The sequence below is a fragment of the Melitaea cinxia genome, chromosome 3, assembly GCF_905220565.1.
Source record: "Melitaea cinxia chromosome 3, ilMelCinx1.1, whole genome shotgun sequence".
NCBI lineage: Eukaryota > Metazoa > Arthropoda > Insecta > Lepidoptera > Nymphalidae > Melitaea > Melitaea cinxia.
In genome coordinates this window covers 18,960,138-19,021,085 of record NC_059396.1, presented here as the reverse complement: position 1 = coordinate 19,021,085, position 60,948 = coordinate 18,960,138, and the positions used below count along the sequence as shown (strand labels likewise).

General features: G+C 36.0%; 1 protein-coding gene across 1 annotated transcript; it reads right to left on the bottom strand.

Moving 5' to 3' along the window:
- Positions 1-588: 588 nt before the first annotated feature.
- Positions 589-36,921, bottom strand: LOC123668390 (voltage-dependent L-type calcium channel subunit beta-3). Its single transcript, XM_045602123.1, has 11 exons — positions 36,871-36,921; positions 10,896-11,012; positions 10,061-10,180; positions 8,722-8,911; positions 7,369-7,389; positions 6,325-6,550; positions 5,970-6,104; positions 4,997-5,138; positions 4,359-4,526; positions 3,449-3,557; positions 589-881 (listed from the first exon to the last, which is right to left on the bottom strand). The coding sequence occupies exons 1-11, from the start codon at positions 36,919-36,921 to the stop codon at positions 589-591; spliced, it is 1,572 nt and encodes a 523-aa protein (XP_045458079.1).
- Positions 36,922-60,948: the final 24,027 nt, after the last annotated feature.

The window sequence follows — 60,948 nt, the reverse complement described above, 5'->3', positions numbered from 1 at the left end:
GCTCAAGCGTTACTAATTTGTTTCGTTGCTTCTTTTTAATGATATATCTATTGGTAACGTCGACGGCGGACAAGTCGATGCATCGACGGGAGGGGAAAACGAGGGAACACAAGCTGATCGCTCACACACTGCACTCGCCGCAAAAGCGTGCCGCTAAAGCTCAGCAAATCGAAAGAGAGTCCGCGCGGCCGCGGGCGGCACTCCGCACTCCGCACTCCGCCCGCCGCGCCCCGCCGCCGGCCGGACACGGCTCCGGACGGGCGACCCGATCCGCCGGACGTCCGTCAAGCGCTAGTACAAATCTCAAAAGGGGTGCGCAAACGAACGAGTGGCGACGCGTAAATATACTCAAAAAAGCGACAAACGCTCGACGTTAAAGAGTCTAGATCGGACGACGCCAGTTACTAAAACGTCACTAATGTGGCCGCGCGCCCCTAAAAAATACGCGGGCGCGGCGTCGACCTCTCACTAGGTTCGCTGGCGTCGCGGGCGGCGGGAACGGAATCGGAGCGAGGACTGGGCCGGAGCGCGGCGGGACGCGAGACACTCGGGACACTCGGGCACGCGGGACCCGCGGGACGCGCGGCCCTACACCGCGTTGAGCGCGCGCCGGGACGCGCCGTACTCGTCGGGCGCGTCCCGCTCGCGCGCGCGCGCGCCCCGCTCGTCCCGCGGCGGGTACGCCTCGCGCGCGTACTCGCGGCCGTACTCCCGCGTGTAGTCGTGGCCGTACGCCTCGCGCTCGTAGGGGTCGTGCGCGTACTCCGACGAGTAGCCCTCGTGGTACTCGCGCGGGTAGTCGCGCGGGTACCGCTGGTAGTGCTCGCGCGGGTAGTACTCCTCCTCCTCCAGGCGCTCCGGTCGCTGGACGCGCGCTCTACCTGTGGCGAGAGGCGGGGTGACTGATTAGTTGGCGGACTCATTAAAACTATGCTACTTTTTCGACAGCCTCTTTCGATTTTTTATTATTATAATGCAAGATTAAATTATATATAGAACGATGCTGTCACTCGAAAGGGGCGTCAAAATGGAGAGGATAAATTCACACGGCACACGGGGTGGGTTCTGTTAGAGTGGACTCTCACTCGGGCACGCACTTACGAAGCCCGCGCTACGAGACAAGAGGGACCTTTCCACAATTGCGCACTTTGCCCGGACACGGCACCACGGCGGAGTCGGGCGTCGGCGGCGTCGCTGCGGAGAAGCAAACCTAATGAAGCCGCTCCCGGAGCTCAAGTCACGGCCGCGGGCTGCCGGCGCTGAGATCTTTGAACTCGCCGTTAACATTGACAATATACTGCTCAGTAAGCAACAAAATATACAACAACGCAAACGTAAATTTGTAGCGATCAAAGATCCAGCGACGTGTTATCGCAAATCAGTAATAATCGTAATGTTCCAACGTTACAAGGAGTTTGCGACGTCGAAAACGAGGATCTGTTAGTAAAAGCGACACCCTGGTTAGCTGAAGCTCACAAATATGGGAGCCTAAAAAATGGTTGCAACCTGAAAGGGCTTCGTCGATGGCTGCACTATAATGGAACTGGTATATATGGTCTTCTGCGAGGCTAATGTGCTTGTCCAGACGCTTGTACTGAAATGAACAGGGCGATGTCAGTGCGGCGTGACGTGGATCGCGGGTAACATACGAGGACACTGGGGTCGGTCTACTGAACTATGAAGCTCTAGGTGCAGTTGCAAAGTATTATAACGTAAATTTTAATGATCTTATGATAACAAAAGATAATATTTTTTTAATGTATGGAATGATGTAATTCTCCAATACAACGAAATCACAAATTAAATAATTAACTAATCTAGTTCGGAATGATTTGATTAAAATGTAACATAGAGATACCAAACAAACATCGATGACAAACTACAACACAGAACTAAGCTCAGTGTAGCTTTATGTGAATAAAGAGAAGATTAATAAAATAAATGAAGTTATTAAAAAGTCATTAATTTAGCGATTTTAATGAGAATAAAGTTGTTCGTAGTTAAACAATAATTTAAAGGTTTAATTTTAATGATTAGATCTATGGCTTAACCACGAACACCTCAACATATAATGAAAGTAATGTTATTTAATAATGATATGAAATTATCTACTGTAAATAAAACATCACTAGTTATTGTACTTGCAGAGTGCCTTGCATGATGTATCATTATTATTTATGTATAGGATTTGGATAGGTTTGTTGCAAATGCTAACATATAAAGGGCGGTAGTGTGTGTAGTAAGTATTAGTATAAAAGTTAGTACCTCTGCCTCTTTCGTAGCTGTAAGAGTCGGATCTCTCGCGGTGTCCTCCGGAGTGTGCAGGGGGTTCAAAATAGGGAAATGATTGGTTAGATAATGATGACGTCTTAGTTTATAGAGATAAAACAACTATTATATTATTATGAACAAGATACATGTGGACAAATGAGTTACTATAATTATGTTGGTTGCAAGCGATGTTAATTTTGATTAGAGTTGAAAAAATGTTAAGAAAGCAGGAGTTTTTGTAACAGTTGAACAGAAATGTTTTAAAGATTTCAAAATATTGCAGACTAAAACATAAGTTTACATTTCATTACTTTTATAATTATAAAGAAGTAAGTCTACAGATATTTGAGAGAGAGAACGCTTATATCCAAGTCTGGAACTTATTTGATGCAATATTAGTTAAGTCAGAGACAGATAGCGAAGTACAGCAAGAAGAAAAGAGAGTTTGACATCATAATGGAGTTGAAATGTATTCAGAAGATTATCGTTAAATATTTAAGCGTTGGCTTTTTAAACATATATTTCTAAGAAGAAAGCTTTACTGAAGTTTTAAGTTCTAGCATACTTAAGTTCACGACATTTATATTTTCACATGTATTATCTGTACCTGAGGTGAACTCAGTCAGCCTTTGGGCTCGGCTCGTGAAACCTAGTCAAATGTTTGTTTTGGTCAAAATAAAACTTCAAATGATATACATATGTACTTTGTTCGGTATGCAAATCATCATTAGATATTGTACTCAAACGAACTCAACTTAGGAAAATACTAATAATTTTAATACTAACATTAAGGACCGCACAGTAAATCCAATTTTAAATACGAAGAGAATAACATCAACATTTATAACTCTCTCTATAAATGGAAGAGGTTTTTACCTAACTGTGGGGCATTCCTTGTGGGTCTCCCCACCGTGCCTCGAAGAGCACGTTAAGCCGTCGGTCCCGATTGTTATCATGTACACCTGATAGCGATCGTTACTCATAGTAGGGAATATATCCGCCAACCCGCATTGGAGCAGCGTGGTGGACTGAGCTCTGATCCTTCTCCTACATGGGGAAAGAAGATGCCCAGTAGTGGGATATTACAGGCTGAAGCGTTGTGGAGCATTCACAGTAGGGTAGTTCTTGACAAAGAAAAGTATTGAAGTAGCCACGTATATGTTAGTGCGCGACTCACCAGGCTGCGCGTGGTGCGCGTGGTGCGCGTGCGGCAGCGGCGCGTGCGGCGCGTGCGGCGCGTGCGCGCTGGGCGCGGGCGGGGGCGGGTGCGTCGCCGCCCAGTACGCCTGCGGGGTTTATATGTGGTGCTATATATAATCTGTGGGACGCACTCCGGCCCGCTGAACCGGCATAGCAGAGACTTTTTTTTATAAAACCAGGTCGCCAAACAAGCGTACGGCTCACCTGATGGTTAGCTATTACCGTAGCTTATAGACGTCTGCAAAACCATAAACATCGCAAACGCGTTGCCGACCCTATCCCCATTTCCCCCCAAGAGCCCAGATTACCTTACTCACCAACAGATACACAGCACTGCTTGAAAGCAGTATTATTTAGCTGTGTTCTTCTATAAAGTCGAGGTACTTCCCCAATCGGACTGCTCCATATTTTCAGCACTTGCTGTGCCCTACCTCAGTTAATAAAAAACCTCAGTTACTAAATGAGGAATGCCGTGAGCCGGGATGTTGGACTTGATATTAGAAGGATGTCTATGGCCATCAGTGAACTGCGATAAGCTGAAGCGTAAGCGTATATTTAGTCTATACTTGAGTTCTCAACAGCCGTGATACAATCATAAAGTCCATAATATTTTTCGATAAAGATCACTGATATAATTTTGTCTACCTACTATTTAATTCTCATTTCCTACATGTAAAATAGGCATATACAATGGGACGTCACATACTAAACCAATTAATCAGTCAATCAACAGAATGGTTAGCAGAAGATATTAAAAGCTTCGACATTTTTTATTCAGATCTGATAGGACAAATTTTAGAAAGGATATACCGAAACATCATAAAAGAACACGCTTAGTAATTCTAATTAAATATTTAGTCGACGAGCTAGTCCAGTTCCGCACCCACCTCCAAGTACTCGGCGATGTGCTCGCAGGCCTCCTCCAGCTGGTTTTCGTCCAGGATGACGTCGAACATCTCCGGCGGGCACTGCGCCAGCTTCTCCGCCGCTACCATCTGTACCGACAGGTTCTTGCTCTGCCCCTTGCCGCGCGACTTTATTAGCCTCTGTAGCACCTGCAAGTGGGACAACTATTAACGACGATTCTTACACGACTATTGGACGTGATTTACTTTAAACTAAATTATTTGTTTGCAAGTTGTGTGCGCATATAATGGAAACTGTTTTTAAGAATATCTTTATATGAAAATGAATGTTTGTCTGAATGTCCTTATAGAATCGTAAACTATGCATTTGATCATGTCATGATCTTCAGCAAAGTGTTATGCATGAGCCCATAAAGGTTCCTGAATTGGTACGACCAAATAAAAAAATATATAAAAAAGCGTAGCAACGCGCGCAGGGTACAGCCAGAATTTCATAAGAATTCTGCATGTTTAAAAAAACAACCAAATGTTACATGGACCACGTTAGCTGATCTTAAAATCAATAAAAAGTTGACAATTGTAAGCTGCATCCGATCATAAAATTACAGTAGAAATTATTTATAATGACCATAAATAATGCCAAAAATTATCTTTTTTACCTTTGGACTAGAAATCTTCAAATAGACGATTGTGGGTGCTAGCGAGGTCTTCGCAAGCTGAGAGGGATGGTTGATGGTGTCGCAGTCCAGCACCACCAGCTGCAGGGTCCTCGCTAAATCGAATATCCTCTCGATTTCCGTCTATCAATATTAAAAATATTTTAAAATATGAAACAATGTATTCTAAATATACCCTAACTAAATATTTCAATGAATAAATGCGGAAAAGCATCCGGAGTTTTTTAGTGCTTTTATATACATATCATCATCCATTACGCGTGCTCTGTGATGATGGGGAATATCGTGAATTTGCACGTTACGAGAGACTTTCTGGAACATGCACTATGTACATGTTTCAGAATTTATGACAGATGTCAACATGCAATGGAGCAGCGTGACATGTTAAGCACTTTTTTTTCTTTCTGGCAAAAGTGGTGCAGTTATGTTGTCCACAATCGTGCCACTTAGTTTAGTTATCAACTGTAGTCAGCTTTGATTGCAAGCAGATAAAATATTTATTGAGCATGCAATTCTTTAAAAAAATGTTTTTGATTTCATGATGTGGTTAGTCGATGTTTAGTGGATAATGTATTTCGTAATATTATCTTCTTGACAAATATATAACTCGTTACCATTTTGTTAATGTGGCAAGTCAAAATTAGTTAATCCGAGGGTGAATAACTTGATAAAATCGATACATGAGAACGTGAGTCAGCCAATAATACTTAATACGATGTCAAGCACAATGTTAGTACAGTTCGTCATTCCCTTTTTTAATGTATGAGCGGTTAAATAGGTAGGTCAAACAGTACCACACCCGAGCACCGAACCTGAACTTCAACCAAGCAATTGGTTCTCGAATTCGTTCTGTCCATAATAGGTTTCTTTGGCGGGTTATTGAGCAAGGATCGCTTCGCCAGTGATATATCCGCCGTCACTCGGGTGATGATGATCCTGGAAAAACGAGAGTGGTGAGTCGAGTACCTGAACTTCCACGAGGCAAGTGGAGCGCGAGTTGGAACGCTCCACGATCGCTCGCTTCGAGGCGTTGTTCAGAAGCGACCGCTTCGCGAGCGATATGTCCGCCATCACACGCGTTATTATTATCCTGAAATAGCAGTTACCGCTCTTAGAGGACACACGAGCGCGCTCGACCCGCCGGCTTCCCTATTCACTATCATAAAATCACACATAAGCCTGATTCACTACACATAAATTTCACTACCTTTAATCATAAACTGACAAATGTGATTCTACTTATAAATATTACGAATTAGTATTGTCGCTGTTGCTAGTCACACAATCATCATAACGCGGAACAAACGAACCTGCCCTCGAACCGTCTCTTGAGAAAGTCGAAGAGGGCCTTCTGCATCATGTCGGTGACCTCGTAGCCCTTGAGCGAAGGGCCCACGAGCACGACGGGGCGCATGGAGGGCACCACGTCGTAGGGCGTGCACGCCTCCTGCTTCTTGAAGAACGGCTTCCGCTTCTCCTTGCCGCCGGGCAGCGCGCCCGCGCCGCGCCCGCGCCCCGCCGAGTCCGAGTCCTCGCCTGGAAAGGATTTCTCCTTGTTACTATTCATTATTGAATATTAAGTTTACTTGAAACGGGAAATTTCGTTGATGTTTCTCTTATTCAAGTAATTCTCTTAATCCATCAGAAATTGCACTATATACACTATCTGGTCCTATATGTTATTTTTGTACTTTTTACTTTATTATTGTTTTTTTTTTTACAACTTTTTTATACATTTAACTCAATAAATTTATCGAGATGATTAAAGTGATAAAGATTCAAATCTAATCAATGGGAACAACATTTTTGGGGATCCGACCGGACAGTAAGGATGCATGCCTTTCGAAAAATGGGAAACAACTGGTACCAACCATTACTAAAAGGATTTGCATTAAATAGAATAACCCAACACCATTATTGTATAAAAAATATATGAAAATACAAATACACTTGACAACATCGACATCCATTAATTTTCAAATACGTACCTGCTGAGTAAAAATTCAATAGAACAAACATTTATTATAACCGGCGATCGTCATATGACTTAGTTAAAAAATCTATTGAAAAATTACTCAATTAAAGTAAATATTAAGAAAATAACAAACTTAATAGACAGTAAATAGATAAAACAATGTTTTTATGCGTTTCGGTAACGAAAAGCATAAACTATCTTAAAAAGGACAGACAGAGCGATGGACATGAAATGGATAGATCGAGGAAAGTATATAAATAAAATAAAAATAATTTAATTAAAAGTTAAGAATGATTCCAATAAAAACAAGGCCAAATTAGATAAAGATTCAGGTGAAAATTGGATACATTTCCTGGTCAATGGATGGATGTGGTCTTACCTCTATCGACGGTAGGGACATCTGAAAATACGTCATACATGAGTGCTAATATCTAGACCGAGGAAATAGACAACTTTCACCGACAGAATGAGTGAATTATGGTTTAGTATGATTATACGATACGAGGCAGTTCCGTACATTCCATTCTCAGAAAAACGTATTATGATTTTGGAATGAGTATTTCAAGGAATGATATTAATTTGGAATATAAGTTCCAGAAGAAATTCAAGTAAGAATAAAGAGTTTATTTCATATAATAATATTTATAATAATTTGTTATTAATGTTTAAGTGATTTAGTACCTTCAAATGATTAAATTATATTAACTTAGCATTAAATTGAAACTGCTTGGTACGTATTTTGTTTTCGATTCGAGATTAAAAAAGTATGTTTTATTAAAATTGAATTATATCAATTTTTAAATTAAAAAAATAATAATAAATAAATAAAACAAACTTTTATTTAATTTCGTATCGAAATCATTGTTTACGAATATAACCGAAAATACAAATAACATTCGTTATAACATTTAATTTTAATCAAAAATAAATAAGTCTTTCTCACTCACGACTCATGTTAGTAAGAAAGACAAGTTGGTATATTAAAAACTCAGCAAATATTACAGTAATCGGTCGAGATTATCATAAGTACAATCGGTTTTTGTGAGAATGTCAACTTTACCATTTTCGATTTTTAATTTTATGAAAAAAAATGTGCATTTTTATCGGAAAAGTATGCTTAAGCGATCAATTATACTAAACTTCCATTCGGATTTTTAGTTGGTAACAAGGATAGTGGAGTGATAAAACATTTTTCTGTAGTTTTTTCATATTTAAAAATTTAGATAATTCTGTGAACCACGAGTTGCAATCCTGAATTCTAACTTGGCTCGATTGAATATATAAGTGAAATTTGTTTATTATATTTTAACAGATAGCTTATGAAAGTAAAGCTGTTTAAATAATATCGTTCTCAGACATTCAAGAAAAGAAGAACACTATTGGTTGCCCTGTGGTAGAAATTTATTTATTTATTTTATATTGAAACCATAATTAATTTAAATTATAAGTTAGAACATTAAACAAAAAAGTATATTTTATTGATTTAATGTATTTTTTTATGCATAATTTCAAAAAAAAATATTTGCATTCTGCACTCTTTCTTTATATAAACTATAAGTTTGAAAAATTTTATACGCTTCACGTATTTATATATAAATTGAACATGAACTAATCCGCCCGAATGGAATTTGCACACAATATATTTAAAAACGTCAAGTAAAGTTGACGGTCGCGATGGCAGTGGCGTGGCGTGGCGTGGCGTGGCGTGGCTCAGTGGCGGCGCGTGACGTACCGGGCGTGGGGGGGGTGCTACCTCGGCTGGGGAGCGGCTGCGGCGGGCCGGCGGACGGCGGGCGCGGGTAGCGGCCGCGCGCCGCCAGCCCCGTGCGCACCGCCTCCAGCTTCACCGGCGACGGGATGAAGCCCACGTCGCAGCCCTCCTTCACGAGCCGTCCGATCCACCAGTTGTTGTCGTACTTCTCCTGCACCGGTAGAACGGGATTACGGGATCATTCGACTTTTGTTTTTTATGTATTGTATATCCTTGGAAGTTTTAGTGACGTAGAAGAAAATATTGCCTAAAATATGGAGCTACTCATAGCTAAATAGCATCCCTTTTAAGCAGTGTTGTATTCCTGTGATAAGGTGACCAGGGGTCCTAGAGAAAGTCCTGGAGGGGGAGGAGAAGTTGAAGGTCCTGGTCTGGGCGTTTGTGCTTTGTATTGTGTGTGTGTTTCCGGACTCCAGACAAAGCAGAAAATCTTACTTGAGACCATTGAGTGTGAGGTGTATATTTATTTATAAGGTGTAGTAGTCTTGTGAGTTTTAATGAGGTAGAGGCACAGCAGGAAATAGCACAGCCGAACTGTGAAAGTACCTTAATCTTGCAGAAAGATGATCACAGTCAAATCAAATTATTCTCAAGTAGTGTATTCCTGTGACAAGTAAGGTCGAACCAGAGCTCGAAGGAGGATATGGGATAGTATTAGCAACGCACTTCAATGCTTGTGGTCTTCCAGGCGTCTATAAGCTATGGTTTCTTTATGGTTTTTATAAAGTGATACAATAGTGAGCATAAATCAATGGTTGTTGATTCCAAACATCACAATGGAGCAGTGTGGACAATTTAGCTTAATAAACAGAAGCCAAGTAAAAGATTCGTGATCTGTTACAGCACATTGCGGGGGTCAAAACCATCCCAGGATGGCATGCAGGATCAGTTTTGATAACGAAAATCACTTCAGCCTATCGCAGTCATCTGCTGGACATAAGCCTCCACAAGTTTGCGCCAAAAATGGCGTAAACTCATGTGTGTTACCTATAGTCATCACACTAGGCACGCGGGTTGGTGACCGCAGAACTGGCTTTGTCGCACCGAAGACGCTGCCACCCCTCTTCGGCCTGTGTATTTCAAAGCCAGCAGTTTGATGGTTATCCCGCCATCGGTCGGCTGTTTAAGTTCCAAGGTGGTAGTGTAACTGTGTTATCCCTTAGTCGCCTCTTATGACACCAACAGAAAGAGAGGGGGTGGCTATATTCTTTACTGCCGTAACCACACGGCGTAAAAATGACTCAGCCAATTATGCGAAAGTTATATGTCGTGTCTCTATAAAATAAATGAATAGAATTACCTTGATGTGAAGGTAGTCGCGCACCTCGAACGAGATGGCGCTGCCGTGCACCGGCGAGTCATCGTCCAGCGTGCCATCGTACGCGACATTCGTGCGCACTGCGAAAGCCACTGGCTTCGTCTGGAATTATTCACATCAATCACATTATTAGTCTGTCTAATTTCATTTTATATAAAACTTTATTTTCTCTCGTGGTGTCATACGCATGGATTATGGTTTTGATTGTTTCGTTTTTTGTCCCCGTTATTATAGTCTATGACACATAGTGATAATGAGCATTCTCCGTACTTCCATTTGATTTTCGCTAATATCACTAAATCTAATTTATCTTTTCTCAACTAAAACCGGTTAAGGACATGTAAGGGTTTCCGATTTTTCTTTTCTTTTTATAAAATACTTACTTTTTTCGGATAATTTTCATTTCAATACATAAGTATATTTAAATTATTAAATTTCCATTTTGTATACTATTATGCCCAAAGATAGAGAGAAACTATATACCTATACACATATATGTAGTATAGATATCGTTTTCTAGCGATCAGAGCGCTGTTTGTACATCTTTATTTATGGTTTTTGAAGTAAAATTTTTTTACGCTCGCTTGACTTGGGGAGTAAGCTGGTGAATGCGTGACGAGAGCCTTACGAAAGTATGATCGGGCGAGGCGAAAGGAAGTCAAGAAGGAGATATAAGTTAGTGAAGATAGAAAGAGAGGGTTACGTTTCGTAAGTTTTACTTCAGTCGTGTGGTCTAAAGCGCACTCGTTTTATTTTTCTTATTAGTAAGTCAAAATTACTATATTTCAGTATAGATTGTTACTTAGGAGATACACACCCGAGCCTTGTCGAGTTGTATGAGAGCCAGCGACTCTTTCTCGCGGCGCGAAGCCTCTTTATCTTCGTCGAGCGACAGTTCCGAGGATGGCTGCGAGTAGTTTGAATCCGCCGAGCCCTGAAATCATCAAAAATACTTTATTAAAAATTTAAATATGTATAACAAGGGACAAACCTTATGGCAAACTTGCTGTTAGCATACTATCGACAGGACACATCTTATAAGTATACATTGTTTTAAAGTGCAGTAAAACTGGGAGGTCATTCGACGATAACTTACTAAATTATTCCAAGTACCAGTTCCAGAATTCATAAATGTGTTTCCGGCTTAAGGGAATAATGAAGAGTAGGTGGGAAGTAGGGATGATGATGGAAGAAAAATTATACATTGGGTTGAGGTTCTCATTTATGTATGTTTCCTTAATCATCTTACAAAATATAATTATAACAATTTAGATTAAGACAAGACTAAAGATGTAACTTAAGAAGTTAATATAAGAAAGATAGGACAAGGGTAAAGAAGAGATGTCTTCAGTTTCTTACCTATAGCACAACGGCCTAAATGGGTTTTCTTGCAAATTTTCTACAAATAAGTGGTACTGCCCTAATAGAATTTGTCAGACGAAATTCGTGACAAGCTACATTTTGACACCCTACTTTTGTTGCGTACATAATATAACTTACAATTATTATTTATTTATTTTGTAATAAACGAAATTATGATTATAATAATATAAATTAAATTTACTTAATAAAACTTTTCTGTAATACTATTACAATTATATTTATACAGCTAGCTTTTTAAATGTCATAAAGTCACCACTGTATTTAAGTTCAAACAATTATCCATTTCCAAACGAAAAACACGTTTCTATTACACCCCCGCCTATTATGGTATATTAAATACAGCCTAGTAATGTTATTAGAGTAATTTACATCAGATAGCGGCGCCGGTCACGTAACCAAAGGGCCCTTTTATTGAAGTCCGCGTTTAAGCGATGGTTAAAGAAACAGGTCAAACATGAAACTAAGTTAATATTCATATTTTTCTATAATAAAAGCGTAAATAAGTTTTAAGTTTGGAAATGTATTGTGTAGAATTAAAGTAGTGCTAGATTACCAATGGAATTTTGTTTAATCGTAGTCCACTGCTGGACATAGGCCTTCATAAGTTCGTGCCAAAAATGGCATGAACTCTGTTTTGCCCATAGTCACCACGCTGGGCAGGCGGGTTGGTGACTGCAGGGCTGGCTTTATGGCACTGAAGACGCTTATTATCAATCATATTACGTAATATTTCAGTTCCCGTGGCGTGTATTTTCAAATTGTCGACTTATATAATAAAAAAACAATCTAGAACTTCTTTTTTCAATTAGTCTTCAAGAACACTAAAGCTTTGAATCGTCCATTTTCTAAATTATTGGGTAAAGTTAATGTGAAGTCACCGTTTCGTAAAGCAGATTTTGCAAAGAAGAATCGGCGCGCAACTCCACAGCAAGGATATCACGTACACTTTTTAACCGCCTTCCAAAAAAGGAGGAGGTTCTCAATTCGACTGTATTTTTTTTTTTTTAATGTATGTTACATCAGAACTTTTGACCGGGTAGGCCGATTTCGACAAATTTTGTTTTAATCGAAAGGTGGTGTGTGCCAATTGGTCCCATTTAAATTTATTTGAAATCTAACAACTACTTTTCGAGTTATATCCAATAATGCGTTTTTACTTGACGCTTTTTTCGTCGACCTACGTTGTATTATACCGCATAACTTTCTACTGGATGTACCGATTTTGATAATTCATTTTTTGTTGGAAAGAAGATATCCCTAGTTTAGTACCGTGATAAGGAAACCAAAATCTGATGATAGGATCCCAGAGAAATCGAGGGAAACTCTCGAAAATCCGCAATAACTTTTTACTGGGTTTACCGAATTTCATAATTTTTAATTTAATCGAAAGCTGATGTTTATAATGTGGTCACATATAAATTTTATCGAGATCTGATAACTACTTTTTGAGTAATCTTTGATAACGCGTAGTTGCTTGACTATTTTTTCGTCGATCTGCGTTGTATTACTTGTCGATGTAATTGAAGTCGGTTTTTTTTTCGTTTGCGAGCAAACACAATTATTGTTTATTAAATTGTCGTTGCTGTACTCCCGGTCCTACAATGTCGCGCTAAATTATGTTGCATAAAATACTCGTCGTACTACATCATACATAAATGTATCATAAAAAAGAAGGTAGTTCTCAAATCGACTGTTTTTATTTTATGTATGTTAACCTCAGAACTTTTGACTGTGTGGACCGATTTCGATCATTTTATTTTTAATTGAAAGGTGTTGCGTGTAAATTTAATTGAGATCTAACAAGTACTTATCGGGTTATATCTAATAATGCGTATTTACTTGACTATTTTTCGGCCGACTTACGTTGCATTATATCGCATAACTTTTCACCGGGTATACCGATTTAGTGATTCTTATTTGAATCGAAAGCTGAGTGCATAGTGCGAGTTTTATTCACAGAAATATGACAGAAACGCGTTATACCTACGTGAAGATTATTCTGTATGGGAATTTAAACAGTGCAGCCTAGATGATAAAGAATAGTATACGATACAATCGATACAGAGTCATCTAGAGGCAAACGCCAGAACTAGGTTGAAATCCCGAATTTCCCATACAAAATGAAGTTAAAATTTACGCCCGTTATTACGACCGGATTAAACAAAACACGAACTAGGCACTCTGATGTTTGTATTGTGGTTCCGTTTAAATTTCATTGAGATCTGATGGAAGATTTTTTAGTAATCTTTGATAACGCGTATTTACTTGTTTTTTTTTTCGTCTACTTACGTTTTATTAGTTGTCGATGTAATTGAAGTTGGTATTTTTTTCATTTGCGAGCAAACACAATTATGTCGGATAAATTACATTCCGAATAGAATTGTTATATGGATTGTTTATTGTTCGGTAACAACACGGATATTGACCGCTTACTTCCAACTTTACTTCTGGATATTGTTTTGTAATGTTTATGCGAATTTCGCTCATATGAAACAACTTTTTTATACTTACTTATTTTACCGTGGTTTATTAAGTTTTTTAGATACGCGACATTTCGGATACTTGGACAAACATGGTCACGGGAGGACTGTCCTGAAAGTCCTGAAAAGTTGTTTCATTATTTACTTCTGGATTTAGATAAGTATGCAATGAACAACTTGGTTACTTTTACAATTTGGTCATTTTTGTTTTTGAACTGAACAAAACTATTTTCTATTTGCGACCTCTGAACGGTGCGCAAAGCGATCTCGACTTTGTCGCCGAGCGCTCAATGTCCTACATAATTATACAGAAGCGTTAAAAAATTCGATCTGTTAAATTAAAATTCGAACTAATCAATCGATCTGATTTAATCGAAATACATAGGTATTATTGGACCGAATATTTGAAATAAGATAATATATTTTCTGGCTTTCAGTATTAATTGGGTATAAATATATATGTATTAGTAGACATAAACATTTAAAGCAAGTAATACATGCACATGAAATTAAAACAACAAGCGATTATGACAATTAAATATAAAGGAGTTTTTAGTTGTTACGTTATCCGTCACGCAAACATACATTTTATTTCTGTGACGACACGACATCGTCGCAAATATTGACATCATGATGAAAACTTTAGTGAAAACTACTACTATTATTTACTATTCCGTAATTTTTTTTTTAAATTTGATATAATAAAATACAGTATAATTTACACAATAAAATTGATTGATAACCGAATAATAATAAGTACTTAGTAGTATTATAAATTGTAGTAGAAAAAAACTGTTAATTTCAAAATTGTACCAACAATAAAAACATTAAAAATGTTCCTTACCAGCGGCTTGTAGTTTTTCATTGGTCGTATTCGTCGTGACTTGGTGACTGCATGCAATGCGAAACACAGACAAACAAACAATAAATCAGACAGACATGCTTGTAATAGGTGAAATTAAACATCTGCAATCATAAATGAACATTCATAAATAACATGCTTTAAAAATCATGCAATAAAAATAAAAAATAAAACAGATGAATATATTAATTAATTGTTATAAAAATAAATAAATTAATATATAAAAAATAAAAAATATTTAAAATTAATATAAAGTTTAACTGTAAAATTGTGAACAACTGCTTTCTGCCATAGTTGCAAACTTACTTCAATCACTAGGTTCGCGTGTTTTAAGTTCACATTTTTACTTTTGATAATGTTCGGTTACATATCTAACAAAGTTTAAAAAAAAAACAATTCCTACATCTACCACTTCTAAAATAAAAAAGCAGAACTACTGCGTGCAAAGCAACCCAAGCAAAAGTATGAAACGAGAACCTTTATCAGGATTTTCTTTAGAACTCTCTTCAGCACTCAATTGCGTGTACCCATTAAACATTTTAATTCTACCAATACTCGTTAACACTAGTCACTAATTGGTACTTTATACATAAGACGCAATTATATCACACTGTGACGTAAAAAGTTTTTAATCTGTGACGACAAAGTGTGTAGAGTAACTATTTATACGCGTTCTGTGACAGAATTTGCGTAAGATTTACAATTAGTGTGCAAACTCGCTGCCACAGATTATGTTCAAATAATTATTCTGTGAGGTGACAACGTTAGTCATACGGTTATTTGGTCAACGGTAGTCGAAATAAAAATTTAAATATAATCAGCTACGCTGGGAGATAAGTGTGTAAATATAATTAGTGTGTGTAATCCGAATTTGATCGTTTGTTTCTTGGTAAAATATCGTGCGGAATTTTCTCACTAAACGCGGTGGTTCCAACGCGACGGTCCTAACGACTGTGGGAACACACACTCCATGTATTGAACCCATGACGCAATCTCCCATTATTGGCTACAATTTCTGTATATTCACCATTACTTTACAAAAGTCTATATGGACTTATAGTATAAGATAGATAACATTATTTTATTCAACCTAGAATAATAATTATTACAGATAAATAATATTATAAATGACGTTTGCGTGGCAAGAAAGCTGACAGTATTTCCCTTTGTATCGCAATCCCCTTTTTCTACGAAAAAAATTTACCAACTCGTCATCAAGGATTTGAGTTATGAATTAAAGTATATGTTAGTTATCCGTTAATAATATTTTTTTTTTTACTTTTTTTTTTATATTTTAAACGAAACATAAAACTGTATTTAACGTATGATTGTATTTTTAGTTTTTTTATTATTGAATATAGAACAATTATAACGAATGGAATTGTTTCAACCGCTGTCACTGTCTCTGACTGTCATAATTGAAATTAGCGGTTAAATACAGAGACAAACTATTGATACAATTCACAGAGAAATTCTATATTTGAAATTTTTAATAAATAATAATAAATGTAAGATTAACGAACATAAAAGCTCAAACAACTAAACAGCTCGGAAGGCCTCGTCGGGACGGATCGAAGCCGTGACGTCACTCTCGTTTATCGAGCCTTCCAGCCCTGCATATGTTGTTACTACATCCTTATTATGAATTACTAGTTATTTCCCACATTTTTATTTATAGCTCGCACAGGATGTATCTTTTGAAATATTTTACATTTATATAATATATACATATATTTGTTTACGTAGGTAGTCAAAAAATATACCGTTCATTTGAATTCGAAATTTATTATCAGTATTTACTTATTTACATACCATTATATATTACATACATTCGTCGCATATATACCAAAAGTTAAATTTAAAATTTAAAAAATTAATATAAAAGATATTTATAAAAACAAGCTTTTATTTCAACGCGAAATATAATAGTCGACACATTTTGTCGAACCGAATTTTGCTGAACAATTTTATTTATCATATAAATCTAAATAAGATTAAAATTAGTAGGATAGTATGGAGTATATCGTCGTTATTAATTTAATATAATCGATTGTATCGACAAGTAAAGCAATCACCCAACACTATTATTCTAGTTTGAGATATGAACATACAAATAGCGATCTATTTCAATCGACAACATATATTCTCAAGTGGAAACGATTTATAGCACAAATGCATTTGATGTTCCTCTAACTAATATCTATGTGCTCACTGATAGCGCCAAAAATACATTATAGTACCTGGCCATGCGCCTGATGGACTTAAGATATGGAAGCTCCTTGGGATTATTACTTCCTCAAATATTATTTTTTATGTTTTGCTTTTTTTATGTGAATAAAACTATAGATCTGCCAAGTCTCAATTAAGTCTTTTATGTTTTTATTTCTGAAATAAATCTATACTAATATTATAAAGCTGAAAAGTTAACAAACAAACATGTTTGTTTAAATTACTGGTTCAAATTGAAAAATTATTGTTGTGTTCGATAATACTGGCCCATTTACCGAGGAAGTCTATAGACCCGTTATACTCAAACTGCGGCCCGCGGGCCACATGCGGCCCGCCGGGCTCTCGTTGTTGGCCCACCTGAAGTTACCAATTTATTGTAAACCAATTTAAATTTTGTGTCCACTAGATAACGGGCGTTCGGATCAAAAATTTGAGACGATACAAATTGTAATTACTCTGAGTTGTTCGATGAGTTCATTGATTTTAAAAACGACACTAATCTTGAAGTTTTGTTTAAAGAAAAAAAGGGAAAAATAGAGAATATGTAGAATTTTTGAGTACCAAAAGTATAAAAACGTCCAAAGATGTGCCCAAATCCTACTAACATTTTTTGGATCTACGTATGTGTGCGAATCGTCTTTTTCAAAAATGAAATACACAGGAGGACGTTTATAGAAACAAACTTACAGACTCTCATCAGAAGGAAGATGTAATAAGGATAGCATGTAGCGCTAAACCAGCCCTTAAAAAGTTTTAAAAGGTGTTCATAAATACAAAAATTGCATTAAAATACGTAAAAATCTATATAATCGTATAATCTCTTTTCATTAATAAACTAACTACATTATTAACTTGGAATTTCGTTTTAATTGAAACCTAAATAGTTTTTGCTTGCGGCCCGCGACACCATGACTGAAACGTGTTTGTGGCCCCTATAAAAAAATGGTTGAGTACGGCTGCTATAGACTGAATTTTTCTTCAAATTAACGAGTGTGAAGCCGCTGGGCACAGTTAGTATTTAATAAAAAGACTACGATATTTTAATTTTACGTAAACTAATAAGAATGATAACAAAGAAATTTCGTAAGTAAATAAATTAATACTTTTGCTTCGAATATAATTCATATTTGCTTTTTTATGCTCATCAAATACCTACATTCGCTTTATGTGCTCTGTGGATCGAATGAGAATCGAAATTGTGATTTCCGGCAGCTTTCGTCAACAGGATACCAAAACAGATCCCGATGTTTAATTTGTAATTGTAAGAGAAGAATCCACCACGCTACTCCATTGCGGATCGGCGGAGATATTTCCTACTACGCGTATATGATAACAACCGGGACGACAACTTAACGTGCTCTCCGGGGCAGGGTGGGGAGACCCACAAGGACTAACAACCAGACCGGAAATAAATATTTGTATAAACACAAATATCCATCCGGAGCGGGAATCGAACCCGCGACCGTCATCTTCTTGGCTCTTCATTGGAATCTTTATGGCTTACTAATTAATTTATATATTAGTTTAATATCATTAAATATGCTGATACCCGAAATACAGGCTATGCCTAGTTCGGTTACAGATGCTAATCTCATTACTTCTGATATTGTTGTCACATTATCATTGTAATATAGTTCTAAGTTTGTGAAATAAAGATATTATATTATATTATATATTACTGACTCGGCAAACGCCGTTTTGCCGCTAAACGCTATTTAAAAATAGGGGTTGGTGGTAGAAGGGTGAAAATTTAGGGTTGTATATATTTTTCAACGCCAAATCATAATAAAATAAAAAATAAATAATTTATCTACAAATTAAAACAAAATTGGGGTGGACTACCCTTAACATTTAGGGGGATGAAAAATAGATGTTGTTCGATTATCAGACCTACCCAATATGCGCACAAAATTTCATGAGAATCGGTCAGGCCGTTTCGGACAAACATCGCGACACGAGAATGTTATACCTACCTACCTATATTAGATTATTAAATTGTGAGCATATTGGGTCATACGAACTCGAGGGTCAATATGACGAAGCGTGAAAGGGGAACTGGTAAGTGATATTGATAATGTTATTTTTTAATTAACAATGCGGGTTATGACAAAATTGTTCTATTTATAATTAGCAGAATAATATGATACAGAGAGTTTGCTTGTCTGAACGTCTGTTTATGTTCTCTCTAGGTATATAACTGTTGTTAGTACAATTGTAATGTACCTACTGATTATATTAAACTCTCGAAATGAATGTTACTTGTATTTCGGAATATCGAACAACTTTAGGTCATAAAAGTGTAGTAACACATAATAATAACGGCATTAAATATAAATCAAACATCGGCAAATGTTGATGATCGTTACTCATGGTAGGGAATATATTCGCCAACCCGCATTGGAGCAGCGTGGATTAAGCTCTGATCCTTCTTCTACATGGGGAAAGAGGCATATGCCCAGTAGTGGGATATTACAGGCTGAAGCGAAGCGACAAATATTAGTTAAAAATATCGTAACAAAATATTTTAATAATCACAGACACGTGTTGATGATACAGACAAGTATTTCAAAGCATGATATCGATTGTTAAATATATGAAGTTATTAGGTTTTTAGAAATGTCAAGACATTCAGTATGTCAACGAAATAAATGTCAACGCCCATATTTTCATAATCGCTTTACACTTAACGTCTACCAAGTAGAATGAGAATCGTATGTGGGGATCATACATACAACACAATCACAAACACCTAAACCACAACAAAATATTTATAAAGCCACGCAGCTCCGTCTAAGAAGCAAAAGCTAGAAACTCCACGTGTATATTGACTAATAGCTTTCAACTCGCGGCTTTATCCGCGTGGATAGCATAAGAATTTTTTTTTTGATTGTTTTATATTTAGGTACTCCGTTTTTATGATGTTCGTATACTTTTCGATATAAATAAAATTAACTTAAACAATAGTTAAATGATTTCATTTGCGTTCTCTTATAACTGACTGCAAAAAGGCGGAGGTTCTAAATTCAAATGTGTTTCTTTTATACTTATTACCTCATAACCTTGTGATGCGTGGACCGATTTCGATTATTCAGTTTTATAATTAAAAGGTGGTGTCATGTGGTCCCATTTAAATTAACGTAGATAAATAGTCAAATAAATACGCAATATTGGAAATAATTTAGAAACCGCAACCGATCTCGTTCAATTTTAAATCAGACCACACGACAAGCACCAGTTTTCGAATTATAAAATTATCAAATAAACGGTGCACAGAGTAAAAAGTAATGAGACATTAAAAAAAATACTGTCAAATTGAGAACATTCCATTTTTTAAGTCAGTTAAATTAAACAGCGAAATTAACTTAATTATATAATATATATTACTAATACTAATAGTTACTAATACTATAAAGCTGAAAAGTTTATTTGTTTAAACGCGTATTGAAATTGTACGCGGTTCGAATTGAAAGATTCTTTTTGTATTGTATAGCTCAATAGCAAGGCTATAGGATATTTTTTCTTCAAAATAAAGCGTGTGAAACGGCGGCGTACAGCTACTTAGAAATATAGCCAATAACATTACGTAGAACAATAATCGAGCTTGGCTACGTCACAGAAATATTAAGCTAAGCTATCGATCGTTTTGAATTTTTTCGATGTACACGTAGTATTCGTTGCTGTTTCAATTGTAACGAACTAGTTCTACAGGGTATCACTCACGAAGTAATTTAATAACACGTGTCTTTCTTTGAAGTTCTACATGAAGCTTAAATAATTATAGGATGGGAGGAGGACGCTGTTTTTCGCTGTTTTGTAATAACGGAAATTTCGAGGGATGGTAAAAAATGATACGATTGCTTTATGTTCAATTATTATTGTTTTTCGTAATTTGAGTATACTGGCCTTGCTGACATGTAAAGCTATGTGTCTCATGGATTATGTTCAAATTATAGCACACAGTTTGTGGTTATACGAGTTCTTTTCTTTTAACCATCTTTAAAAAACCTTGCAAAATACTAGTCCGTACTGACTAGCCCGTCGGCACAGTTTGTAGTGGCCCTGCTTTCCTACTGAATCTGGGTGTGATATTTGTATTTATATATGTATTATTTCTATGTATTTTTATCAAGAAAAAAAGAATTATTTAGCTATAAAAATAGACTGTTACCTATAATACAAGTATTAAGAAAAGATTTATTAAAAAAATATCATAAAATCCCTAATTAAGTTAAATTTTTGAGAGAAACTCCATTTGTATTTTTTATGCCACAAAAGGTTGACGACAACCCTCGAGACTGCTATGAACATCACTGAACATCACTTCATGATGTTGCAACATTTTTTTACAGTATTCCATAACAAGACTCACATTCACAGAAGCACTCCTCATTAGAACTGTAGTAAAGGTTTTCATGGAACTTTTAATTTATTTTTATCGGTAAACAAACAAAATCAATAGTACAGTCATAAACAACATAACACTAAAACACATTTCAAACAAGATTCCACTGATAATTATGACAATAATAGTGGTTGCAAAACAATTTGGGGCAAAATAATAAAAAATTTAGGAAAATATAGTGTTAGCATAATACCGATTATTTTAATACGTTTCGTGACGTCTTGCAACAGTGTTAATAAAAATAGTTCCCTACCCGCTAATACGTTTTGTAACGTCATGCAACAACGTCAATAAAAGCAGTCCCTACCCGTTCAGAGGGCTCTTTTGCTTCTCGGCTTTCGGAACGATAGGTCGTTGTTTCATGACGAGTGCGTTGATCATTTTTATATTCAAAGTAATGGTTGTTTGCTTGTTAATTTAAATTGTAATTCTCGGTCATTATTTTTAAATTAAGTTAGTGCTTAAGGTTAATTTTTGTGATAATTGTTATATTTGTAAAAATGAGTAATAAATAGAAGTTAAGTGTTCGGTTTTCTGTCTTTTTTTTTTATAAATAAGTTTGTTTCTCCTAAAATCAGAAGTGGGATTGTTCCTTACGACACCACTTCATAAGCAAACAGCCGTTAATTTGAAATCGTCATGCCGCGTTCACGATCGTGCGGTTCGTGTTCACATAGTCGATCAGGCAAGACTCCTAGCCGTGAAAATAGGCAGTCCCACGGTAAATCTATAAGGAACGAACAAACGCGCAATAGGCCGTCACGGGTTAATCGCCGTCGTCATAGATCGCGAAGTGAATCTGACGATGAAAGGTTATCTCAGGTGTGTGCAATCGTCGCGAGTGGGCGCCGTGTCAACTTACTGAACGTTCCCTGCGACCACGCAGGCTGTGTTCGGAGAATCGCGAACGGTTATCACGCAGTAGCAGTGAGTATTCGTTACTTTGGGTAGATCTCGTTCGCGCAGATGTAGTAGTTCGATTACGATTTACGATAGATGCGATTATGACTCGTCTGTCTACTATCGAACAATCGACAGTCAACTCATCACGAAATTCATTGCTTAAACCAAGCCGCAGAGTTATTATGTCTCCAATTTTGATCCGGCTGTGCACGATTTTGGAGTGTGGAAGTAAATAGAACGAAGTGAATTAATAATTGGGACGATTTAGTGCTTTCTTGCCGATTCTTCTCTGCAGAATCTACATTCCGAATCGGCGGTAGCTTCACTTTTACAAAAATAATAATTTATTTTTAAAGTTTTAATTTGTAAAATGACGATTTGAAAGTGATCTTGGAGCCTATTTGAATAAAGCTATTTTTGATTTTGATTTTATCGCGAATCACTAATTGTTTTAAGGGCGATGCCAAAATTTGATTAAACGAATGGACCAGTAATGATCGTTCGTCGTTCAATTTCTGTCGCGAGTTTAGGTCGTGTGGGTAGTTGTTTACGGGATGAAGCGCAGTCGTGGTTAAATGATTGTGTGATGCAGGATAGAACGTGAAGCAGCTTTAAGTCGAGTATCTTTTTAGAAACAGGTAGAATATCTTGGTTGATTAATTTACCAAGGTCAGGTGAGGCCGAGCTTTAGTAAAATTGAAGCACTTATTCAGTCACCGAAGCTTACCGTCGCAAGACAGGTTAGCCAATTGCTAGATCTTACAAGCTATATCCGTCATTATATTGCGTCCTATTCAACCAAAACTGCTTGTATTGCCAAATTATTAAGAAACAGCGAATCTTTGCTGTAGAGGACCTTGTCTTTGTGATTAAAATCTAGCAAGCACTTACAGTGTGCTTAGCGCACTCCCGCATAACCGATACGAGTTGAGGTTGCTGGCAGGCTCCTATGATAAGAAGATATAAGCTGCCTCTGAACACATGATTCAGTGGCTCTGTGAGTGGACGCCGGACACGTGCTTCGTATTCTTCGATAGCGGTTGGTATACACCGCCATGGTAGCAGTACGGGTAAGCAAACGTGGAGCCTCTGCTATCATTATCATTACAGCCTATACAGTCCACTGCTGGACATGGGCCTCCACAAGTTTGCGCCAAACGTGGCGTGAACTTGTGTGTTTTGCCCGTGGTCGCCACGCTGGAGAGGCGGTGTCGTGGCCGCGGGGCTGGCTTTGTCACGCCGGGGGCGCTGCTACCCATCTTCGGCCTGTGTATTTCGGGGCCAGCGGTTGGATGGTTGTCCCGCCACCGGTCGGCTTTTTGGGTTCCATGGTGGTGGCGGAACTGTGTTGTCCCTTGGTCGCCTCTTACGACACCCACGGGAAGAGAGGGGGTGGCTATGTTCCTTATATTTTTCATGAATTAGCAAGCTAACCAATTGCCGTATTTTACAGCAATGTACATGAATAGTGTGGTATGTGAGATGCCTTTACGTGTGGTCACGCGTGTCGGCGTAGTCATGCGTTCAGTGGCTCCGTATATGGGTGCGGCGTGGTGCGGAGCTGTACGCGTGCGATGGCACCTGCCGTTGCTGGCTCGACGTGACAAAATGACCGTTTTGTTATTTGAGACAAGCGTAATACTGCCTCTGTCTGCTTTCTGTGATGGGTATTGCGTAATACTGCCTCTGCCCAAGGGATATCGCGTAATACTGCCTCTGTCCCTGGTCACATCGTGGGTATCGCGTAATACTGCCTCTGCCCGTAAGGTACAGTAAATGTTGTGTGATGGGTATTGCGTAATACAGCCTCTGCCCAAGGGATATCGCGTAATACTGCCTCTGTCCCTGGATCACATCGTGGGTATCGCGTAATACTGCCTCTGCCCGTAAGATAAAGTAAATGTTGTGTGATGGGTATTGCGTAATACAGCCTCTGCCCAAGGGATATCGCGTAATACTGCCTCTGTCCCTGGATCACCTGATGGATATCGCGTAATACTGCCTCTGTCCGTTGATTACATAGTGGATATCGCGTAATACTGCCTCTGTCCCTGGATCACATAGTGGATATCGCGTAATACTGCCTCTGTCCCTGGATCACCTGATGGATATCGCGTAATACTGCCTCTGTCCGTTGATTACATAGTGGATATCGCGTAATACTGCCTCTGTCCCTGGATCACATCGTGGGTATCGCGTAATACTGCCTCTGCCCGTAAGATAAAGTAAATGTTGTGTCATGGGTATTGCGTAATACAGCCTCTGCCTAAGGGATATCGCGTAATACTGCCTCTGACCCTGGATCACCTGATGGATATCGCGTAATACTGCCTCTGTCCGTTGATTACATAGTGGATATCGCGTAATACTGCCTCTGTCCCTGGATCACATAGTGGATATCGCGTAATACTGCCTCTGTCCCTGGATCATAATGGATATTGCGTAATACTGCCTCTGTCCGTTGATCACATAGTAGGTATCGTGTAATGCTGCCACTGTCCGTTGATCACATAAGTCTGCTACAGACGATGAATGTGACAATGCTCAGCTTGGGCCTTCGACGGCTCCCGCTACTGTTTCCCCAGGAGTTCTCCCTGGAGACGGCGAGCTCGAGTCCTTATCAGCGTCCACCGACGGCGTTCGTGGTGAAAATGTGCACCGGGGACGGCGCACGGTCAGGAGAGGCCGTGTTAGCATAATACCGATTATTTTAATACGTTTCGTGACGTCTTGCAACAGTGTTAATAAAAATAGTTCCCTACCCGCTAATACGTTTTGTAACGTCATTCAACAACGTCAATAAAAGCAGTCCCTACCCGTTCAGAGGGCTCTTTTGCTTCTCGGCTTTCGGAACGATAGGTCGTTGTTTCATGACGAGTGCGTTGATCATTTTTATATTCAAAGTAATGGTTGCTTGCTTGGTTAATTTAAATTGTAATTCTCGGTCATTATTTTTAAATTAAGTTAGTGCTTAAGGTTAATTTTTGTGATAATTGTTATATTTGTAAAAATGAGTAATAACTAGAAGTTAAGTGTTCGGTTTTCTGTCTTTTTTTTTTAATAAATAAGTTTGTTTCTCCTAAAAATAGATTATACAAAATACAAAACAATACAATAAACAAATTATAATTATTAGTTATTGAGCAGCTAAAATATCCCACCTTATATTTGATACATCCTACATGTGACACGTATAATAATTATTCTAGCGCTGCGTAAATGTAAATTATTTCTGTGTGATTCACTGTTAAATTATTATTCTTGCTTTCAAAAGTTGCAATTAGAAGTATCTGATTGATAAAATGGTGTTTGATAGTTTAAAAAAAATATTAAATTATATTTCTTGTATATGTACATTTTCATGCGTCTGATAACTTTATCCGAAACCGGAAAATTTTATTTCGGAAATGGTCAGAAAGATATTTTTTTAAAATAAGTTTGTATATCATGACACTCGATCTTAATTGAATCTTAAAATGTGACAGCGTGTCTTAAATCCAACAACATACAATTTAAAATCATCGCACCAATGTCACGTGAGTGCCACATAAATCTGAGATCAGTTTATTATTGTCCGACATTCATACCGCCATTTCTGTCCGACACTAAAGCTCTGGGTCTAGCCTCATACTGAACCTTTTGTGTTCAACGAATCTATGACGTGAATAATAATTCACTGGTAAATTCTTTATTTAGACTTAAGGAAGCAAAATCTGGTATTCATTTGCTATTTTCAGCGTCTGTTATGAAAATACTAGTTTCTCTGTAACAATATTCCACGAAAACGCACACAACAATGAGTAACGCTGGATTTTGCTCGACCACGGTTCAGCCTGTACGATCTCATGTAACCCGCCCATCAAATATAATCGATCCCATCACCATGTAAGAGAAGGATTGCATCCTAATCCACCACGCTGCTCCACTGCGCGTTGGCGGATATATTCTCTACTACGAGTAACTATCGTTAAAAGGTATTTATGATAACAAACAGTACCGACAACTTCAGTGTAGTAAAGCTTAGCGCGCTCTACTAAGCATGGTTGGTAGACCCACAAAGACAGACGCCCGAACCGGAAAGAAATATTTGTATGAATACAAATATATATATCTCGAGCGGGAAGTAAATACGCAATCCGTCGATGTTTGGGCGTAAACACGGCGCATACACGGCGCACGCACCGCTACACCAGAGCGGTTGATGAATACTTTTTATCCCATAAAGAGCAGCCTTATACCTTTTTATGATATTTTTAACCGACTTCCAAAAAAGGAGGAGGTTCTCTTAATGTATGTTACATCAGAACTTTTGACCGGGTAGACCGATTTCGACAAATTTTGTTTTAATCGAAAGGTGGTGTGTGCCGATTGGTCCCATTTAAATTTATTTGAGATCTAACAACTACTTTTCGAGTTATATCTAATAATGCGTTTTTACTTGACGCTTTTTTCGTCGACCGACGTTGTATTATACCGCATAACTTTCTACTGGATATACTGATTTTGATAATTCTTTTTTTGTTGAAATGGGGATATCCCTAGTTTGGTACCATGATAAGGAAACCAGGATCTGATGATGGGATCCTAGAGAAATCGAGGGAAACTTTCGAAAATCCGCAATAACTTTTTACTGGTTGTACCGATTTTGATAATTAGTATTCGTTAGGTTGGGTTAGTATTCGTTACTTTGGGTAGATCTCGTTCGCGCAGATGTAGTAGTTCGATTACGATTTACGATAGATGCGATTATGACTCGTCTGTCTACTATCGAACAATCGACAGTCAACTCATCACGAAATTCATTGCTTAAACCAAGCCGCAGAGTTATTATGTCTCCAATTTTGATCCGGCTGTGCACGATTTTGGAGTGTGGAAGTAAATAGAACGAAGTGAATTAATAATTGGGACGATTTAGTGCTTTCTTGCCGATTCTTCTCTGCAGAATCTACATTCCGAATCGGCGGTAGCTTCACTTTTACAAAAATAATAATTTATTTTTAAAGTTTTAATTTGTAAAATGACGATTTGAAAGTGATCTTGGAGCCTATTTGAATAAAGCTATTTTTGATTTTGATTTTATCGCGAATCACTAATTGTTTTAAGGGCGATGCCAAAATTTGATTAAACGAATGGACCAGTAATGATCGTTCGTCGTTCAATTTCTGTCGCGAGTTTAGGTCGTGTGGGTAGTTGTTTACGGGATGAAGCGCAGTCGTGGTTAAATGATTGTGTGATGCAGGATAGAACGTGAAGCAGCTTTAAGTCGAGTATCTTTTTAGAAACAGGTAGAATATCTTGGTTGATTAATTTACCAAGGTCAGGTGAGGCCGAGCTTTAGTAAAATTGAAGCACTTATTCAGTCACCGAAGCTTACCGTCGCAAGACAGGTTAGCCAATTGCTAGATCTTACAAGCTATATCCGTCATTATATTGCGTCCTATTCAACCAAAACTGCTTGTATTGCCAAATTATTAAGAAACAGCGAATCTTTGCTGTAGAGGACCTTGTCTTTGTGATTAAAATCTAGCAAGCACTTACAGTGTGCTTAGCGCACTCCCGCATAACCGATACGAGTTGAGGTTGCTGGCAGGCTCCTATGATAAGAAGATATAAGCTGCCTCTGAACACATGATTCAGTGGCTCTGTGAGTGGACGCCGGACACGTGCTTCGTATTCTTCGATAGCGGTTGGTATACACCGCCATGGTAGCAGTACGGGTAAGCAAACGTGGAGCCTCTGCTATCATTATCATTACAGCCTATACAGTCCACTGCTGGACATGGGCCTCCACAAGTTTGCGCCAAACGTGGCGTGAACTTGTGTGTTTTGCCCGTGGTCGCCACGCTGGAGAGGCGGTGTCGTGGCCGCGGGGCTGGCTTTGTCACGCCGGGGGCGCTGCTACCCATCTTCGGCCTGTGTATTTCGGGGCCAGCGGTTGGATGGTTGTCCCGCCACCGGTCGGCTTTTTGGGTTCCATGGTGGTGGCGGAACTGTGTTGTCCCTTGGTCGCCTCTTACGACACCCACGGGAAGAGAGGGGGTGGCTATGTTCCTTATATTTTTCATGAATTAGCAAGCTAACCAATTGCCGTATTTTACAGCAATGTACATGAATAGTGTGGTATGTGAGATGCCTTTACGTGTGGTCACGCGTGTCGGCGTAGTCATGCGTTCAGTGGCTCCGTATATGGGTGCGGCGTGGTGCGGAGCTGTACGCGTGCGATGGCACCTGCCGTTGCTGGCTCGACGTGACAAAATGACCGTTTTGTTATTTGAGACAAGCGTAATACTGCCTCTGTCTGCTTTCTGTGATGGGTATTGCGTAATACTGCCTCTGCCCAAGGGATATCGCGTAATACTGCCTCTGTCCCTGGTCACATCGTGGGTATCGCGTAATACTGCCTCTGCCCGTAAGGTACAGTAAATGTTGTGTGATGGGTATTGCGTAATACAGCCTCTGCCCAAGGGATATCGCGTAATACTGCCTCTGTCCCTGGATCACATCGTGGGTATCGCGTAATACTGCCTCTGCCCGTAAGATAAAGTAAATGTTGTGTGATGGGTATTGCGTAATACAGCCTCTGCCCAAGGGATATCGCGTAATACTGCCTCTGTCCCTGGATCACCTGATGGATATCGCGTAATACTGCCTCTGTCCGTTGATTACATAGTGGATATCGCGTAATACTGCCTCTGTCCCTGGATCACATAGTGGATATCGCGTAATACTGCCTCTGTCCCTGGATCACCTGATGGATATCGCGTAATACTGCCTCTGTCCGTTGATTACATAGTGGATATCGCGTAATACTGCCTCTGTCCCTGGATCACATCGTGGGTATCGCGTAATACTGCCTCTGCCCGTAAGATAAAGTAAATGTTGTGTCATGGGTATTGCGTAATACAGCCTCTGCCTAAGGGATATCGCGTAATACTGCCTCTGACCCTGGATCACCTGATGGATATCGCGTAATACTGCCTCTGTCCGTTGATTACATAGTGGATATCGCGTAATACTGCCTCTGTCCCTGGATCACATAGTGGATATCGCGTAATACTGCCTCTGTCCCTGGATCATAATGGATATTGCGTAATACTGCCTCTGTCCGTTGATCACATAGTAGGTATCGTGTAATGCTGCCACTGTCCGTTGATCACATAAGTCTGCTACAGACGATGAATGTGACAATGCTCAGCTTGGGCCTTCGACGGCTCCCGCTACTGTTTCCCCAGGAGTTCTCCCTGGAGACGGCGAGCTCGAGTCCTTATCAGCGTCCACCGACGGCGTTCGTGGTGAAAATGTGCACCGGGGACGGCGCACGGTCAGGAGAGGCCGTGTTAGCATAATACCGATTATTTTAATACGTTTCGTGACGTCTTGCAACAGTGTTAATAAAAATAGTTCCCTACCCGCTAATACGTTTTGTAACGTCATTCAACAACGTCAATAAAAGCAGTCCCTACCCGTTCAGAGGGCTCTTTTGCTTCTCGGCTTTCGGAACGATAGGTCGTTGTTTCATGACGAGTGCGTTGATCATTTTTATATTCAAAGTAATGGTTGCTTGCTTGGTTAATTTAAATTGTAATTCTCGGTCATTATTTTTAAATTAAGTTAGTGCTTAAGGTTAATTTTTGTGATAATTGTTATATTTGTAAAAATGAGTAATAACTAGAAGTTAAGTGTTCGGTTTTCTGTCTTTTTTTTTTAATAAATAAGTTTGTTTCTCCTAAAAATAGATTATACAAAATACAAAACAATACAATAAACAAATTATAATTATTAGTTATTGAGCAGCTAAAATATCCCACCTTATATTTGATACATCCTACATGTGACACGTATAATAATTATTCTAGCGCTGCGTAAATGTAAATTATTTCTGTGTGATTCACTGTTAAATTATTATTCTTGCTTTCAAAAGTTGCAATTAGAAGTATCTGATTGATAAAATGGTGTTTGATAGTTTAAAAAAAATATTAAATTATATTTCTTGTATATGTACATTTTCATGCGTCTGATAACTTTATCCGAAACCGGAAAATTTTATTTCGGAAATGGTCAGAAAGATATTTTTTTAAAATAAGTTTGTATATCATGACACTCGATCTTAATTGAATCTTAAAATGTGACAGCGTGTCTTAAATCCAACAACATACAATTTAAAATCATCGCACCAATGTCACGTGAGTGCCACATAAATCTGAGATCAGTTTATTATTGTCCGACATTCATACCGCCATTTCTGTCCGACACTAAAGCTCTGGGTCTAGCCTCATACTGAACCTTTTGTGTTCAACGAATCTATGACGTGAATAATAATTCACTGGTAAATTCTTTATTTAGACTTAAGGAAGCAAAATCTGGTATTCATTTGCTATTTTCAGCGTCTGTTATGAAAATACTAGTTTCTCTGTAACAATATTCCACGAAAACGCACACAACAATGAGTAACGCTGGATTTTGCTCGACCACGGTTCAGCCTGTACGATCTCATGTAACCCGCCCATCAAATATAATCGATCCCATCACCATGTAAGAGAAGGATTGCATCCTAATCCACCACGCTGCTCCACTGCGCGTTGGCGGATATATTCTCTACTACGAGTAACTATCGTTAAAAGGTATTTATGATAACAAACAGTACCGACAACTTCAGTGTAGTAAAGCTTAGCGCGCTCTACTAAGCATGGTTGGTAGACCCACAAAGACAGACGCCCGAACCGGAAAGAAATATTTGTATGAATACAAATATATATATCTCGAGCGGGAAGTAAATACGCAATCCGTCGATGTTTGGGCGTAAACACGGCGCATACACGGCGCACGCACCGCTACACCAGAGCGGTTGATGAATACTTTTTATCCCATAAAGAGCAGCCTTATACCTTTTTATGATATTTTTAACCGACTTCCAAAAAAGGAGGAGGTTCTCTTAATGTATGTTACATCAGAACTTTTGACCGGGTAGACCGATTTCGACAAATTTTGTTTTAATCGAAAGGTGGTGTGTGCCGATTGGTCCCATTTAAATTTATTTGAGATCTAACAACTACTTTTCGAGTTATATCTAATAATGCGTTTTTACTTGACGCTTTTTTCGTCGACCGACGTTGTATTATACCGCATAACTTTCTACTGGATATACTGATTTTGATAATTCTTTTTTTGTTGAAATGGGGATATCCCTAGTTTGGTACCATGATAAGGAAACCAGGATCTGATGATGGGATCCTAGAGAAATCGAGGGAAACTTTCGAAAATCCGCAATAACTTTTTACTGGTTGTACCGATTTTGATAATTTTTAATTTAATCGAAAGCTGATGTTTATTGTGTGGTCACATATAAATTTTATCGAGATCTGATAACTACTTTTTGAGTAATCTTTGATAACGCGTAGTTGCTTGACTATTTTTTCGTCGATCTACGTTGTATTACTTGTCGATGTAATTGAAGTCGGTTTTTTTTTTCGTTTGCGAGCAAACACAATTATTGTACCTAGAGTTTACTGGAAAACTAAAAAAAATGTGAATACAAGAACCACCAAAAACAGGGTGAAAAGAGAGATATGTTTTTGAACAAACAGTTGATAAAAATTCTTTAGGTTTTATAACGAATCATCAATAACCTATAAGTCAATTAAAGCGACACCACACTCTAATCCAATTGCCTCCATTTGCAGTGCTTCATATTGAGATTAACCTACAATTGGATTTATCATTTTAAATCAATGAATAATGTCAAATACTATTGACAAAATGAGGTCATACAACAGAACAATACCTTCAGAATATATTGACAACACAATTTGTCACAGAACAGACTTTTAGATTAAGTATTGCGGCCACAAAAAGGTTAGGAAGTTATCACAAGTCTAAGACGACTTAGGTTTCATTAAAATACCATAATTCTAAGGCTTTTCGAGTTGAAGTTCTACCTTGGGAGTTTACTTTTAAAATGTCTACATACTGAAGACTGAGTTATAAAGTAAAAAATATCTAAATAAATAATTATAACTACACAGATATTATGTCAAACGTCAAAACGTATTCAGCGATGTTGAAATGGGTACTTCCGTTACAATCTCAAAATCGAGGACACGAAACTATTGGAATTGTTTTCATTCGTGTTTCGTATTTGTATTTGTAAAATTATTTGGACAACTTAGACAATCGCCATTGTGCACAGAATGTGAGCGAGTAGAGGATACATGTCATGTTTTAATGGAATGTGTGCGAATCGAAACTGAAAGAAGTCTGTTTTTTATGCAGTACCCAGAATATAATTAAATAATGTGGGTATTCAACAGTTCGGCTTCACCAACTTCTGAAGAGGCTAGAAATGTTTATAAATTAGTCCTAATATATTTAAAGAGACGGTGTTGATTTATTTAAAAACGATGGAGATGACGTGGTCACTATGTGACAAAACCTCCTGTTTTTTAAAGAAAAAGAAAAATAAGCTTAGACACTTTATTACTAGGAATATATTACAGATAGAATATAGAATATATACGATAATTTTATGCAAAAAGCAATAGCATAAATCTTACATGAATGATTACGAATGATGATACGTCACTATTTACAAGTGCAATTTCAAAAATATTTTGCTTTGGGCACCTTGTTTATTGATTGAGGTTTCAGGCTTAAAAATCGAGTAAGATACAGCCATAAATAATAAAATAATCTATACAAATATTATAAAGCTGAAGAGTTTATTTGTTTGTTTGAACGCGCTAATCTCAGGAACTACCGGTCAGATTTGAAGAATTCTTTCAGCGTTAGATAGCCCATTTATCGAGGGAGGCTATATATAATTAGTCTATATATCATTACGCTAAGACCATTATGAGCGGAGCACCAATGAAGAATGTTTCGAAATCGGGGGGCTATTTTTTTAGGGGCTTCCGCTGTGTGCGCAAACGTGCAAAAATCATGTATGACAGAAATGTTGAACCCTTTAAAATCTTCACGCGAGCGAAGTCGCGGGCAGAAGATAGTACATTATAAAACACAATGGCGTTGAAAACTGCACGAAACAACAAGGATGATATGACTTGAATCACTACAATTCATTGACTAATTATAAAAATCAAAGCTTTTGAATTGGTAAGTGAATAGATGAAAAAATACTGCTTGTATATATGTATATTTTATATCCGATTGTACTGGCCTACAGCCATAATGGAATAGTTGGACTAGCTTTTTTATATTTATTATTGTTGATAAGAATACGAGTTATCATAATTAATAGGACAATATAATACATTTTTAGTCAGAGTACAAAATTTCATATTGGTAAAGTTTTGAAATGGTTTATAAATCGTCAGGCGCAATTAGAAGCATTATTTACATCGAATGACGTCATGTGCTAGAAGCACAAACACTTAACGTTCGCTGTTTACTAAAGATTTCAATCAATATCACATCCGTGGCTATTGGAAGTTCATAATATATACTAGGTATACTCCTTTTCATACAACTAAATAGACAAAATGTATTAGTTGTAGCTTTTGAATTTAGTCATGAAAGACAACCTTCTTTTTACTTGGGCTTACGGATTGTAATTAGTTACGTTTACTAATTGATTATGAGTGATTAAAGTTTTGGATTATAATTTTTGGTTATGGCAAGTTTTTGCAAAGAAAAAATTACTGTCCGTTACTATTATAGCTTCAGTCTTAAAGTGCCCGATAATGCCGATATTAAGAGTTTGCGAATTGTAGTGTTGAGTGGGGCAGTTTTATTTGAAACTGTTGTATGTAAAATTTCTCATGTGACCGATCGTTCAAATCGCATCACAAGCAAATGACTATATGATACGAAAAACGCAACATTTCATCCTTTTGGCTTATCTAAATAAGTTGGCGCAACGGTTACAGCCATGGATTGTACCTGTTGCGCTGGCGGTTGCAGGTTCGATCCCTGCACATGATAAACATTTGTATTGGCCATATAGGCGTTTGTGCAGTCCTCGTGGGTCTCCCCACCGTGCCTCGGAGAGCACGTTAAGCAGTCGGTCCCGGTTGTTATCATGTACACCTGATAGCGATCGTTACTCATAGTAATAGGAATATATCCGCCAACCCGCATTGGAGCAGCGTGGTGGATTAAGCTCTGATCCTTCTCCTACATGGGAAAAGAGGCCTATGCCCAGTAGTGGGATATTACAGGCTGAAGCGTAAATAAGTTGCCAGATACTAGATACTGGTAATAGTAATTTAGCTTTGATCCCTGTTATAGATCATTAGATCAGAAGATACAGTGACGATTAAGGGTAATGATTACAGGGGTACATGCATAAAAAATATATTTTAAGCCATATTATGAAATGGAAAATTACATGAATAATAAAAATAACTCCTGACTGAACAGAACATGAAGGCAGATGTGAATATTGTGAAACGTAAGTGTTTCGAAGTTCAGAATGTTGATGTTGGCATTAGTCTAGTGATAATAATGATAGAGTTCATCTCACTAATATCCCTAAAGATAAAAATAATTATAGAACAACTTATTGCTGTGCATTTGTGAAGGAGCCATTGTGATTACACACGTAATCGCCCTACAAGGGGGACTTAAAAGTGAAAAATTTATAATTTACAGGAGATGAGGATTCATACAATGGCAACCTTTATGCTTTAGTTTGTTCACCTTTGAACGGAATAAGGGATGAGGGAATATATGACGTTCTTTCATGGGATAATTAAGTTTTAAATATGTGATTAGGAAGTATCAAGATTAGCTAACATAGTGCTTCCATATACTCGTATAAGATTATTTTAGTGCTAGAAAGCTCCATAGTAATGAGTTTTCTACCCACATTCATAATGGTAATGGTAAAGTTATATTATTTATTGTTCTAAAAAAAGACAGTGAAAATAAGATATATATCAAAATTATAATGTGGGGCGTTAAACGTATATATTGTTAAGCACAAATCAGTCAATTATGGTCAATACTTTGAATGAAAATTTTTGCCGGAATATGAAAACGAGAATTGGCAAGTACAATGCATTCATTCCTGTGTTTATTTAGTTTGATGGCTTTTAATGGTTTCATGAATACAACACAGGAAACATTGTTGAATAAGTCACATCTGAAAGTTAAACTATCTGCAAATCATAAACAGCTGGGTAAATAAAAATAACTCCGATTGTTTAAGATTGTCAGGCTAATCTTTAGAATCTAAATAGTGAAGCAGTTGACGGATAATTTTTCAACAATGAGTAACTCAGATCACTATCAGGTGTCGATAATAACAATTGTGGTAGATGATCAGGTCATCAGGTGTCAATAATAATAACTATGGTAGATGGTTTTACGAGCTCTTCGAATCACCGACGAGACCACACAAGGACATGACCGAACCAGAAACATACTTTTTATATAAATAGAACAACGAAGGCTGTTAGTACATTAAAGTCCAAAAGCTACATAAACACATCCAGTTATGACAAACCGTAAGTAATCAAGGTAATTTGTGTTGCAGCGTTATCGCTTTCAAACGAAGCTATTAGCGTGTCAGTAATTAAACGACCAGACAGATAAGAACCAGACGCGAAATACCATTGATGTATAAATAAAAACTGTAAATGTTGTTCGGTTTTCGTGGCTCATGAATCAGACTTCGATGTAAAACTATTTATGTTACACCTTCTAAGCTTTTATATGTTTACGATGTTTCAATAGTTGAGGAATGAAATTGGAACGTGTTTTATGGTAGAGTGATTGATTGATGATTGCTTTTAACACGTGGATATCTTCGAGATTCCAATGAATTTTATCGATGTTACTCGCAAATTATGTAATTTGAAAGTTTAGTAAAATAATTAACAATACTATTGCTCGCCCAGTGGTCGAAATTCGACCATAATTAATTTATGTTATTACTTTGAATATTATTGAGGTTCTGTTGTCAAAGAACACAATACTTATGTAATAATAAACAAAAGAGAAAATAAATAAATAAAATACGTGGGAGTATGTGTAATGTTTTTTTTTAATTGATTTAATGTATTTTTAATGCATAATAAAAAAAATATTAGCTATCTGTGCTCATTCTCTATATAAACTACAAGTGTGCGAAATTTCATACTGCTCCGCCCGCGCAATTTTCGTAAAAAGGGGTACAAAGTTTTTGCTTATTGTGTCTAAGAATCAGATAGGTTTGTAACGAAATAAACAAGTCATAATGTTAACTAAAGCATCAAATATTAACAGGAGCGTGCACGTGACAGGCTTGGTGATGTATTTTGTGCTAAACTATAAATACACCTGTGTATACTAGCAATAAATATTGCAATTAATCTGATAACTAGTCATACTTATTGGGTTTTCAAACGATACTCGACAGTCGTGTCGGAGGTTAGCAAGGGGATACGCAACCGGAAAACGTTTTTACCGAAGTTACCGATGTTCTTCACAAATTTCCATAAGCGACGTCTCATTTTGAAGCACAAAGGCACTAAAGCGTCACCAACAAAACAAAAACGGTATCGGTCATCACTGATCACTCGCTCTGCGCACGCACCTGCGTGAACAATTTGTTGTATCCGTGCCCTTGGTTGTTGTAGCCCATCATGTTACGACATGGTGGCAGGGGGAGGTGGTGGCCGCTCTGGACCACCAGCGGTATTCCGTCGTGGTCGGCCGTCGTGGGCTGGCATCGGCCGCGCGGTAGAAGCGACGGCCGCGAACACACCCGACGTCGATCGAGCCGCAGCCGGCTTTGACGTCCCCCTGTTCCTGTGCCCACTGGCGCCCCCCCTCCCCTGCGGGCGGTCCTCGCGGGTGAATGGAGTGCGCGCGCAACTGTTGCACTCGATCGCAGCGTAAATATTACAGCGGGTTCACAGGACATCAATTTCGCTTGACGTAAGAAGGGCTTGACGTATTTATTCGGTAGTTCATGAGCGCTTCCGCGGTCTGTTGACATTCGCTTCTCATTGCCGGCGGTTATTGTTATGGATGTCGTTATTTTCGGTAGTAAAGCGACAATGGTGATGACTCACATCCACCGTACGTATGTGGGTTAACGATGCCGGGGCTTGTTTTTACTTATACCGTTAATTACAATGTTGTTAACGACATTTGTAATCTATACATTTATTTGAATCTATAATGACATCAAAAATACATAGTACCTATGTTTGTTTGTACGATTAATTTTCTGTTTTCTTTTATTATTATTCTGAAAGCTTTCTAATAATTTATAGAATGATAATTAATAATTTATTACTTATTAATAATTTATTACTTATTAATAATTTATTTTATTGGAAAGATGAATAATTAAGAGAAACGTTATTTTTTGAGAGTCGGCAAGATAGAACAAAGTCGGGTCAGCTAGAGGCTTATAAAGATGAAAACGACAAGCCATCTTAGTACACCGCGTTCTTTTAGGGCAATGATAAAATATTTATTACTTACTAAACTGTATAAAAAAGGCAATTTAGCCGTAAATTTTTAATGTAAAGGTTCTAAATTATTTTCATTAAATTATATGTTTTAACATTTGTGAGAAATACAAATTATTTTTTACTTTTAAACATATATTTTTAATGATGTTACACTATTATTTGTTTTTATTTTAAAAGCTATTTAAAGAAAAATGAACTACACTCGTAGTTATAGGACAGGCATAGTTATATAACATGGGTTGTCTGGAAGAAATGCCTAATTAGCCATAAGTCCGCCCATTGTACTTCACTGTCTGTAACTATCTTTATGTTTTTTTTTTGTAATATATTTGTGGTGTACAATAAAGTATAAAATAAACTAAAAATAAAGTAAATAACATCATACTCGGAACATAAAATAGTTTATTATCTTAAAAACGAAGTTAATATCGAGTAATTAATAATAATTAAAATAATAAACAGCGTTCACTCTACGCTTTAACTACAATATAATATAACTACCCTCTAATTAGGCTAATTGCACATTGACAGACGTCTTTATTAAGACGTTATGCCGTGACGTCATTTTCTGGTAATGCTCGCCAGACATAAGAATTTTCTGACAATACGGAGCCGTATGCATGTAGTGCCTTCCGGTACCTTACAGAATGACAATATGCATTGAGCTTTAAGCAGATTTTTTTTAAATTAACTATTCACACGCAACGGCTCCCAGTAGGATTTGGTCCTATGTGGGGGGTCCGAAAAACATACACACAAACACAAACCCACCAGACTAGACTTCGACAAACATCTATATGGCCAATACAAATGTCTGTCATGAGCGGGGATCGAACCCGGGACCGCCAGCGCAACAGCCAGTACTGTGACCACTGCGGCACTATTGAACGCCATTAACCCTGAAGAAGAAGAAGAAGAAGTGACCCCTACGCCAACGCGTCGTCATCAGACGTCAGAATTAAAGGTTTTTATCATATATACGTCCATTCCTCTCGTTAGTAAACTCTTTAATGTCTCATATTGTTTTAGACTCGCGTTCGATAAAGGATTGACGATAAACGGAAGAAAACCGAGTGTTAAAAAGCGAAATTGTGGGCTTTATTATATTGAGTGACAGATGATAAAATTGTTTCATGTCTACAAAGATAGTTATCGGATTCGCAAAATTTAGAAAGGTCACGTAATTATTACGTTTTATTTACAATCTATATTACCAACTGTGTAATTGCATAAATAAATTCATTAAATAAATTTTCGTAGTTAAGTCGTTTCGTAGTAAGACTTAAGACGGTATAAAAAAAAAATGATAGCGTCAACTAATTCCTAAAAGTTTTGTCTTTAACGTAAGTAACAAAATCCTTCTCAATTTTTATATAGAACTTTCACTGAAAATTTATTCTTTAGGTAGTAGAATATATTTTTTTAGTAGAAAGGGCTATTGCAAATTAGCTCACACCTTGACACACCGCCAATGTCTACGCGACGCTATTGTATATTTCGCTCATGACTATTAAAAACGTCGGATGTGAAAAACAGCAACTTTACAGGAGAGCGATTCAAAGTGTAAATTGCGTGTAGCTTTTCACTTATTTTAAGCAGGATCATGACATTTTAAAGTAATGCTGTACAGGCTATTTATGTTTAATATTATTACTAGCCGGTATTTAATGTGTAAATATGAGAAAAGTCACTTGTTAGATTTTAACGGGTTAAGACTAATAGGTACTGATTTGTCAGAAGTACCACAAATGAATAATATATGCATAAAATAAAAAAATTCTCTTCAGCTGATGATAGACTTGGTTATTTGGGAACGTTTTATGAAATAAACAAAAAAATGCAATTATGCAGTTCCAACGATGTTAATAGTCACTAGCGAATTACAAGTTTCAATATGTAATGCTGAATACTTTAAATAGATTTTTTTATCGCCCCATAATGCCCTTAAAACTAAAATTTTGTTGCCAGTAGTCTTAGCCCTAGTCGGGCTGTTCCAGATTTTGAACAGGATATTTCCTGCTGTGCACTACCTCAATTAGAAATTCAAAGTGCAACCTCTTTTAACATTAGTCAAGTTGTAAAAATAAAAGCCGAATTAAAATTATCATTTCTATATTTTACTTTTATCAACCCACGATAAGGGTTAATCGAAATTTACAAACATTTCGAAAACAAAGTTACTTTACTTCGTCACATTCCAAAATAACCTTTACTGCTTTGGTATAAGGAGCAAAATAGTCGCTTCACTAAAATTGCAAACCAAATTGCAGTATATGCCACGTTAATAAAGGCGTAAACGACTTTGTACTCTATTTAAAAGATGCTAAGGTTGAATATATCGTGGTGTGTGTTGCGCGTGCGCGGAGTACAGATCGATGATGGCCGCCGCGCCGGAGACGTCGTTGACCTACTTGTGACGTCACCGCCACAGGCGACGCTAACAAATGTCTACGTTGACCGCTGTCATTCAACTCTTGTATGGGAAATTAAGGCTTTTCTTTGAATTTTTTTTGTGTATTTTTCATGTGAGTATTATTAGGTGTTATATAGAGCGCTTAATTTTGGTATAACAAGTCCTATTGCCTTGTTGCGATTTGGTGGGGGTTACTATTAATGGATTTTATTCTGAGGCCGACGATACTATAGATGATTTATTGTTCCATTTTATTTATTAACCGACTTCAAAAAAGGCTTTTTGCTTTCCTTGATACTGTCAGGCCTAATACTAACAGGCCCTCTAGTGGCCTCTTTATCTTCAATCCAAACATCAATTTTGTACTAATAAAATTTATAAAAATAATAATTGAAAAAAATAACGCCTTTTTTAACCGACTTCAAAATAGGAGGAGGCTACTCAATTCAAATACAAAAAAAAAAAGAAACCCTCGAAAATCCGCATAACTTTTAACTGGGTGTACCGCACTGTTAAAAATTTCTTTGGTAAACTTACTAAAAATGTGTGGGAAGTTTTAACGCAAAACAATTTAGTAAATTTACTAAACAGAATGCTTCAACTCAATTTGAGAAAATTACAAAATGTTTTTGGAAATTTACCAAGCAGTTCCAGAAGATTTAAATAGTAATTTTATCATACAGTTTTGTAATTTTACTCAAGAATGTATCATGAAAATGCTTAGTAAATTTACTATGCTGTTTTGTAACTATACTACTTAATTCACTTGAATTGAGTTTGATAAAATTGCAAAATATTTTTGGAGATTTACCAAGCGGTTACAGAAAATTTGATTAGTAATTTTACTATACAGTTTTGTAATTTTATTCAATAATTGATCATAAAAATGTTTAGTAAATTTACTACGCAGTTTCGTAACTACACCAACCAATTCATTTGAATTGGGTTTGATAAAATTACAAATTATTTTTGGAAATTTGCCAAGCAGTTACAGAAAATTTGATTAGTAATTTTACTATACAATTTTGTAATTTTAATCAATAATTGATCATAAAAATGTTTAGTTTTTTATGCATACTAAGAACTTTTAGCCCATAAAACCGTCAGGGAATATTTAATATTTTAAATGATAGTTTATACATAATTATTCTCCTTATATTAGAACTTTAACTGAGAAAAAAAAATCATTACTTTTAACTGCAAGAAAAAAATTAAATACATATATTAAGATTGAATGGAAAAAAATTAAGTATTCGATAATTCATTTTCTAACCAGCTAATTCACCAACATTTTCTAACTTTATAACTTGTTAAAAAAAAAAAATTCGAAAAGAGGATGACCCTGAAGGCCATCCTTGCAACTTCCCGCTATCTACACTCGAAGCGCGCCGAAGTAAGTTCAGGAGTGCTTTGTTGAGCTCTGCGAGCTCATCAACACTTCAACATTAATGATTTTTGAGCTCTTCGAGCTCAAAAATTTTTTTTAGAACTTTTGCAACAACGATATCTTACGCATCAATTGACCGATTTTAACTTTCTGAATGCTATTCGACGCAGTTTCTCGAGTACTAAAAATGTTGTGAAGAGAACAAAATCGATAAGTCTCAAAATTTTAAAAGTCATCTTGGAAAAACTTTTTTTTTGAAATTTTTGAAATGCCATTACTTTGGAACGTGTTGTTCGATTTTGACGTTCAAGACGGCAATCGACGAAGTTTTTTGAGGCGTAAAAATGTTACAATGAGAGCGAAACCGATGAGACGTACAGTCTCCATGTTATCCTAAAAAAACGCTTGTTTTTGAATTTTTTCGATTTTTTTGGTTTTCGATATCTCACGAACGAATCAACCGATTTCGATTTGTACAACGACAATCGACGCAGTTTTTTGAGCACTAAAAGTGATGTAAGGAAAACAAAGTCGATAAGTCTCAAAATTTCAAAGTTATCTTGAAAAAACGTTTTTTTTGGAATTTTTGAAATGCCATAACTGCAAAACGCGTGGTTTGATTTCGATGTTCAAGACGGCAATCGACGCAGTTTTTTGAGGCCTAAAAATGTTACAATGAGAACAAAATCGATTAGACGTAAAGTCACTAAGTTATTCTAAGAAACGCTTGTTTTTTAATTTTTTCGATTTTTTTGGTTTTCGATATCTCACGAACGAATGAACCGATTCTGATTTGCAAAACGGCATTCGACGTCGTTTTTTGAGCTTAAGAGCTGATTAGGTTATGGAATTGATCGGTGCAATAGCCAAAAAGTTATTCTAAAAAAACATCATTTTCGAAAATTTTTTTTCGCGGTTTTTTTTTAAATTTCTCAAAATCTACCGAATCGATTCACTTCAAATTTTCAGGAAGTCTAAGTTGAGTGGAACCCTTTCGAATGCCACGAGTCTCGTTTCGATCGGTCAAGCCGTTCAAAAGTTATAAGAGGTTTACATGCGTACACACACACATCCACACAGACATACAGACACCCTCGTAAAAATAGTCAGGGAAGCTTTCTAGGGCCTTTAAACGTCGAGATATGATGAAAACTCGACTTTCGAAAAACGGGGTAAAACCAATAACTTCCCGATTTTTAAAAAATTTTTTAATTTTTTTAGAGGGAAGTTAAAAATGCTTTATTAATCATAACTTTACTATATATAATTTTCAAATCAAAATTTTACATATAAATATGATATAAAAATATTGATAAATTTTTAATAATTTCAATAATATGTAAATAAACATTTTTTTTGTAATCTTTCAAGAAACTATGGTAAACCGAAATACTAACAATTTTGGTTCATCTAAAAAAGTAGTTACCCTATTATACTGTTAATTATACAAAACACTGTATAATTTTACAGTCAAAATAATAAAATTAATGAGAAGATTATTGAATTTCCAATGAATTCATTAGAATTCGAATTTAACTATTGTTTCACAATCTTACTAGACCACAGATTAAATTAAAATACGCACAATGTTTGTAAATTTACGAAGCTTGGAAACGAAAGTCGACAGCGTGTTTAGTAAAATTAAACAAGGCTAAAGAAAAATAGTATTTTTTAGTAATTTTACAATACATTGTGTAATTTTACAATAAGAATAGTAAAAATACCAAAAAAATTTTTTGAATTTTCAATAATTCCATTGTAGTTTCAATTACAATATTGTTTTGTAAATTTACAACAAAATTAGTAATTCAAAACACAAACAATGTTAGTAAATTTAAGGAGCTTGGTATCGAAAATTGATAACCTGTTTAGTAAAATTATACATGGCAACAGACAAATAGTATTTTTTAGTAATTTTACAATGTATTGTGTAATTTTACAGTTCAAATTGTAAAAATAATAACAAAATTTGTAAATTTCTAAACACTTCACAGTAATTCGAATTATAAAATATTTGGTAATTTTACAAAAAAATATAGTATCTCAAATTACTAAAAATTTTGGTAAATCTTCAAAGTTTGTTATTAAAATTTAATAAACTGTTCCGTGAAATTACAATACAAGTAAGATTTATACTCTAAGATTGTAAAATTAAAGCGCATCTTAGCAAATTTTCTCATATGTCTTGGAAAATTACTCAAAATGTGTTATAATTTGAATTCATACACACTGATTAGTAATTTAGCCATCTCATGTTGAGTAAAAAAATGATAATTTTACAAAAAATTTTTACAGTGCGATTTTGATGATTTTTAATTAATTTAATCTTTGATAATGCGTATTTATTTGACTATGTTTTCGTCTACCTACGTTGTATTACTTGTCGATGTAATTGAAGTCGGCTTTTTTTTTATTTGCCAGCAAACATAATTATTACTTCATTATTCTATATTTTGAAAACCTTAATAGTAATGCGTGTCTTAATTTTTTTTCTCATATTTCTAAGCCAAACAACAGATTTTTAATTGGTTAATAATGCGATGTGATGACACTAAATTCGTCACAATATTCTACAGAAAACTTTGAAGAATAAATCCAAATATGTACACGATCTGTTTAAACTCGAAAAAAACGTTTGATATGGATAATACATATACTTAGGTACAGTGACATACAAAAGGAACGATTATAATTCAATAATTATTGAATTATATCATCATTTCAGCCTTATACATCCACTACTGGACATAGGCTTCCACAAGTAAGCGCCAAAAATGGCGTGAACTCATGTGTTTTTTACCCATAGTCACCACGCTGGGCAGGCGGGTTGGTGACCGCAGGGCTGGCTTTGTCGCACCGAAGACGCTGCTGCCCGTCTTCGGCCTGTGTATTTCAAGGCCAGCAGTTGGATGGCCTATATCCAGCAGTGGACTGTATAGGCTGTAATGATATATCACAAAGCACGAAAAATAGCAGTATCGGCAGTGCAGTTATCGATCATTTTAAGTATTTTAATAATGAATTACCTAACTGACAAACAGGGCAAATAGATACAGATCAGTTATATCACTTTGCACAAAAATTATTTCCGTAACTGTAGCAGATATAAGAACTTGAATTAGACCAAAAAAATCGTTATTTTTTTTAAATAACTTTGGTTGTGATCTTTGGTAATGTCGAGTTATTTACTTGCCCAGTTGGGCTACTACACACACACACACACACACTCGGGCTGAAAGCGCCTGAAAATCTTGAAATGCCTTTGTTACTCACTCAGCTATATACTTATAATTTTAATTTCTTTTAAACAAGCCTGTCATTTCAGATTTGTGTTTATGCGAAACCTCGTATTGTAATCATTGGAACCGCTGACCGCGTGCGCGTGACTCACGACTCACGAGCCATTCATACCGGAACCACATACTCTCCGTACTCTGAGCAAGAACCCTCTGCCCTCTGTTACTAAAGTACATACGGTACATACAGATAGATGACATTATATTTGTATTATAATTTGTACGTTTGATATTAAAAAATATAAAGACTAAAAATTATTGCTTTGGGAGGGGAAATTTCGCTTCTCAATGTATTTTTTTTTAATTTCTATTCAATGACAAAATGTTGAAATTATACATTATTATTAATTACTTTTAAACGAAACGAACCATCCGAATTATGACATTTTACGTTGTGAGTATCAGGAATATACCTTAAAAATATTCCCATCTTTAATCTCATAATACCCTAATTAATTGTCAATTAAATTGACAAAATGTTGATTTCTTAACCTTTATTTGATTCTTATTGGCGGGCAAATCAAGGCGTGTATGATTAGATTAACAATGACAGCCTGCTTTGATGCATTGACGACATTTGATTGATGTCCTAGAAGGTCGCGTGTTTGATTCCCACTCATTACAACCATACACAAATATAGAGTGTGGATAGTGTAGATAGTCTTCATGGTGGATTTATGACACAGGATTCATGTCTTACTGGGGACCATTGGGCGTCAGGTCTTTATTTATTTATGAACAAAGATACTTAAATTGAAAGATGTTTGACAAAGTTAAATCTATAGTGAAAGTAAAAAATAATTGTGTTTGTTAGCAAATGAAAAAAACCGACTTCAATTAAATCGACAAGTAGTACAACGTAAGTAGACGAAAGAAATTAACAAACGCACTAGTCACCACTACGATTCTCAAAGATTACCTCCAAACCAACCTCCATAAAAATATACCTCCTAAATACCTCCATTCCAACAAAAAAGAATGAGCAAAATTGTTTGATAAAGGACAAAGTCATCCATAAAGACATAAATAAAACATACATATATACGGTCGAATTAAAAAACCTCCTCCTTTATTGAATTCGGTTAAAAATTGTCGTTGTTGAGTTGTTTGAACGCACTAATAGGAGCATATTATCTTGACTATTTGATTTCAATAAAATAAGTTTCTGTCCTAAGTATATAGTTAATAAGTCTATTATTATCAAAGGTAAACAGCAAAACTATGAAATGAATACAAATTTGTATACTTATCGATCATCAAAATAACCTTGTTAACAAGCTTGCAAGTTATTACTCAAAATCATACATATAATATATATATTTAACATATATATTTACATACCATATATATTTATCTTAAGTAATTGAAAGACAAATGATAATTATTATTTTCAAAATTGTAATTTTGCAATTTGTAATTTTGACAGATGTCACAACAACTGTCAAAATAGGTTACATTTATGACTGTACCACAATTTACCAACACTAAATACAAATAAATCAAAATTTAAAATAAATATTTAAGAAAACTATAACCTAAAAACAACGATTATTTATATGTACGTATGAACTGACCCGTCTCCTTCTGACCCTGTACCGCTGCCGCCTGAAATGATCCATCTTCAAGCCTTCGTCATAACACACACATTTCACTATGTATCACCGTAATACACTGTATGTTAAGATGGTTATTGGGTTTGCATTGTAGTATTTGTCAGTCCGTGTGGCGATTACGCGCGCCGAGCACTCGAATGATGCTAAAAATACTCGTCCACTGGGATCTCTACTCCCGTACGGTGTAATTTGACGGTAGGTGTACATTGATGGTTGAAACGCGTGTAAGTAGGTTGAAATGACCTGACTACGGCAATGCAAGAAGGAGGGTCATTATTTTAGCAGTTTATTTATGTATGTGTGTTCATCTGTTCCCTCATATTTCCCAAGCTACTTGTCATATTCAGATGAGGTATATAGCTAGTATTGAGGGGTTATAGCTTATATAGTGGCACCTCTAAATGACATGAAGTGACATACTAATCTTTTTTGTCGTTGTGGGGTTTTAGTTTTTAGGTAAAACGTTAACGTGAATTGTTAGTTATTTTCGAGTTTTTAGTTAGTTAAAGGGATATAGTAGGGTTACTTAAATATACCTTAAACGATAATTATAAACATAGGGTTGATATTTTAGTTACAACTACCTACGTACTTAGAACTGCTATGATGCACCTACATTTTTAGCCTACTTCTAGCTTTACCTTTTTACTTATTTTATTACTTCTGTAATAATTTTTTTACGTGTTATAAAATTAATTGCAAATTTTGTGTCTCACAGCTTCCTTACATCGCCTTCTAATAAAAAAAAAACGGTTCTGATAAATAATACTCTTCAATGTACAGCTAAATAATTTTACGAACGTCCAATTTTTACCGATGCTCGAGTTTGAGTACCGTTTAAAAATGTATATTTGCGTTCACCTGATTCTTAATGACTTGAAATAATGGTCGTTTTTGTATTCAATATTGTGAGATAATTTTGTGTATGTGAAGCCAGGAGTTCCGCCTAATCTGACATTGATGTGTCAGTTCCTTGAAATTTAATGTCATACTCGATGTAATTAATAATCACACGTGTTTTTTAATATAATAATTGTGGTAAGTATATAATAAATAGCAACCGGGACGGTAGAACAAAATTTAAAAGTGGCGTACAAAAGATTAAATTATTATGATGTGTTTTTTAATCTAAGTAAGTTGACTTTTTATTAAAATGTTTTATGATAATTTTGTACGATAATTGTTTTTTATAACTGATATAACATGGTTTAGTTGACAGATTGACGAACACATCAAACTTAGCCATTAAGCTTCTCTTACTGTTTTATATTTATTATTATCAAGTTTTCTTTAAGCTGTAGAGTTATTAATAATTATATCGCTAAGACTACAAGTTGTAAATGAATAAACACACCCCTCAGATTGGCAATAATTACTGTTTTACGTACCTCATATATAGGAAGGCATATACCTACCTATCGAAATATTCTTATAGTCAATGACTTCAGTGTCTTGTAGGTAATGATTATTAAATACATGAAAATCTATTGTCGCGATAGTAGCAAAAAACTCGAACAGGGAATTTTGATTATCCACGTTTTTTTTGTTCGACTCAAGTTCGAGAAAATGAAAAAAAGTTAAAAGATGAAAGGTTTTACATATTATCTAGGTACAAATCTATTTGATGTTAGATTTACGTGATTTCTGTTATTAACAGAACTTATATTTAGTTTTATTTTGTAGTAACTAGCGCCATCTAGTGACGTAACTAAAAACAAAAGCGCTACGCGTCTGACTGTTGGAGTAGTAAAAATAGATAATTAAATCTGACGCTAGATGGCTTCTTATTTTAGTTTAGTATATATTAGATAGATGGCGGTAAGTACAAGAAATTTTATTTTATTTATATTTTAGTAATAAAACTTTATTTTGGTAGGAATTTAAAATCAATTATTTATTTTTAAATTTTATAAAAACTAAAACATAATATAATCAATGAAAAGTAAATTTAGACAATTCTTGAATAAAGTTTTGGAATCACTCATAAAAATCGTAGCTTTTGAAATTAATTCACGTTAAATGTACTTATTTTTTAACCGACTTCCAAAAAAGGAGGAGGTTCTCAATTCGACTGTATTTTTTTTTATGTATGTTACTTCAGAACTTTTGACTGGGTGGAGCGATTTCGACAAATTTTCTTTTAATCGAAAGGTGGTGTGCGCCAATTGGTCCCATTTAAATTTATTTGAGATGTAACAACTACTTTTCGAGCTATATCTAATAATGCGTTTTTACTTGACGCTTTTTTCGTCGACCTACGTTGTATTATACCGCATAACTTTCTATTGGATGTACCGATTTTGATAATTCTTTTTTTATTGGAAAGGAGATATCCTTAGTTTGGTATAGTGATAAGAAAACCAGGATCTGATGATGGGATCCCAGAGAAATTGATGGAAATTCTTGAAAATCCGCAATAACTTTTTACTGGGTGTACCGATTTTGATAATTCTTTTTTTGTTGGAAAGAAGATATCCTTAGTTTAGTACCATGATAAGGAAACCAGGATCTGATAATGGGATCCCAGAGAAATCGAGGGTACTTTTTGAAAATCCACAATAACTTTTTACTGGGTATACCGATTTTAATAATTTTTAATTTAATCGAAAGCTGATGTTTGTCATGTGGTCACATATAAATTTCATTGAGATCTGATAACTACTTTTTGAGTAATCTTTGATAACGCGTAGTTACTTGACTATTTTTTCGTCGATCTACGTTGTATTACTCGTCGATGTAATTGAAGTCGGTTTTTTTTCGTTTGCGAGCAAACACAATTATTTAAAGCCATAACCGTAGCGTATTAATGTAACCTCTATATGTATAAAAATGAATGTTTGTCTGCATGTCCTTTATATATATGTTGCTGAACTTTAAAATGTTAAATTACAAATCAATATGGCTTAAAAAAACTTCTTAAATGTTACGTTAATTTTAAATGTTGATGAGCGCATCCTATTGTAAGAAAGGTTAAATATGCACTGAAGTAAAGAAAGCACGGCGTTGACTCTTTACAGAACTCACTTCACATATAGTGTCCACTACAGAGGATGACTAGCGGTACAGGATTCGAAACTCCCATTTTGCAATGCTTTATTTTGTGTTGCCTTACATTGTGCCTTGATTTATCATTACGTCAGGGAGTCTGATAGAGGTTACAATCTTCTGCTTTGGCAAGACACCAAAAGGCACAGGCTCCACCTGGTAAGCCTAATAGCCTGACGTCATACCCGCATATTTCAAATATATCAGCAGTTTAGTTCTTGTAAACTTAGAGTTAAGAATACTTTACTTTTTATAATATTTTCTTCAGTATATGGTAAAACCGGGAGAGATGCCGCAGTGGGATAGATGCCTCATGTTCTAAAAACCTAACATCCCGAACTCACAAATAAAAATTAATCGCATAAGTAGGAGTCGAAGACACCCCCTACCTCAGATATCCACAGATATTCGTGTGGCAAGGACGCGTTTGGATCGTGTGTGTAATTTTCTCCGTGGTGAAATTTACAAACACGTCAAAGTTTTAAAGGTTAGTATTTAAGGTTGTATAATTTTATAAATAGTAATAAATTCCGTTATATTTTTTATCACGTCTATATACTGGGTCATTGCGTCTGCATATAGTTGTAAATAGATGCTATTTTGTTTATAATTTATTTAAAAAATACGTGGGCATCTATCCCAATCACAAAGGATAGTTGCCCTGATTTTTTGAGGTATAGGTGCCCTTAGTATCCCTTCATTCACCATATACAGACTAAGTTTATATGTAAAATTTTTTTGTGTCTGTTATATTTTTTATGTATTTAGGTATATTTATGTTTGGATGTTTTACTGATTCTAGCAGAACTATGCCACGAAAATATAAAAGAAAAGAAGAAATGCGAGCTCGAGTATGTTCTTGGACTATAAAAAACCTACAGTCAGCTTTCGATGAGAAAGTATGATTGTGCAATGTGCATGTTGACACTAGATATGAATATTTTAGACCAACAATTAAGAATTTATACTTTTGTTGAATAAATGCTTGTAAAATTTAATTAAATATATATATATATATATATAGTAATCTGTGTGATATAAAAATATAATTATAACAATTAAAAGATATAAAAAAAACACAAATTTTTTCATTGCTATGGCCCATGTTTCTTGAAGACAATCGATGTTTTAGGAGTAGCCTAACCTAACATTTGGTTTTTGGTTTTTCGTTTACACGGTTTAAAGGGCATCTATCCTACTCACTATTTTCATGGCGAGGCAACTATCCATATAGGTAGGCATCTATCCTCAAAAAAAGGGTTCACGAAAAGCTAATTTCTGCTTAATCTGCATTGGCTAGGTTGAAAAAAATAGTCATAATTCAACAAAAAGGATTGAGCTAGCTACATTAATAAAAATTATTCGTATAAAAATCATATTTTTAAAATTAGGTGGCTATTTCAAAAAGTGAGGCATCTATCCCGGTTTTACCCTAATAGATCCCTTGTAACCAGTGCCGCTGCCTTAAAAATGGACATGGACAGTACGTGATGGTAGTTGTGCAGATGATGCTAACTAATTTTTGACTTTTTTATTACTTTGTTTTTTATTTTCATTCCGCGGTACTCGATATTCCGACATTAGCTACGAATGTCTTGTTCACAAGACTCAACTCTTTTTTTAATATCTTTTGCAAACAAAGTAACCATGTTAATTTAATATCTTATTAATCTAATATATAAAATTCTCGTGTCGCGGTGTTTGTTGTTAAATTCCATCGAAACGGTTTGAACGATTCTCATGAAATTTTGTGTGCATATCGGGTAGGTCTGAGAATCGGCCAACATCTATTTTTCATTCTCCTAAGTTATAGGGGGGGGGGGGGGGTTGGAAAAGGTAATAAAATATATGGCAAAACAACGTTTGTGGAGTAAGCTAGTAAAATATAAAAATAAGAAAATTCTGAAGAGAAGATTGAGTGATTAAATTCCATTTAATTCAATTTTTTTTTTGTAAAGTTACTTAAAATTCAACGACAACTACTTCAATGTTTAATTGTGGTACACTTTTGAAAGTGTAAGTTAGTGTTATTACACTTATTTTATATAATATAGACTAAAAAAAAACTGAAAGTACCGAAATAACCGGGAAGGAGAAGTTTCGTAAAGACAAAGTACCAAAAATCTTGGTTCTCAAAAATAGACCAATTCTGGAAACTCCAGTCGAAACACCTAAGTATTCGGTAGTATATAAATGCCCTCCGTTTTTGTTCGTCTCCGTTGATTATGAATGAAATATCATTGTTACAAGTATCTAGTTCGATCTGGCACACTTCCAGATACGTAAAGAATGCCCAGCGTGTAGTGCGTCATTAAAAACTAAGTCATTTCACGTAAAATACACGAATATTGTGATTCAGACGAAATTTCCATCGTTTAACTACATTTTACTAATTGAAAGTGTTACAGTTACGGCATAAAAATATATATTTTTAGATAATAAATATAAATAAATAAATAAAGGTCGGCTAGGTCGGCAAACAAGCGCTCGGCTTACCTGATGGTAAGCGATAGCGATTACCGTAGCTTATAGACGCCCGCAACACCAGAAGTATCGCAAGCGCGTTGCCGACCCTATCCCCAATTCCCCCCAGGGGCTCTGGCCACCTTACTCGTGCGAAGCCGGGCCCGGTCGCTAGTTTTGGAATATACATATTTAGTTACAATGTTTAAGTACACTACAATTACAATGTGTATGTGTAGTTGCTTGCTGAAATGTAATTCTTTATGTTCTAATCTGTCAATATATTGATTTCCAACTAGATGTACACGCGACTTTGTTTGTGATTGCAATTCGTTTTATTAGAAAAAGTACAAGTCAGCTTAACATGAGTTACATTAGACCTCTTAAAGTTTTATTATAAGTATAAAAAAAGTGTTTGTGTACACATTTTTATACTAAACGTAACTTCACGTTGCTAACTTCTTCTTCGTTGACTAGCTAACTTCAGGGTGTCGGTTTTTTTTGTGACGGTATGCGCGCGCATCGTAAAAATTTACTCTCATCATTTCTCTAACAGAAGTATAACTTCAAAAATATTGAATGATAGGAAAAAAAATTTACGTACAACATTTTTTCCCAAAATAACTTTTTTTTTATATCAATAGTTCGGCAAACAAGCGTACGGCTCACCTGATGGTAAGCGATTACCGTAGCTTATAGACACCTGCAACACCAGAAGCATCGCAAGCGCGTTGCCGACCCAATCCCCCAATCCCCCCCAGGAGCTCTGGTCACCTTACTCACCAACAGGAACACAATTATTTTTGAAAGCAGTATTATTTAGTCGTGATATTCTGTAAGGTCGAGGTACTTCCTCAGTCGGGCTCCATATTTTGAGCGAGGAATTTCCTGCTGTCAAACCTCATGCAACAGTTACTATGATAGTTAGAGGCTAACTTATTCTGGAATGCCCAATTTCTACCAACCCATCATGGAGCAGCATAGCAGATTAAGCTCAAACATTATGTCTGTATGAAAAAGGAGACCTCTGCTTATTAGTTTAATATTACGCTTGTATATTACTGCTTCAGGATAATTCGAGTCAGAATTTTCATTGATTATTTAATGCAAAGTTACTATGAGTAAGCTTAAGTCAATATTGTGTTTACCATTTTAAAACAATTTCAAATAAATCTATATAAATAAAAACGAATTTTACTAAGCGCATAACTCGAGATTGGCTTGACAAATTCGGCTAATTAATTGTTTCGTATGTTCCTTAATGCTCACGGAAAGTTTTAATACTAAAAAAGAGAAAAAAATTAATATTTTTTTTTTACTATAAATTTTGACAGAACGAAGTTTGTCCGGGCAGCTAGTTTAAAATAATTACAATTGGCATACAGGCATAACTGTAAGTGTAACTCTAGGACTAGCGCAATCATACAAATGACAATAGAAGCCTATGCTTAGAACCCGGAAACCCATAAATGCCTAGACCAAGTTCAGGACAAATAGGCACCCGAATCGAATCCGCTCGGGTATGGCATTCGTAAAAATCAATGCTAAAGTCAATATTTATCACTGCTCTAACTTGTAGTCTGTTTCGTTTAAATATACATTCAAAATTATTTATCGTCTTTAATTAATAAGATTAAGAACTTTCATTAGACAATTTTCTCCGATGTCTATAAATTCTCTGATTCGCTCTAAACTATATTCTATCCCATGTGCATAGAGTTCCTTGTTCTCTATCACGACTACAGAGAGACAAACGCATTTCTTGTACACAGTAGTTAACCAAATACGTCGCCGGGTGAACGACACCGTCTATTTCAGGCAATAATTATAAGTGGATTCCGCCTGCGAAGCTTCAGTGTCACTTACCGTCTTTATTGGGACTTATTTGTTATGTAGTTTTTGTGTCCAATTTATCATATTTTACATTCACTTTGACAGAAAACCGATCAAGAATTAATTTGGTTAAGACTCCAAAATTATACTCGTATGATATAAAGAGTAACAATATGTTATTTTGTAGCTTGCAGTCATGTATGTCACTTGGGGATTAAGCTGGTGAATGCATGGCGAGAGCGTTACGAAAAATGTGATCGGGAGAGGCCAACGGAAGTTGGGGGGGAGATATAAGTTAGTGAAGATAGAAAGTTTTACTTCAGTCGTGTGGTGCACGCTCGTTTTTTATGTTACCTTTCCTATGATTTTTTTTCTAATAAATAATATATTTTTGGAAAACACAGGCAGTAAAACAATTTTGAGACACTTTATTAAAGCTACGCACATTTTTACAAATAAAAAGCAGAGAAGTAAACAAGAAAAACGATAAAAACGTCTAATACACGTTTAAAAATAATAAAATGTTCAAACATCTTTGTAAAGAACTAGAAGTTATTTTCTTATAAGTAAAAAAAAAAAAATAGGAACCGTCCATCTGAAAAGTTCAGCTAATTGTAGATGGCGCTAATGAAGGCGCGTGCGCGCAGGGCGACGGTGGAAATAAGTGGAAACTTACGCTTCCTGAGTGCGTGCGCGTATAGAATATGAAACGCAGATGTGGTAATACCGGTGTAAATAGGTACATTATTTGAAGACACTATGATTTTGTGGATAAAGATTTTTAATTGCACAACTTATTATTAAAATGATTGGCAGGTAATGATGTTGTTAAGCTTGATAGAAAAAAAAAAAAACTTTTTTATTTAAAATATTTTACCAAAACTTATTGGTTATATAATTAACGGATAAGTACGAATAAGTAGTGTCTTTACATTTGTTTTCACAGTAGAATGCGGGTAAGAATCAGGCTATTAAACTGACCTAGTATTGAGTGATTTTGCCAACAGGTGCAGCAACAGATAAGCTGCACGTTATTTGCTTGATAAATGATTGAAGGAGAGTCGGAAGAAGGAAACGAAAGGGGGAGTGTGTTGACTTTTGGCCACCGTACGAAATTATATATAGTAGCTAACATAATTTTTAACGAAACTGTATAACCTAAATTAATGTTTTATGTAGGTACATAAAAATAATAAAATAGTTTTTTACCCATTTAAGGTCTTGTTTTGATATGATTTTAACATAACAAAAAATATCGATAAGCAACATTCGATAAAACATCGACAGACGTTAATACCTACAATCAAAGTACTAGTCTATGGCTGGCACACGACACGAGGACCGCCGTCTCTATTTCCGTACGATTGCAATAACAGTACCGATGGTATTTTTATTACGGCCGCTAGTTTTATTTCAGTTACAATTTGACAAAATAAAAATAAGGAGGCCCGAGTGGCGGCGTAATGTGACACGTGCTAGTGATGTCCGCGTTGTCGATAATGTTTGTTTAAATGTATCGATACTTTAAGTATAAATAATATTTAGTGTACCTTTGTTTTTACAAATTGAATTAATTGCTATTGTAGTATTTTATGCAAAAATGGTTTTTTGAAGTAATACCTATTTACGCACGCTTGACTTGGGAAGTAAGCTGGTGAATGCATGACGAGATCGTTACGAAAATTATAATCAGGCTAGGCGAAAGGAAGTTGAGGGGAGACGTAAGTTAGTAAAGATAGAAAGATAGAGAGTTACGTTTCGTAAGTTTTACTTCAGTCGTGTGGTCTAAAGCACACTCGTTTTTTTTTAGTTTGTCTTCACTTAAATAACAATCTGTAGTTTAATATTTTTTCTAACAATGGTTTATAAGTATATGTTATTAAATTATATATTTTACTTCGTCACTTATTATTCGACCTGTATGTATGCCTGTTTGTTTTACTGAATATAAATCTACTCAACATACAGATTTCCAACGCAAAAATAATATCAAAGTCACTTGTGTTAAACACATTATGTTTTTTATAAATTTAATATAATATAAATAATGTATAGTTCTTTAATAACTTGACAAAAACGTTCATAAAAAAAATCGATACCTCTATAAAGATAACATCACTATTCAAATCATCCACGAGTAAGCAGACATACATTGCTGCGTTAATTAGGAACATCTACAACATGCCTCTAAACAAGACATCGATGTAACTCAAATACGTTTAAAACCATATAGATTTTAATGAGAGTTCATTCACCCAACCATATTTAAAATGCAGTGTGTTTCGGGAAATAGACGACGTTTCCGTGTCCGAACACTTTGTAAGTTCGAAAAGGGTGATATATTTAAAGCGGCCAATTAAAAGACATGCTCAAAATGTCGCTTCCTTATTGAGTTTAAATATGGTTTCATACAAAGTTATTAGAAGCTGAAATGTGGGGTTTTTGATACGTGTTTATAATTCATAGGTACATATATAAAAAACAAATATATAAAGGTGCTGTGTGGCTACGGCACCAAAGAATATAGCCACCCCCTCTCTTCCCGTGGGTGTCGTAAGAGGCGACTAAGGGATAACGCAGTTCCGCTACCACCTTGGAACTTAAAAAGCCGACCTATGGCGGGATAACCATCCAACTGCTGGCTTTGAAATACACAGGCCGAAGACGGGCAGCAGCGTCTTCGGTGCGACAAAGCCAGCCCTGCGGTCACCAACCCGCCTGCCCAGCGTGGTGACTATGGGCAACACACACATGAGTTCACGCATTTTTGGCGCGAACTTGTGGAGGCCTATGTCCAGCAGTGGACTGCAATAGGCTGGAATGATGATGATGATGATGAAAACAATTAAAAGCAATACTTCATGATTTATACCTGAAAACGATGTGATGGCGTGTTCGACATTACCACGAATGCCTGTAAAACGTAGGTGTTCTGAATTTTTATTGCGATAATAAAAATTAACAACAGCTTAGCGAAGCCATATTGTTGTCTGTAGCTTATAAGTTCCCGCGGAAATCACGTGACACTGTTTTTATATGAGTTTTACTTCATAATATTTTCATGTCATCATTATATAGTATAGAACAAAGTCGCTTCCCGCGGTCTGTATGTTTAGATCTTTAAAACTACGCAACGGATTTTGATGCGGTTATCTTTAGTAAATAGAGTGATTCCAGAGGAAGGTTTAAATGTATAATACATGCATAATATAGTAGAGGAACACTGATAGTTTTTGCAAACATGTGAAGCCGGGCCCGGTCGGGGTCGCTAGTTTTGGAATATACATATTTAATTACAATGTTTAGGTACACTACAATTACAATATATATGTGTAGTTGCTTGCTGAAATGTAATTATTTATGTTCTAATGTGTCAATATATTGATTTCCAACTAGAAGTATACGCGACTTCGTTTGTGATTGCAATTCGTTTTATTAGAAAAAGTACAAGTCAGCTTAACATGAGAAAATTAGACCTCTTAAAGTTTTATTATAAATATAAAAAAAATGTTTGTGTACACATTTTTGTACTAAACGTAACTTCACGTTGCTAACTTCTTCTTCGTTGACTAGCTAACTTCAGGGTGTCGGTGTTTTTGTGACGGTGTGCGTGCATCGTAAAAATTTATACTCTCATCATTTCTCCAACAGAAGTATAGCTTCAAAAATATTGAATGATAGGAAAAAAAGTTTACGTACAACATTTTTATCCCAAAATAACTTTTTTTTTATACTAGGTCGGCAAACAAGCGTACGGCTCACCTGATGGTAAGCGATTACCGTAGCTTATAGGCACCTGAAACACCAGAAGCATCGCAAGCGCGTTGCCGACCCAATCCCCAATCCCCCCCAGGAGTTCTGGTCACCTTACTCACCAACAGGAACACAATACTGCTTGAAAGCAGTATTATTTAGCTGTGATCTTCTGTAAGGTCGAGATACTACCCCAGACGGGCAGCTCCATATTTTGAGCAAGAAATTCCTGCTGTGCCCTACCTCAGTAAGACTACTATTTTAAGCGAAGAAAGTTCGAGAGACAATGCATAGATAACGAAATGTCTACTCTATTACCAAAACCCTTAGAATAACGATGACCTAATAATTCATTTAGACTTTTCATATCGTGAAGATATCACGCGAACAGTTCACACAAGTTTCGTTGTTTCGGAATAATTATCAGTGTTGCCTCGGCTATCGAATGAGTCACATTAAAACTATTGCCGTAAACGATGAACATTATGGTCCTTTGGCATGTAAGCTACGAAACTTTGTTCGAAAATTAAATTCACGTATGAAAAATTGGATTATGGCGCGAATATTTGTCACTTGTATTTTTGTCTTTACTTCGCTTTGTGAAGAGCACTTGATAGAGTTAAAATAATTGTGTTTACTCGCAAACGAAAAAAAAAACCGACTTCAATTACATCGACAAGTAATACAACGTAGATCGACGAAAAAATAGTCAAGCGTTATCAAAGATTACTCAAAAAGTATTTATCAGATCTCAATAAAATTTATATGTAACCACATGATAAACATCAGCTTTCGATTAAATTAAAAATTATCAAAATCGGTATACCCAGTAAAAAGTTCCATCATCAGATCCTGGTTTCCTTATCATGATACCAAACTAGGGATATCCCCTTTCCAACAAAAAAGAATTATCAAAATCGGTACATCCAGTAGAAAGTTATGCGGTATAATACAACGTAGGTCGACGAAAAAAGCGTCAAGTAAAAACGCATTATTAGGTATAACTCGAAAAGTAGTTGTTAGATCTCAAATAAATTTAAATGGGACCAATTGGCACACACCACCTTTCGATTAAAACAAAATTTGTCGAAATCGGTCTACCCGGTCAAAAGTTCTGATGTAACATACATAAAAAAAAAATTACAGTCGAATTGAGAACCTCCTCCTTTTTTGGAACTCGGTTAAAAAAACGAGTGTGCTTTAGACCACACGACTGAAGTAAAACTTTTTTAGCTCCTACAGTAATATACGAAACGTAACTCTCTCTCTTTCTATCCTCACTAACTTATATATCTCCCTCTCAATTTCCATTCGCCTCAATTACACTTTTCTTAACGCTCTTGTCACGCATTCAAAAGCTTACTCTCCAAGTCAAGCGTGCGTAAAAGAGTTTTACTACAAAAATTAAAAATGACTTAATTCCTCATCCCTTGCCCCCTTTTGGCGGTAAGAGGTGGAACAGTTTTCCACTCAGATATTTGTAATTGCAATTTCGCGATCAAAAGCTACTGCATTGCATTGATATCTTTTAATTTATATTATTTATCCACTTGCGCTTTCCGGTGACCTTCTGATCAGTAGTTATAAGACTGCCACTCATGTAAAGTGTAGTAGTAATGATACAATTCAGCCAACATTCCAGTGCCGGGCATAGCCCTCTTTCTCCATTCAAGGATCGAAGCCTAATCCAGCATACTACTCCACTGATTAGCGGATATATTTTACTGTCGGTGTAGCAATTATAATATATTAAAAACATTATTTTCTATAGAAAAATTCACACAATCACAGCAATTTTCTCTATAAAAAGGTTTTGTCTCTATCCTACCATATGAGAATAGGAATTCCAACCTAGGCCTCATCTTTAATTTGGATCACCAACGACTGTGGTCAAACGGAAGCTTATTTGGAGTGTTAGAAGTTTTTTTTTTTTTTTTTAATTATATATCCACAGGCTTATTATGCCCGTGCCTTTGTTATTCCATATATTATTATTTTTTTTTTAACATGCATCGGTACTTCACCGCAACTTAGAATCTAGAAGCCTTAATAACTAGTCTTAAATTTCAAATTTCTAAAAGTCGACGCGAGTCCACTGACCAAGACTATTCTACATATTTCTTTTTTATATTCCTATATACTAATTATTTTTATTATATTTAGTGTTAGAAGTTAGAACCTTTTATATTTTTGGCAATTATAGAAGTTTCTTTGGATTACAGTTATCAGCATTTCTCACGCCCTTACTTTCCATCTTCAAAAAATCAAAATAATTACATCGAGTAAATGTTACATTATAAGCCATGTACAAGCATATGTACTCCTAGTACATACATATACATATATATATACATAGTCTGTTATTACTGTAAATATATCATAAGTAATAAATTTACTTCTAACAATTTTTGTTATAGAATAACTTTCGTACACTCACCGTGTTTAATAAATCAGAATGCGTGAATATACCAGTCGAAAGGTGAGACTTATCTATTTTATTTTTATGTCAGGTGTAGGGAGTCTTGCACGCACTTGTTGAAGGTACGTTTATATGTTCAAGTCACTGATATTCCACTAGAATAGTATAAACGAACACTTCTTTATTGTACTGCCATCTTTTTTTAGACTTTTCCTGTATGAATTTATCGTCTTGAAAGGGCTGCATAGAATGTTGTATATGATTGATAGCCGTGGACACTACCTATGTTTGTCCTCTATAAACGGCCCACTTTTTTAACTCTGGTCAAATGGTAAGGGTCCCGTAAAAAAGAAAACCGTATCAGTGAATATATTTTTTGTCGAACCTTTATCCAACAATCAGTACTGCCATTATAACTTCGGTGTGACAAAGCCAGCCCTGCGGTCACCAACCCGCCTGCCCAGCGTGGCAACATACATGGGTCACGCCATTTTTGGCGTGAAATTGTGTAGGCCTATGTCCAGCAGTGGACTGGAACATTCTGTAGTGATGATGATGATGATGATGATGATGAAAAAATACAAAGCTCCTATTCATATATCTATTATCCTTAGACGTAAGTATAACCTTCCTGAATTAACATTCAAATATAAACATTCAAATTTACTTATGCTATAACTAGGTTGGCGGATAACCATACCACACTACTGATAATGAGCGATTACCGTAGTCTATAGACGCTTGAAACACCAGTAGTATCGCAAGCGCGTTACCGATCATACCTCCTTCCAGGAGCTCTGACCACCTTACTTATCACAGAAACACAACACTCTTTGAAAGCAGTATTATTTAGCTGTGATCTTCTGTAAGGTTGTGGTACTTTGCTGGTCTCGCTGCTCCAGATTTCGCGCTGGGTAATTCCTGCTGTGCCTTACCTTTACTTGATACTACACAATATGACCTTTAG

Bases quoted from the DNA above. Each gene is read 5' to 3' on its own strand.
- LOC123668390 (XM_045602123.1), bottom strand. From the start codon at position 36,921: ATGATGGGCTACAACAACCAAGGGCACGGATACAACAAATTGTTCACG. The intron at 8,912-10,060 runs GTAATTCTATTC...CTACCGGTGCAG, and splicing joins GCGACTACCTTCACATCAAG to GAGAAGTACGACAACAACTG. The intron at 7,390-8,721 runs GTACGTCACGCG...ACGTATTTTCAG, and splicing joins TAGCACCCCCCCCACGCCCG to ATGTCCCTACCGTCGATAGA.